General features: G+C 41.1%; 1 protein-coding gene across 1 annotated transcript; it reads right to left on the minus strand.

Annotated features, from left to right (window-relative positions):
* Window positions 1-27,823: 27,823 nt before the first annotated feature.
* On the minus strand, window positions 27,824-32,807 carry LOC110912910 (alpha-1,3/1,6-mannosyltransferase ALG2). The gene is made up of 7 exons (XM_022157742.2): window positions 32,632-32,807; window positions 32,300-32,416; window positions 32,028-32,221; window positions 31,024-31,277; window positions 30,803-30,909; window positions 29,998-30,164; window positions 27,824-28,348 (listed from the first exon to the last, which is right to left on the minus strand). Exons 1-7 carry the CDS (start codon window positions 32,690-32,692, stop codon window positions 28,043-28,045), a joined length of 1,206 nt encoding a protein of 401 aa, XP_022013434.1. The 5' UTR covers window positions 32,693-32,807; the 3' UTR covers window positions 27,824-28,042.
* Window positions 32,808-72,089: the final 39,282 nt, after the last annotated feature.

Here is a 72,089-nt window from a genome sequence, read left to right on the forward strand (position 1 = left end):
GAACGGACAGCCCAACCGATCGGACATGTCAGCCGATCGACCAGGTCAGCCGATCGGCTAGCATGTGGCCCCACACTTTAACAATTTCATAAAGAATGGTATTGAACGAGGTAATGTCCGAACGAATGACTGTTTGTCAACATTACTCTCCGGATCATGAGATACTATGCTTCAACCCTTAATCGATTTTCAACTCGTTCAACGTATTAGAGTGCCACCCGATTGAACATGTTGTCCGATCAGGTGACATACCACTGAGGACCCATTTCTGAAGTTCCTAACCGATCGGTTAAGCCGGCCGATCGAACAGACCGTTTGATCGATCGACCTTAAAGGTAAGGACACTTCAGTGTACTCAAATACTACAACGAAAACTTCAAAAGGTCAAACCATCATACACAAACACATCTTACTCAAAGGAAGAAACAATCCACTCGAACAGTCCAGCCGATCGAGCCTACCGGCCGATCGAACAGACTGTCCGAACGGACTGTCTAACCGAACGAACAACCCGTCCGATCGAACCTGCTGTTCGATCGACCAGGCTGTTCGACCCATCACCACTTGTTTCCATTCTACGTGTCACTTATCGTTATGATATCGAACTATTTAGGCTAACCCTACTCTCAAGCGCTCCCTTCAATCCATCAATCAATCGCTGTGAGTATACTCGAACCCCTTTTGCTTTAGCACTTTTGGGTGTTACGTACGTTACTTATCAAAATCACAATCGAACACACTACTAAATTATTTGAACGCTAACCGATTCGCATGTATTACGTGACTAAATAAATGCTTGTTGTTATGTTTACACGTGGAATGTTGTCTACCTGCCTTAACGAAGTAGTACTATAGTTTGGACTCAGCACCCGTTCACACGGGGGTTGTTAAGGACAATTACTTGCATGGATTACGGTGGTAATCATGTATTGCGAACTGTCTTGGACAGTCAACCCGCAGACACTGGTATCGATAGATCCATGTCGATAATTAACATGCTTCGTTTTCCTCTGTGTACGTGCTGGTTATGCGTAAACTATTCGAACTCTATTATGCTATTATCAAACTTGTATGCTCACCTTTACATTATGTGTATTGACCTTATTTTAACGTATGTGACATGTCTTTAAGATGTTTGCTTGCTAGGAAAGCGAGGCTAGAATAAAGCTCTAGAGCCCCCCAACAAATAGTTGTCTGTCAGGAACAAGCGTCTAGAGCATAGTTGTCTATAGATCTTGTCCGACCGGGTCTTTAGAAGCATTTGAACAATATTCATATTATTTGTTTAAATCTGAGTTGTCGGAACAGAGTATTTGACTAGATGTTATTTGTAATAATTTGTTTTACCATTTGAGGCACGATATGGGACGTGTTACATAAATTGAATGGTAATGATAGTTGTTATGGAAACTTCTGTACAATCTGTTTCGCTCAGTGCCATGCCCCGATGATTCCGCAATCGGTTGGGGTGTGACAGATTGGTATCAGAGCCATAACTATAGGGAATTAGGTTAGACACGACCTAGTCCGGGTCGCTGTCTTAGAGACCTAGACTATAGTTAGGAACCAACAGACCAAGCGTATGTGCTACATCCTGTTACTCTTCGCTATCACTGCACTCGAAATTTTCAAATAGAATCAAGCAATTCAGTCAGGATTAGGTGTGAAAGCCGCAAACTCTCGACTGAATTATTTGGCCAATGCTGATTTTATCAATTTATCGATGATTCTCTCATTATTTTCAATAATAAACGGGGAGAATTATGCCAAATCAGGAGTGAAATCCATATTTTGATGAATAATCTCCTCATATTTTACAAGAACAAGGAAGAAGTTGCTAAGCTAGGGGTGAAACCCTAACCTTGACAACTAGTTCCGGATCTTTATTTATCTCACCAAAGCCTCGACGGACTCCAACGACCTGAACTCATGAGTATGACCTAGGGAGTGCGTGTTGAATGCCCAAGAATCGAGGAGAAACACGAACCTTAAGGTCGAAATGTGACGACAAGTCTAATGTGAATAGTCAAATCGCTTTGGGTAGTCGACATCTATTAGCCGCAGACAATCTATTTCTCGATTTTACGTGTTTCGATTCTGAGCCCGCAACTGCCGACTCTGATGATTCGTCGATTTTATGTGTTTTAAGTGTGGTTGCCTGTTTATGTGTTTAATTTTAATGTTCGCTCGATTTTTGCTATCACTTCGATCAACACACACGACTCGCATTGCTATCCTATCTCAACACGCTAACAAGTCGCTGCAAATCTAGACGACATTATAATACAATAAACGCTTATACTATACTCGATATGCTATACGCGACCGGTATATACGAACGACACGCGAGCTTGGAATGATAGGTTTCTGTATTCTGACTGCCTCTGTGACTAAATTGCCTATGTGCTTATGTGCTTCTGTGATTCTGTGCTCTATGTGCCTCTGTGATTACGTGAATCTGTGATTATGTGTTTATGTGTATACGTGATACATGTTTCGACGTGTTCCTGAGCTTTAGTGAGTAGTAGACGTGTGAGGTAAGATTCGATTTGTTGTGTCTGAGACCTACGACGATGTCTGTTGCAGACCATGTCGACATCCGGACACCGAACCCCACTTACCCGCCAAGAGAAGAGAGACAAGCGTCTCGCTGCTATCATCGCCAAGCAAGTGGCAAAAGCTGTGAGCGAGGTGTATGAAAACGTCAGCAAATCGTCTGAAGAGTCGCGAACTGATGCTCCTAAAGATGCCAACAAGACCGTTTTCAGCTTCAAACAGTTTAAGGCATACGGACCAAAAGAGTTTACCGGAGAAGATGGCCCTACCGCCATGTTTCAATGGTTTGATTCAATTGAAGTCACTCTGCGCCAAAGCGGCTGTTCTGAAAATCGTACCCTAAATGCAACCGGCGTTTTCCAGTCCCGAGCTCTAAACTGGTGAACGGCCGAACGAAACAAACGCGGGAATGATGCAGCTTATAAGCTGACTTGGGAAGAGCTGAAGGCCATCATGATGGACGAATTCTGCCCTCCCCATGAACGCCAAAAGCTGTAGGACGAGTTTTGTAACATCAAGTAGAAGGACGGAGACAACGCTGCTTTAACTGCTCGCTTCAAGCAGCTTAGCATTATCTGTCCCGATCAAGTCAAAACGCCAGACATGGCCATCAAGAAGTACATTCGAGCCCTACCCGATTGTGTTGCCGACTTTGTTCACGCCGCCAAGACATCATCAATTGAAGAGACCTACTTGCTTGCCGCCGAGATCAATGATAAGCGAGTAAAAGTGTCACAGCCCAAATTTCCACGTGTCACCGGTGGGCCCGGTGGGGAGTATCGTGACGTAGTTGATATCATCATAGTCAAACAACACAATATATAAATGCACATCGGAAGCAAAAGATAAATATATTACAATCCGAATATAACGTAATATCAGAGTATTACAACGGAAAGTAAAGGATCCACAGGCGGATCAAATAAAAGAAAAACTGTTCAACAGACTTCAGGCATTTAGAACTTGCAAGATTCCTTATTAACGCCCTGAGCTTCCAGCCAATTACGTTCAGTACCTGTCACTTAACCTTTTTGGAAAATACGTCAGTTTACACTGGTAAATACAATTAACTGACTCATTTTGGAAAAGAGTTTGAAAATTTATTTGAATGCACGAGGAACAAAATATCTTTTATAACTTGGGACAATCTTATTAATAAAAATCTTGTATCCGATTTACATGTTTGTCCAACATTTAGGGCCGGTGATTATACAATACAAGCCGGTCAAGATTAATCGACACACCATAAATATAACTCACAAGAAGACACCTTACGAGTGAGTATATCTTTTACATACGCAACAGGAGGTGTTATGCCTACACCTTGTGCTTAAGTTATGGCCATTCACTTTTTAAATGAGCCAAGGATATCCAGGACACGGTCATTAACCCCTAATGTTATTTGTTATCAATCAATACAGATTAAAACGGGATTATGCAATTTAATCATCTCCGATCAAAAGGTTTCTACACCCGACCAAGCGGTATTTTTATAATACCGTATCCCAAGCCCGTATAAGGGAAAATAAGTTAAAAGTATTTAACTGAGTTAGCAATGCAATTTATACTCAGTCGTATATTCAAATCAGCAAGCACAAGTACTTCTACTGGGGCTCTTAATCTGGAACGGAGGTTTTATTAACCTATTAGATTCCTAACAGGTCTTATTTAAGTCGTAACTTAGACCGGTTAGTTTTTAAGGAACGGTTCACGATTCTTACGCACGATTAAGCGAAGACCGGAATAGAATGTGATTTAGACCCGACAAGTTTGAAGACTTGTATAATATGGGTAAACTAAACACATTCTGGATTTTGAGATAAAAATGATAAGTTTTGACCCGTTTTGGCTAATTTATGCAAACTAGTTACATAAACCGAACCGAACGCGTAAGAAGCGTAACGGGTAACCATAAGAGTCATATACAGGTTTCCTAAGTTAATATGCCTTATATATGTTGCGATATCAGTAAGATACCTTCCATTATGCCCAAAACGAAATAAGGACCAATTTATGCCCCGTAGGGGTATTTTGGTCATTTTAAAGGTTATAAAAGAGATTAAATATTATTCTGAGTTACAGATCTGATTTAATCAGTAAATATACTTAATTTAATAAGTTATAATAGTAGGGTATCATATATATGTGAAATTTATTAATTATAACCATACTATGCACCATAGGGGCATTTTGGTAATTTCACATAGATTAAAAAGGTCAAAACTGAAAACCTGAGTTTAAAACTTTTCCTTACTGTTAAAATATAAAAATTTACTGAATATATCAGTAGGCATCAACCCTTATATGTTTAAAATAGTTTTAGTACATACTATGCGTTAAAAACGCTTAAAAAGGCGATTTGGAGCCATTTCCGGGTTTTTTAAAGGAAAGATGATATTTTTATTATTCCAGAAAGCTCAAAATATTTTATTTATCATATTAGATCAGTAGAAAAAGGTTTGGGGTCAAGAGGATTTGTAAAACTCATTTTATAGCCCAAAAGGGCAAAACCGACAATTACCGAATCAAGCTTAGAACTCTAAGTTATGCTCAGCCTAAAAATAAATAAAAATCTTCAAAAATCCTAAAATATTATTTTATATCAGTAGGTAAAAAGTTTGTTTTCAAAAATTGGGTTTAGGTAGGCTATACGCTAATTACGCCGTTTATTTAATAAAAAGCTTTCTAATTACGCTAATGAGCATAACTCTTTATCTAGACCTCAAACTGATGTCAAATTTTGGGTGCAAGTTTATAAATCAGTAACTAAGGTTTCTACTCTTTCACATTTTCAAAAATCACGTTTTAAGGTCAAAAGGGCATAACGGTCAACATTTAGGCATTTAACGGAAACATGCATGAACTAGGATTTCTATGGAACCAAGTTGTATAACCTCGGAGGGTTATACTAACTTATAATATGGTCCTAATGGAATCCTAAGGCATATCTAAATTAAGCTAAATCGGGTCAGAACTGAAAGTCAAAGCAAAAGTCAACTTTTGCGGCTTTCGGTTCCGAACCGAGCCTATACTTAAAATTGTCGGGTTGAACATGCTTAGACATGTTCAATTAATAATTACCAAGTTATTAATATGAGAAAACTGATTTTATGGCTTCTATATTGATAGTTATGTATTTATTTAAAACTAACTCGTTTGACTTTTATTTGACCCGACAATTTAACTAAGTAAACGTGGTAATTAGGAGGTGCCCTTTTGAGGGTTTAACACCCACCTAATTACGGTCACGTAACCATGTTCGTTGCGAACAATGGCTCAACCATTTGAAAGTCAAAGCGTTTATCGAAAACGCTTGACTTTTCGGCTATAAACGCTAAATAATTAAACTAAGCACGAAAGGGGACTTACAAAGGGTCCAAAGGACTGAGGGAGGTTCTCAAAAGAGTTCAAGATCCTCACAATTCAGAGAGTTTATCAGATCGAAGGAGAGGTGCAAATGAGAGCCAAACATTCAATGGGTATTTATAGGATTTAGAGGACCGTTAGGATCGTTCCTTGATAAATGTGATCAAATCTGGACCGTACACCTTTACCCCTTGTTTTAGCAATCTATGGGCTGCCCAAGGACTGAAGAAAACCATTTGCAATTGATTAAAACAGCTGTAACAGCTGGTAACAGCTGGTAACAGCTGGAAATCAAGTTTCTAAAATGGCAGTTTTGGTCCCTGCATGCTTCTAGCCCCTTTCTGATGCGTTTGAGGCCCGTTAAACCATTTTTAAGGCTATAAAATGATGCCTAAGCATAGGGAATGTGAAACATGCTCAAAAATATGCCGGATGTCGGTTCGTTTGGTCGTACGGTCACGTTGTTCGTCTAATTACGACGGAACACGGACGGACGCGAAAAACGGTCCAAATTACGCGACGAGTGGAATTTTATCATGCCACACACTAAAATAAAATATTTTAGTGCTTACATACATTTTTGGGTGTCCGGGGATATTCAGAATGCGAGATATGCGCAAAAGTGCAAACTTGTGCACTTTTTGACACTTTTAGTCCCTGCATGACATAAAAGTTTATTTTTGCGTACCAAACACCTCTAAACCTATATCTAAGCTATATAAAGGATAAATAGGGTATGTTTAACTTATGGACATATTCCCGAAGGTCCGTTACCATACGATTCGACCTCCTTTTGCAGTTTGACGCAATTAGTCCCTTAATTGCGCAAAGTAGCGCGAAATGCCGTTTAATGATATCTAAGCCTTCCATGGCCCATAATAATTATTCCCAAGCATATATTTAAATATTACTACGCTCCCGTTTGCTTAAATGGTCACCGAATGGCGTAGATTCAAAAGTTGACGCTTTAGGCCCCTCTATTGCGCAAACTTGCGCATTTCATCATTTATTAGCATTGAAGCCTCATCTAATCCATATTAGGCATCCTTGAAAGTATTATTAAACATTACGATGCTTCGGGTTCACTAAAAGGTCATTCAGAGGTATAATTAAACATATTGACACTTTTAGTCCCTCTAACTTGCAAAGTTGCGCGTAACTTTACTCAAAGGCACAAAAGCCTTGGACGGCCAACGATTGGCATTCCCGGGAGCATAATCAAATATCATGAAGCTCTCGGTTTTATTAAAAGGTCACTCAGAGGTAAGAATTAACATGTTGACGCTTTTAACCCTTTATTGCGCAAACTTTCAATTAAATACGCAAACGGCTACACTTGATCAACAAGTGGCTTATTTGTGAATATAAAACCATAAAAGGTTATTTAAAAGTTATTTAAGTTTTGTTAATACTTCTAGTTTGTTTATAATTAAAGTTTTTCGATTTTTCGAAAAATTAGTCCCTAAATCCCAAGGTTTGACTTTATTAGGGTTTACTACACGTGTCAATACATCATTGGACGTGATTTTACATGGTGTTACATCCTCACCCCCTTAAAATAAATCTCGACCTCGAGATTTGCTAAAGTAATTGAAGGGGTATGGTCCCAGATCTCGCGTCAGCATCGACCACGAGTGACCATTACCCTTATCAAAACCCCCACTAGCTAACAACCTGCTTGTGCCCATGCGAGAACGCGTCGGCACAAGGGCTGAATCCAATCTATCTAGTAACGGAGGAGGACTTACATGGAACATGAGAACGGTAGAGTGATGCGACATAGCATCACATCTGGTGTATGAAAACGGAAGTATTCACAGCGATGCGGCCTCGCACCGCATTCAGTGAACACTTCTATCAATACAAGAAAGCCTTACCTTAGGCATAGAAGAAGATGAACATAACGGTGCGGCTGGCACCGCACCATATGGGCATTTTCGTCACGACAAGGGATGCAGGCAAATAGTCTCCGCGGACGACGATGCGGCTAGCACCGCATCTCGCGTATTCCTTGATCACAAGTAGGAGACGCGGTAACTTCAGACGTTACCGCATGCAGCGATGCGGCTTGCACCGCGTCCTATGCACTCAACAAATGGGACTGACACCACAGTGCAAGTGGCACCAATGGCAGTTACTTGTCAGAGCTACGTAAGCAATGGACTGACGTGGCGTAACCTCCACAACCGACAAGCCTGACACACCTGCAAAGGTGCAGCACGTCGTCAGTCCATCCATCATCATCCTCCTTCACTCCTCGGCTATAAATACCAACCCCAAACCAGGTTTGAGGTATCTCTTCACAACTCTCTCACTACTACTACTATCTTACTTTGCTTCCTAAGCAAACTACTGATTCTCACGCCGGAGAGTGGTAACAAGGAGCACCCCCCACCCCATCCTCCTTGTTACGAGTCACGGCTTGTTTCCTTGTGCAGGAGATCAACCACCGGTGATCCAGCCAGCGATCCTCGAGAGGAAGGGATTAACCCTTCTTGACGAAACCAGTGTGTTAACCCTGCCCGGTTAACCATTGTTTCATCAGTAATGGAAGTACCTTCTGCCTTATATTGGACTTAATTTTCATAGCATACTTGGGGCCTCTCCAAGCACCCAAGTTGACTTCTATAATTTGTACATGTATCCTTTTAGAGCATTCTTAACCTACCGATCCTTGATCGATACGGGTTCTTATTATATCATAAAGTTTCATTAATCTGCTTATCATTACGCGATAATGTGTTTCGACTTATTGGCGAAACCTATCTTTAAATTATCAGTGTGGTTCACATTGCGAACTCCACTAGGCTCCTTACATAGGTTTTAGCTTATAGGCTATTGACCTTTGTTGTATTCGATTTCCGAATGCTCCTATATATCCAGGATTTAACCTTTCCTGGAAATTTAAAATTTTGCACACCCTTCTAAGGGTGATACCTTCGATTGAACCTTATTCCTTATTAAGGACTTAAGAAGGTTGCAACTTTTATCAATCCTAAATTTTCTGCCGATTACTGGCAACTTTAAGATGATTATGAATTCGAATGATCTTATTTGTTGTTTCCAATGCAACTTTCAGATTCTGATAATTGGGCTTACCAATCTATTGTTCTTAACAATAGATGTTTAACATTCCATCTATACAAGGTCTCCCAAGGAGCAACCTTGGTACTTATATAACAACTATTATAGAAAAGCTTATTTTAAGGTGAGATGGTTATTCCAACCACTTAAAACCAATCTTAAGGAATAGCTAATCCTCACAGCTAGTCGAACAAATCGACGATCCTGGGTAGCTAACGACGATTCTTAATCGTTGCCTAAATAGGGTTGCGGTAATCAAATGTATAAGCAAATGAACCGTCTTTCTTACTTAACCATATCAAATTCTCATAATATCGAGTTAGGCTATATGAACCTCTATTTTTAAAACTCACTTAATCAGGGTTCCGATTCTTCCAATGATGGTACTCGTCATCATGGAGATTTTGCAATAATGTAGCCCTAAGCGGGATGTTGATCTTAACTCTACTTGCCTCTAAGGAGGTAAACAGGGTAATCTTAGGAGAAGATAATCAAGATACAAGGAGGTTATAGAGATTTTCCATATCTCAGGCTCCAGTTCATCCATCAATGCTTGTGTCAAATAAGCGACACATTTAGGTTACAAGTCCACGAATTTCTTATTCGGGAACATTTACTTGGACAATTCCATTCTGAATATCTTCTTTGAATACCATTAGTTGACTTTTAGTATCATATGATCATTGGAATATCTTTGGGGTTCCATGCATTAAACCTCCATGTTGATCAGGCATGGGAGCAATCAATGGAACTTATTAAGATACACCAACCCTCATATGGCGCTTTTTGTCATACCATCTGGTATTCTTAATCGATAGAGATCAAGAGATATCATCTGCATATTCTGACATACTTCTTCTGGAGCGAGAGTACACCTAGAACCTTATGACTGAAGATTCCTGACGGAACAGAAGAAATGGTTCCTATAATTTTGTCTGCAAGTTTTACCTTACATTTAGTATCTAGGGTTCTCAAGAGAGATTTTAAAAGTTTTCTACACTTAAGGTTTATGAAGGATTTGGAGCAAGTAGCATTTAGCTCTTGGATCTTTTTCACTGTCTCCTTCACAGCTTTTCCAACAGCTGCGTCTATCATAGTTAGAAGAATATCCTTGTAAATTTTAAGGTTCTCAATTGTAACATCATTAACATGCGTCGTATTATCAATGGCGCGATTGACTGCTGTCTTATCCGCGTTTGTTATACTTAAGTTTTGGTTCTTATTACCAAACGAATCGATTTCCTAGTTGCAGTCCAACAGTTGCTATTCATCACCCTGATGGCCTTAGCATATACTAACCATGGCATCATTAAACCATGCAGGCCAATATAGCACTAACATTCTTAATGAACGTTATTTAAAAGAATATACATCAATATTACTTAGCCTAGGTCATAAAAGACCATCAATGGCATTTAAGGTTTGGACCTAGTCTATCACCCTTTTTGACAGAGGATCAAAATGTCACATCTGTCTTGAGCATATTGATGATTTTGGATAGCTTGAAAGCTTGACATAGGGATGTTTGATAAGAGTGATTCCTAGTATAAAATATCTATCTAAGGTTGTTGAAGCAGTCTCTAGAGTATCATCGGCCAATTCCACCTTGCGCTATATGCTTAAGGTCCTTCTAGGCAGATACAACCGCTTACAACATTTATTGTCCATAATAGAGTTATCTGTGTTGGTATCAAATAAATTTCTGCATAAACTCTTGATAAGGAAAGGTACCTGCTATATCGTCGTCATTCTGCACCAACTCCTGAGCATTCCTCTGGATGAATCACGCGTTTGTTTCCCTGGCCCCTCCATGCTTCTTTATAAGTTTTGGGCAATTGGTTTTGATGTGTCCTTCCTCGTTACAGTTGTAACATGACGCGTTCTTCAACTCCTTGCAATCTAAAGTCTTGTGACCCTTGGTCTTGCAAATTCCACACAGTTTAGCCCTTGGGTCAATTGTACATTTTCCAGAATGTTGCTTTCTGCAGTTACTGCATTTGGGTTTGTCATTAGATTAACTCGAATTTTTCCTAAACTCGGAATCCTTCTTGCTCTTAAAACTTCCCTTTTTCTTCCTGTCAGATTGCTGAGAGTTTTCCTCCTCTCTTTCCCTTTTTCCCTCGCCAGAAGCCTTAATAGACTTATTTCTGATTGCATCTAAGGTGAGAGATAGGGATAAGTCCATCGCGGACCTGTATGTGGTAGGCCTAGATGCTTTAACATTCCCCTTTATCTCTGGTGCTAGGCCTCCAATAAAACGCGTAATGCGTTTAGGTTCAGGGGTGACTAAATACGGAACTAGGCGGGACATAGTGTTAAAACTTGTCACATATGCCTGACAATCCAAATTCTCCATGACCAGAGTCAAGAAGTCTGATTCTATCTTTTCTACCTCATGCTGAGGACAATAGTTTTCCTTGATCAATGCCTCAAATTGATCCCAATATAAGTTATAAAGTAGGGTCTTTCCCGTGGCTTGGAGCAATGATCTCCACCATGCCAACGCTTCTCCTTTGAATGATTGTGAAACAAATTTCACAACATCCTGTTCTGCACAACCGCTGATGTCAACAACAGTGTCCATTTCATCGAGCCATGTCATGCAATCGATGGCTCCTTTCTCTCCTGTAAAGTCTCTGGGCTTGCAGGAGACAAAATATTTATAGGAACAACTCTTAACTGGTGCCTCTTGATGAAGCACAACCTGACCAGACGGGACACTCCTCTGGTTTGATGAGTGATGAACATCGTCTTCCTCTGACTCATGTGATTTAGGAGGGGGCTTACTACGAGCCACAGATAGAGTCTTAGAGTGTGTATCCCTTGATTCATTATTTTGTCTGTCGAGAGCTCGAGTAACAGCATCATCTACTAATGCCTGTAGTTCTGCACCAGTTATATTAATTCTGGTAGTATCATTGTTCTCCTTCGGGTGGCTGTTAATCTCGTCTGACCCAGCCATGTAGCTTGATTGCTACATAAATATTGACAATGATTTATTCGAAGGTTATTATGGGATTATCATTTTTGATGACTCATTAACCATGGTAATATGAACCATATGGGTTAATTTATTAATTATATTTAATTAGTATTTTCATTATAATTTATCCTAGTTATAAATCATTAAGGATATTAAAGTGGCACAACGGTCTTGTCACGAGGACAGATTTGAATTTATAAGCCATGATCGTTTGGGATCGAGGCATTTAAGGTTTGAGCATAGTCGGTTACTTTTCTTGACAGAGAGTCGAAGACTACAACTGCCTTTTGTCTCTTAGGACAATAGATATAGCCCGTGGGCATTTCCCTTCTGATGGATGTTTATGATATGATCATCTTTTCAGATGCTATTAGTCGAGATCGTATGGATCCTACCGACTATTATGCTTGGACGCAATCCAACATCTTTAGACAGGGGGTAAAGACCACCACTGTCGTTGTCTTATCGGACAACAAGTTTAGCCCGTAGGCACTTCATCACTAATGGATATTTATAATATGATCATCTTATAGGATGATATAAGCCATGATTTCTGGATCATTAGGCTAGATCAGGAAGTTTGAAGAATTCCAACATAGGAATGATTATTGTGATTTTCTCGAATCACTTTTGTCAGGAGTGCTAACACGTTCTTAGGCGTTAACAAGAATCTGAATCTCTTTTAAACAGGTTTTTCCATCTTAGCCAGGTCTTTAATGACATTCAAGCTAAATTATGCCCTTTAAGATTCTCTTTAATATTTAACGCAGAACAATCCTAAATTAAGATATTAATAAGGATCTGAATCTGATTGAGGAACTACCATCTTGGCCTTGTCTTTACATGACACGTGGCTAGGTCTTGTCCTTTTTAGATTTTTGCCATTCTATTAAAATGGTAGATTTTATAAAAGGAATGTTATTTTTATTTGTTTCATATTTCATGTTTTAGTATGAAAATTTAAAGTTAATCATTCCACTATATAAAATTAGAGTACAGATCTGCCCTAAACAGGACTTGAAAAGAATGATGTTGTCCTCGAAGGGACTGAAAAATAAATATGTCCTTATAAGGACTATTAAAGAAACGATCTTCAGCAAGAGGAGTTTTCTTCTTTATTTTATTTCTGAATGTTTTCTCCCTGGATGCACGTTTCATTCAAGCCGCGGTACAAAGCTCAGCATTTCAAGGCTCCAGTTGTAGAGGATTTCCAATACGGCTTCTTCGCTTGACGACATATTTAGAATATATACAAAATTGGAAGCAATAGATTTCCTAATAAGGATGAGGGTATTCCTATGTTAAGTCTAGACTCAGAAGGTCAAGGAATGTGCTACTGTGTCATTGAGACTAAACACAAAAGGCTAGTGTTTAATTCACTCAATGTTGGCTCTGATACCAACCTGTCACACCCCAAATTTCCACGTGTCACCGGTGGGCCCGGTGGGAAGTATCGTGACGTAGTTGATATCATCATAGTCAAACAACACAATATATAAATGCACAGTGGAAGCAAAAGATAAATATATTACAATCCGAATATAACGTAATATCAGAGTATTACAACGGAAAGTAAAGGATCCACAGGCGGATCAAATAAAAGAAAAACCGTTCAACAGACTTCAGGCATCTAGAACTTGCAAGATTCCTTATTAACGCCCTGAGCTTCCAGCCAATTACGTTCAGTACCTGTCACTTAACCTTTTTGGAAAATACGTCAGTTTACACTGGTAAATACAATTAACTGACTCATTTTGGAAAAGAGTTTGAAAATTTATTTGAATGCACGAGGCACAAAATATCTTTTATAACTTGGGACAATCTTATTAATAAAAATCTTGTATCCGATTTACATGTTTGTCCAACATTTAGGGCCGATGATTATACAATACAAGCCGGTCAAGATTAATCGACACACCATAAATATAACTCACAAGAAGACACCTTACGAGTGAGTATATCTTTTACATACGCAACAGGAGGTGTTATGCCTACACCTTGTGCTTAAGTTATGGCCATTCACTTTTTAAATGAGCCAAGGATATCCAGGACACGGTCATTAACCCCTAATGTTATTTGTTATCAATCAATACAGATTAAAACGGGATTATGCAATTTAATCATCTCCGATCAAAAGGTTTCTACACCCGACCAAGCGGTATTTTTATAATACCATATCCCAAGCCCGTATAAGGGAAAATAAGTTAAAAGTATTTACCTGAGCTAGCAATGCAATTTATACTCAGTCGTATATTCAAATCAGCAAGCACAAGTACTTCTACTGGGGCTCTTAATCTGGAACGGAGGTTTTATTAACCTATTAGATTCCTAACGGGTCTTATTTAAGTCGTAACTTAGACCGGTTAGTTTTTAAGGAACGGTTCACGGTTCTTACGCACGATTAAGCGAAGACCGGAATAGAATCTGATTTAGACCCGACAAGTTTGAAGACTTGTATAATATGGGTAAACTAAACACATTCTGGATTTTGAGATAAAAATAATAAGGTTTGACCCGTTTTGGCTAATTTATGCAAACTAGTTACATAAACCGAACCGAACGCGTAAGAAGCGTAACGGGTAACCATAAGAGTCATATACAGGTTTCCTAAGTTAATATGCCTTATATATGTTGTGATATCAGGAAGATACCTTCCATTATGGCCAAAACGAAATAAGGACCAATTTATGCCCCGTAGGGGTATTTTGGTCATTTTAAAGGTTATAAAAGAGATTAAATATTATTCTGAGTTACAGATCTGATTTAATCAGTAAATATACTTAATTTAATAAGTTATAACAGTAGGGTATCATATATATGTGAAATTTATTAATTATAACCATACTATGCACCATCGGAGCATTTTGGTAATTTCACATAGGTTAAAAAGGTTAAAACTGAAAACCTGAGTTTAAAACTTTTCCTTACTGTTAAAATATAAAAATTTACTGAATATATCAGTAGGCATCAACCCTTATATGTTTAAAATAGTTTTAGTACATACTATGCGTTAAAAACGCTTAAAAAGGCGATTTGGAGCCATTTCCGGGTTTTTTAAAGGAAAGATGATATTTTTATTATTCCAGAAGGCTCAAAATATTTTATTTATCATATTAGATCAGTAGAAAAAGGTTTGGGGTCAAGAGGATTTGTAAAACTCATTTTATAGCCCAAAAGGGCAAAACCGACAATTACCGAATCAAGCTTAGAACTCTAAGTTATGCTCAGCCTAAAAATAAATAAAAATCTTCAAAAATCCTAAAATATTATTTTATATCAGTAGGTAAAAAGTTTGCTTTCAAAAATTGGGTTTAGGTAGGCTATACGCTAATTACGCCGTTTATTTAATAAAAAGCTTTCTAATTACGCTAATGAGCATAACTCTTAATCTAGACCTCAAACTGATGTCAAATTTTGGGTGCAAGTTTATAAATCAGTAACTAAGGTTTCTACTCTTTCACATTTTCAAAAATCACGTTTTAAGGTCAAAAGGGCATAACGGTCAACATTTAGGCATTTAACGGAAACATGCATGAACTAGGATTTCTATGGAACCAAGTTGTATAACCTCGGAGGGTTATACTAACTTATAATATGGTCCTAATGGAATCCTAAGGCATATCTAAACTAAGCTAAATCGGGTCAGAACTGAAAGTCAAAGCAAAAGTCAACTTTTGCGGCTTTCGGTTCCGAACCGAGCCTATACTTAGAATTGTCGGGTTGAACATGCTTAGACATGTTCAATTAATAATTACCAAGTTATTAATATGAGAAAACTGATTTTATGGCTTCTATATTGATAGTTATGTATTTATTTAAAACTAACCCGTTTGACTTTTATTTGACCCGACAATTTAATTAAGTAAACGTGGTAATTAGGAGGTGCCCTTTTGAGGGTTTAACACCCACCTAATTACAGTCACGTAGCCATGTTCGTTGCGAACAATGGCTCAGCCATTTGAAAGTCAAAGCGTTTATCGAAAACGCTTGACTTTTCGGCTATAAACGCTAAATAATTAAACTAAGCACGAAAGGGGACTTACAAAGGGTCCAAAGGACTGAGGGAGGTTCTCAAAAGAGTTCAAGATCCTCACAATTCAGAGAGTTTATCAGATTGAAGGAGAGGTGCAAATGAGAGCCAAACATTTAATGGGTATTTATAGGATTTAGAGGACCATTAGGATCGTTCCTTGATAAATGTGATCAAATCTGGACCGTACACCTTTACCCCTTGTTTTAGCAATCTATGGGCTGCCCAAGGACTGAAGAAAACCATTTGAAATTGATTAAAACAGCTGTAACAGCTGGTAACAGCTGGAAATCAAGTTTCTAAAATGGCAGTTTTGGTCCCTGCATGCTTCTAGCCCCTTTCTGATGCGTTTGAGGCCCGTTAAACCATTTTTAAGGCTATAAAATGATGCCTAAGCATAGGGAATGTGAAACATGCTCAAAAATATGCCGGATGTCGGTTCGTTTGGTCGTACGGTCACGTTGTTCGGCTAATTACGACGGAACACGTACGGACGCGAAAAACGGTCCAAATTACACGACGAGTGGAATTTTATTATGCCACACACTAAAATAAAATATTTTAGTGCTTCATAAATTTTTGGGTGTCCTGGGATATTCAGAATGCGAGATATGCGCAAAAGTGCAAACTTGTGCACTTTTTGACACTTTTAGTCCCTGCATGACATAAAAGTTTATTTTTGCGTACCAAACACCTCTAAACCTATATCTAAGCTATATAAAGGATAAATAGGGTATGTTTAACTTATGGACATATTCCGGAAGGTCCGTTACCATACGATTCGACCTCCTTTTGCAGTTTGACGTAATTAGTCCTTTAATTTCGCAAAGTAGCGCGAAATGCCGTTTAATGATATCTAAGCCTTCCATGGCCCATAATAATTATTCCCAAGCATATATTTAAATATTACTAGGCTCCCGTTTGCTTAAATGGTCACCGAATGGCGTAGATTCAAAAGTTGACGCTTTAGGCCCCTCTATTGCGCAAACTTGCGCATTTCATCATTTATTAGCATTGAAGCCTCATCTAATCCATATTAGGCATCCTTGAAAGTATTATTAAACATTACGATGCTTCGGGTTCACTAAAAGGTCATTCAGAGGTATAATTAAACATATTGACACTTTTAGTCCCTCTAACTTGCAAAGTTGCGCGTAACTTTACTCAAAGGCACAAAAGCCTTGGACGGCTAACGATTGGCATTCCCGAGAGCATAATCAAATATCATGAAGCTCTCGGTTTTATTAAAAGGTCACTCAGAGGTAAGAATTAACATGTTGACGCTTTTAACCCTTTATTGCGCAAACTTTTAATTAAATACACAAACGGCTACACTTGATCAACAAGTGGCTTATTTGTGAATATAAAACCATAAAAGGTTATTTAAAATTTATTTAAGTTTTGTTAATACTTCTAGTTTGTTTATAATTAAAGTTTTTCGATTTTTCGAAAAATTAATCCCTAAATCCCAAGGTTTGACTTTATTAGGGTTTACTACACGTGTCAATACATCATTGGACGTGATTTTACGAGGTGTTACAAAAAGCTGGTTTCTGGGACAAGCCATCCAAGTCTCTACATCAAGCTACTACTGCACCAACCACCGACTCCACTGCTCAAACATCCAAGTCATCACGCCGAAAGAAGAAGCACAACAACAACAGCTCCAGCAACAAGAGCTGTGCTGTCGCAACAACTGCTGCCCCTCTACAAGCCGTACCGACTCAGCAGCAGTCTCATCACCGACCAGCTCTAGTGACCAATGCACCCCAGCAAAACGTGCGTACACAGGTCCCTACCCGCTCTGCCCGACATGCTTATATCATCATCCGATGGGAATCGCCTGTCGTTTCTGCGCTCACTGCAACCTCTATGGTCATTTCACTGCGAACTGTCGCTATGGTCCCCGTCAATCCCCAGTTCAAGCCGCCGCTCATCAAGCTCTACTCACAGCCTCTCAAGGCCAACCTGCAGCTCAAGCACCCGCGGTCAATGCTCGAGTCTGCTTTGCATGTGGTGATCCTAACCACTTTGAAACATGTGCCCAAACAGGGTGGTGAAACAAGAGCCCCAGCAGCAGCAACAACAGCAGCAAGCAGCCCATGCTAGAACTTTCAACATCAACGCCCGTCAGGCTCAGGCTGACGACAACGTGATTAATGGTACGTTTCTTGTGAACGGTATTTATGCATCATGTTTGTTTGATACTGGAGCCGATAACTGCTTTATGTCGTTTGAATTCGAGAAGCTCCTTAGTCGTAAGCGCTCTTATCTCCCCTCGTCATTCGAAGTTGAAGTCGCTACTGGAAGAACTGTCGCCGTTAATTCTTTTCTTCGTGATTATTCCCTCGAGTTCAACAATCACATCTTCCCAATCGATCTTATTCCGATGTAGCTCGGAAGTTTTGACGTCATAGTAGGCATGGACTTTCTTCGCGAAAACCATGCTGAAGTTCTGTGTTTTGAAAAGATGATTCGATTCTCGCTCGCGAATGGTGATCTATTATGTGTGTACGGTGAAACAGCTTCAAAAGGCCTCAAGCTCATGTCATGCGTCCAAGCTAGCAAGTATCTCCGCAAGAAATACAGCGCTTTCTTGGCCAACATTGTAGTAGCGGAGAAGGAAAAGAAAAAGAAGGCTGAAGTCAAGGACATTCCAGTGGTTCGTGAATTTCCTCAGGTGTTCCCTGATGATCTTCCCGGGCTACCGCCAAGTCGTGATATCGACTTTCGTATCGACCTTATTCCTGGAGCTAATCCTGTTGCCAAAGCCCCTTACCGAATCGCGCCATCTGAAATTAGGGAACTCTCAAACCAACTCCAGGAGTTACTTGAAAAAGGCTTTATTCGCCCGAGTACCTCTCCTTGAGGCACGCCAGTCCTCTTCGTTAAAAAGAAGGATGGGTCGTTCAGGATGTGCATCGACTATCAGAAGTTGACTAAGTTAACCATCAAGAACCGTTACCCTTTGCCTTGAATCGATGAATTATTTGATTAGCTGAAAGGTGCCAAGTGTTTCTCGAAGATCGATCTACATTCAGGCTATCATTAGTTGCACATACAAGAGGAAGATATCCCCAAAACAGCCTTTCGCACTCGTTACGGCCACTATGAGTTCGTTGTTATGCCTTTTGGTTTAACCAACGCACCCGCGGTTTTCATGGATCTGATGAATCGCGTGTGTAAGCCATTTCTAGATCGTTTTGTCATCGTGTTCATCGACGATGTCTTGATCTATTCAAAGTCGAAGACCGAACACGCGCAACATCTACGTTTGGTTCTCGAGCTACTCCAGAGGAACCGGCTCTATGCCACGTTCTCCAAGTGCGAATTCTGGCTGGAGGAGGTTCAGTTTCTGGGTCACATCGTTAATAGTCAAGGTATTCATGTCGATCCGGCGAAGATTGAAGCAGTTAAAAGTTGGATTACGCCTAAGAACCCGTCTGAAGTTCGCTCTTTCCTCGGACTAGCGGGATATTACCGACGATTTATCGAAGGATTCTCTAAGATCGCTGTGCCGCTTACCGCCCTTACTCATAAAGACAAGCCTTTTGTTTGGGGAACCGAACAAGAGTCTGCTTTCCAAGCACTCAAGCATATGCTCTGCAATGCTCCTGTCCTCACGTTGCCCGACGGAAACAACGATTTCATTGTCTATTGTGATGCTTCCAACCTTGGTCTCGGCTGTGTCTTCATGCAACGGGACAAGGTTATAGCTTACGCATCTCGTCAGCTCAAAATCCACGAGAATAACTATACAACCCATGACCTCGAGCTAGGCGCAGTTTTTCTGCATTGAAGATTTGGCGACACTACCTATATGGTACCAGGTGTACGATCTTCACTGATCACAGGAGTTTACAACACATCTTTGATCAATACACACTCCTACACCTTTCTATCTTTCAAATCTTGATTTCTAACCGTGAAATCATCAAGATCTAAGCATTCTAGGATGATGTCATCATGTTGTTCTTCAAGAACATCATGCTTTGGCCTCATTCCACCAAGAATCACTTGGATCTAACCGATTTCCACATAAACAAACTAAGATCTATTACAGATCTGAACATTTACGTGATGTAAATGATTGAAAGAAGGATTTCCAACTTTCTTTCAACTCATTTACACTCAATGCCTTCAAGCCGTTAGAAACGGAGCTTGAGTCAACTCACCAATCATTCTAATGGATGAGTGGTTCAAGATTCGGATTCTACCTACGAGGTTCGCCGATTTCGGGTTAAACGTTGAACTACCGTTCCGAACAGTTCACCGGCCGGACTTGGGTGATTCCTATCCGAGCAGCGGAAACAAGTAAGAACGAAGGTTCCCTGGTTCAGCTCGTTGTCAAACTACCTCGATAAAACGTCAAATAATCAGAACAGCCAAGTGTTAGACGAACAGGCCGACCAGGTCAGGATGCTGACCGAACGGTTAGGCTGTCCGAACGGACAGCCCAACCGATCGGACATGTCAGCCGATCAGCTAGCATGTGGCCCCACACTTTGACAATTTCATAAAGAATGGTATTGAACGAGGTAATGTCCGAACGAACGACTGTTTGTCAACTTTACTCTCCGGATCATGAGCTACTATGCTTCAACCCTTAATCGATTTTCAACTCGTTCAACGTATTGGAGTGGCACCCGATCGAACATGCTGTCCGATCAGGTGACATCCCACTGAGGACCCATTTCTGAAGTTCCTAACCGATCGGTTAAGCTGGCCGATCGAACAGACCGTTCGATCGATCGACCTGAAAGGTAAGGACACTTCAGTGTACTCAAATACTACAACGAAAACTTCAAAAAGGTCAAACCATCATACACAAACACATCTTACTCAAAGGAAGAAACAATACACTCGAACAGTCCAGCCGATCGAGCCTACCGGCCGATCGAACAGACTGTCCGAACGGACTGTCTAACCGAACATAGTTGTCTGTAGATCTTGTCCGACTGGGTCTTTAGAAGCATTTGAACAATATTCATATTATTTGTTTAAATCTGAGTTGTCGGAATAGAGTATTTGATTATATGTTATTTGTAATAATTTGTTTTGCCATTTGAGGCACGGTATGGGACGTGTTACATAAATTGAATGGTAATGATATTTGTTATGGAAACTTCTGGACAATCTGTTTCGCTCAGTGCCATGCCCCGATGATTCCGCCATCGGTTGGGGTGTGACAATGCACATACGGAAGGTACCGTCTTTCTTCTTCACAAACAATACTGGAGCTCCCCAAGGCGAAGAGCTAGGACGAATGAAACCCTTATCCAAGAGTTCTTGCAGTTGTTTAGATAGTTCTTCCAATTATGATGGAGTTAAGCGATACGGTGCACGAGCTATTGGTGCTGGTCCAGGAGCTAGCTCGATTTGTAACTCGACCTGGCGTTGAGGCGGTAGCCCAGGTAAATCTTCAGGAAACACTTGGGGAAAGTCGCGTACTACTGGAATATCCTCTAACTTCTTCTCTTTCGTTGATGCGTCAGTGACAAGCGCTAAAATAGCGGTGTGGCCCTTTCGCAAACACTTCTAGGCTTTAAGAAAGGAGATGATGCCTACCACAACACCACTCTTGTCGCCATGAACTTCGAGAGGTTCTTTACCCGAACGGGGAATACGTACAATCTTCTCTTTGCATAGGATTTCTGCTTGCTGTTGGGATAACCAATCCATCCCAATGACGATGTCGAAACTACTCAGAACTATAGGAATGAGATCGATAGAGAAAGTCTGACCAGCGAGGATAAGATTACAACCCTGAACTATGTGTGTGGCCTCTAAACTTTTACCATTTGCTAACTCTACGACATGCTTGATGTTCAAAAGTGTTGGTGTGCGCTTTAACATTTGACTAACTTTTAGAGACACATAACTGGCATCCGCATCCGAATCAAATAATACAGTAACATAAAAGTCTTCGAGAAGGAACTTACCGATCACTACGTTGGGGTCATTCCTAGCATCACCCTGACCAAGCACGAACACTCGACCCCTGGCACCATTATTTCCATCATTGCTTCCCCCGTTGTTCCCATTGCCCTGATTATTGTTGTTGTTGTTCTGATTTTGATTTAACTAGGGGCAGTCCCGCTTGAAGTAGCTTTCAGCACCACACTGAAAGCATCCCATGTTGCCTCGCTGCTATTGCTGCTGCTAGTTCTGTGGAGCTGGTGGTTGTTGTTGATGGTTCTGGTTCGCAGGTCGTGAGCTCCTGCAATCTTTAGCTTCATGACCCATCTTGAGACACCTCTGACAACGACCCCTGTTGCACTGACCATTGTGTTGCCTGTTGCATGTGTTGCACTTCGGGAGGTTTCCTCGATATCCACCATGCCTTTGACTACCAGAAGATTGCTGACCAGGGCTCTGATAGTCATCAATCTTTCACTGCTGTGCCTAGGACTGTACTGAAGTCGAACCCTTGCTGGAGGCTCCAACCCATTTTCGCTTGTTATCACTGGGAGTAGCAGAAGTAGTAGTAGTAGTAGCATCGATACGCTTGTGTCACACCCCAACCGATGGCGGAATCATCGGGGCATGGCACTGAGCGAAACAGATTGTACAGAAGTTTCCACAACAACTATCATTACTATTTAGTTTAATTAATACGTCCCATACCGTACCCCAAATAGTAAAACAAATTATTACAGATAACAACTAGTCAAATGTTCTGTTCCGACAACTTAGATTCAAATATAAATAATATAATTGTTCAAATGCCTCTAGAGACTAGATCTGCAAGATAAGATCTACAGACAACTATGCTCTAGACGCTTATTCTAAGCTCGCCTTCCTAGCAGACAAGCATCCTAATTGCCTGTCACATACGTTAAAATAAAGTCAATACATAAAATGTAAAGGTGAGCATACAAGTTTGATATAGCATATAGAGTTCGAAATAGTTTACGCATAACCAGCACGTACACAGAGGAAAACGAAGCATGTTAATTATCGACATGGATCTATCGATACCAATGACTGCGGGTTGACTGCCCGAGGCAGTTCGCAATACATGATTACCACCGTAATCCATGCAAGTAATTGTCCTTAACAACCCCCGTGTGAACGGGTGCTGAGTCCAAACTATAGTACTATCGTCGTTAAGGCAGGAAGACAGCATTCCACGTGTAAACATAACAACAAGCATTCATTTTGTCACGTAATACATGCAGAACGGTTAGCGTTTAAAGTAATTGTGTAGTGTGTTCGATTGTGATTTAGATAAGTAACGTATGTAACACCCAAACGTGCTAAAGCAAAAAGGGTTCGAGTATACTCACAACGATTGATTAATGGATTGAAAGGAGCGCTTGAGAGTAGGGTTAGCCTGAATAGTTCGATAGGATAACGATGAGTAACGCGTTAAATGGAAACAAGTGATGATGGGTCGAACAGCCTGGTCGATCGAACTGTAGGTTCGATCGAACGGGTTGTTCGTTCGGTTAGACAGTCCGTTCGGACAGCCTGTTCGATCGGCCGGTAGGCTCGATCGGTTGTACTGTTCGAGTGGATTGTTTCTTCCTTTGAGTAGGATGTGTTTGTGTATGATGGCTTGTCCTTTTAAAGTTTTCGTTGTAGTATTTGAGAACACTGAAGTGTCCTTTCCTTTCAGGTCGATCGATCGAACGGCCTGTTCGATCGGCCGGCTTAACCGATCGGTTAGGTAATTCAGAATGGGTCCTTAGTGGGATGTCACCTGATCGGACGGCATGTTCGATCGGGTGGCACTACAATACGTCGAACAAGTTGAAAATCGATTAAGGGTTGAAGCATAGTATCTCATAATTCGAAGAGTAATGTTATCAACAGTCGTTTGATCGAGCATCATTTCGTTCAATACTATACTTCATGAAATTGTTAAAGAGTGGGGCCATGTGCTAGCGGATCGGCTGGCCTAGTCGATCGGCTGACATGTCCGATCGGTTGGGCTGTTCATTCGAACAGCCTGTTCGATCGGTCAGCATTCTGACCTGGTCGGCCTGTTCGTCTAACACTTGCTGTTCTGATTGTTTGACGTTATATCGAGGTATTTTGACAACGAGCTGAACCATGGCACCTTCGTTCTTACTTGTTTCCCCTGCTCGGACAGGAATCACCCAAGTCCGGCCGGCGAACGTTTCGGAACGGTAGTTTAACGTTTAACCCGAAATCGGCGAACCTCGTAGATAGAATCCAAATCTTGAACCACACAACCATTAGAATAATTAGTGAGTTGGTTCAAGCTCCGTTTCTACCGGTTTGAAGGCATTGAGTGTAAAAGAGTTGAAAGAAAGTTGGAAATTCCTCCTTTCAATCTTTCACACCATATAAATGTTCAGATCTGTAATAGATCTTAGTTTGTTTGTGTGGAAATCGGCTAGATCCAAGTGGTTCTTGGTGGATTGAGGCCAAACATGGAGTTCTTCAAGAACCCATGATGACATCATCCTAGAACACTTAGATCTTGATGATTTCACGGTTAAAAGCTAAGATTTGAAAGATAGAAAGGTGTAGGAGTGTGTATTGATCAAGAAAGTACAAGATTTAGGATGAAATCTTACTGGAATCGAGAGAAATCTGAGAAATAGTGAAGAACACGAGCTGGTCGGACAGAGAGTTTCCAAAAGTGGAAAGAATGACAATGACATGCCTATTTATAGGCTTCCAAAAGGGGAAAGAGTTGGCCGATCGACTAGGCATCCCGATCGGATAGCCTGCTCGACTGGACAGTTCGTCTGATCGGCTGGGCTGTTCGATCGGCTAGGAGCCTGATCGATTCACAGCCTGCTTTGAGCGTTCGGGACGACGACTTCTGATATTTCGATTTCGATTGAAGGCGATACGAGTACGATAGAGTTTCCTATTCAAATTACTTTTAATCCCAACCACTATATTTACATACAAGCATCTATATTTCACACTATCCTTTCGCTACCATTCATCATAATTCGATTTCGATTGAGTTTCGAGTTTCGATTCGATTGATCACCACACATAACATAAAGTAAGCACGCACAGGTAACACGTAAGGCACTCACACACTTATAATGACACCAAAGTCGCATAATTGAGTTTTGAGTTCGAGTGATGATTCGATTAGCTTGATTATTGATTGATTGACTTTATCGCATTGTTACTTCCTACTATTCACAGTCGTAAAGCGTTTCGCGTCGATTAAAAATTCGATTACTTCGATTCCTTTGATTTACAACACTTACTCCACATAATACAAATAACAAAACATAAAATAGACTAATTACAGTCAAAGAAGTCAAACTTGACTTGGACTTTGACTTTGACTTTGACATTTGAAAACACGGGGTGTTACAGCTTGGGCAGCTTGTTCTGTTCCACTGCCTGATCTGTGAGGCGATGAGCAAGATGAGTAATATCCTGGATGGTAGCAAGGTTGGCCGATGTCACATGACTTTGAATTTCTGGTACTAAGCCTCTGAGGTACAGCTCAATACGCTTGATGGGAGGATCCACCATAGTTGGACACAAGATGGCCAGCTCGTTTGACCTTTTCGTATACGCCTCTATCTCTGACCCTGTCATCTTCAGGTTAAAGAACTCCACTTCCAACTTGTGGATGTCATCACGAGTGCAGTATTCCCGCTTGATCAATTCCTTGAAATCGTCCATGGGGTGGCATTAGCAGCCGCCAACCCCAGCATCTGAACTTGCGCATTCCACCAAGTCAGCGCAATGCCTTCGAGAGTACCAGTGGCATACTTCACCATGCGAGCCTCCGGGCATTCACACATCTCAAAGACTGACTCGAGCTTCTCAAACCAATGGAGGAGTTCAACAGCCCCTTCAGTGCCACTGAATGTGCTAGGACGACAGTCCATAAAAGTCTTGAATGTGCATACAGGTGGCTGAGTGTGCTGACCTGTTGTGTATAAGAACAGGACAAGGTTAAACACAAGAGTTGGTTTAGGAGTGTAGGATCTAATGATCCTAGAGTGAGTTGCGACTGCAGGGTATACCTCCTGCTTGAGCGGCTGCAAGTGAAGCAGCAACTTGTTCGTTAATCAAAGCCGTCAACTGGGCTTGAGTCATATTGACACGTCCACTCATGATCTTCACAACAAAAGGGAAACATGAGTGGGAGAGGTTCACGAAAGTGCGATGACAGAAGAGAGTAAGCACACATGTGTTTCAAACAATAGTTGCTACGTTTATCTAAGCATAACATGAGCAAAGTTCTTTGTAACTAACAAGCAGGCAATAAAACATAAACCATATCACCTATAGTGTTGAGTCTTGCACGTGGAGCGAAGTGTCGTTGTGGATCGTTGAGCACTGTTCTGGTTTTAACAAAAACTTTTTCCCCTTATTAAAACCAAGTTCGCTATAACCAATGGCTCTGATACCAATCTGTCACACCCCCAAAAACCACACGCGAAGTACAACCGCCTGGAGGCGTGACTGACCAGGATCAAGCCACCAATCATATTGAACATAACAAGTAATAAGTAAAATTCAACCACACAATATGAAAGGTGTTTCAAATAAAAAACATAGTTAAGTGTTTAGCGAAAGCATAATTGTAAAACCCAATGTAAGTATTAAGTACGAAATAAAGTAATGTTTTTAGCATGGCACACACTGCCATGTCCCACAACGACCGCGCCTCACTGTACAAGCTCCATGAGTACCTAACGACCTGCAAGGCATGTAACAACGAGTCAACAACAAAGTTGAGCGAGTTCACAGTTGGTTGTTTAGTTATGGTATTTGTTTCATAAATCATATGTTCGTTTTGTAAACCATGTATTGTATTAATTCGTATCGCGGTCTCCCAGACATGTGTGCGAAGATTAGTGGGGGCTTCCCATGTGTTACTAGACCGTGTGTATCGACTACTACGAAAATGTAAGAGGTGCCCTAAGTCAATGTCTATCAGCATTGACCCTTTGCCCATAGTCCATTAGTACACGCTCATTCGAACGACACGGTGTGAGGTTTGTTAAACCTAATAGCGCTATTAACTAATGACCCGCTCGCCATAGGCCTCGGCGATTAAGTCGATATAAATGAGGGACTTCATGATAGAGGTTTGGTCCAGTGTGTATACTTGGCATCCTACCCACGGAGGATGGTCGTAATTACCGTTTAGTTCATTTACTCATTCCTAACCCTTGGGAATCCCATGCCTTGGAAAGAGTGTGAACTCACCTTGGTTTGCTCGGTATGCTAAAGTATGTGCTCACAGTTAATCAATCAAGGCCTATAGTATGTACGTGTACCCAATCAGTTTATATTCACAAAGTTTAACTAACAGTCAAGATCACCATGTTTATGCATAGCACATAACATTTACCAGTTACACAAGTTCATGCAAGTCATTCTTATCATTAACAGCAGTTAATTAATCCAGTTAACTCTTAACAGCTCTAACCAAGTTACTGTGCAGTTTACCCCCTCGACGAAACACCCTTGTTTCGTCGTGAATCCCCTTCGACGAAACACCCTGGTTTCGTCGTGATTACACTTGGCGAAACACCCTTGATTCGTCGTGTTTGCCCATGACGAAACACACCCGTTTCGTCATACCAGTTTCGTCGTGACTGGTGTTTCGTCTAGGTATATCAGTTACGTCGCACAACAGTTACGTCGCACAACAGAACTTTATCCAGAAATTTCAATATACTAGATTTTTTCAGTAATCCTCCAACAACTTTCAGATTTCTCTTATTCAACATCGATATCAAAATTTCTACTTATTAAACTTTACGCACCATCTTCCCCACATGGACCTTGACCCAAGGGACATTCAACTAATTTTTGTTCTATAATACATGCAAATATAGCGGAAAAAGAGCTATGCATATACTAGATTCCAGAATTTTGATAATTACTTGCTTCAGTAATGTTTTTGGGTTCTATATGTGTGTTTTTTTTTTCAAACATAATCTTATGAACACAGGTATGGGAACTTACAAATAAGATGGACCAGAAAGCTCCTAAAGTTATGTCACAACCGGGTCAACTGGAAGATCAATACTGCAGCCTAACATCATCTTTCTTCAATCTGCTTTCGTGCGTTTGTGTTGTTCCACTACATCCATGATATATTGATTCAACTGGTTGCCAAAAGTTTTGGTGGAGAATGATGTAGCAACATGGGCTCGGGCTTTCGACCCCATACTTTCTGCCAACGAGGGGTCCTTCAAGAACTTGGCCATGGCCAATGAGAAGCTTTGTGGTGACGGGTCACACAAGAACCCTGTCTCTCCATCTTTCACGCTCTCCACCGGGCCACCACTATTGCATGCTATCACGGGTTTATGGGCCGCCATTGCCTCAAGTGGAACTATACCAAAGTGTTCATCCTGAGAATTACAATCACACCAATCCTTAGTTACACACAAAGTATGAAAAGAAATATAGTTTAAAATTGTTAGTAGACTGTGTCTGTTTTGGTCAACAAATTCAACAACCGGTTTCGAGCACGTTCGGGGTTTGACCAGGTAAGGTGGAGCCGGTTCCGGTGGTTCTAGTTCGGTTCCTTTTTCTTCGGCTGGGTCTGTACCCACGGTTTGGGTAGGGTAGGAACTAGGAACCGGTTCCGGGTCGGGTATTCCAGGTCGATTCCAGAACCAGGTTTTACGCCCATCTCTAGGTTAGGTAGGTTGGGTAACGTGGAAATATAAGTTCGAAACTTGGGTCATTATTTAATACAAGACTGATCACTTTTTTTTGACTCGGGTAAAGTGTAAATATAGCTTTGAAACTTGGGTTATTTTTTAATACAGACTAAAACGGTTGGGTTGACCCAAAAACAACTTATTTGTCCCCTTATAAATATTTATAAATACTAAATGCATCAGAGTGAATTGCAAGTTTTGTCCTTTATCTTTACGTCATTTTGCAAGTTTTGTCCTTTATGTTTAAATTTGATGAGTTTTGTCCTTTATGTTTAAAAATCAAGCACGTTTTACCCTTTGGGCCTTAAAAATCAAGCACGTTTTGTCCTTTATGTTTAAAAATCAAGCACGTTTTGTCCTTTATGTTTAAAAAATCAAGCACGTTTTGTCCTTAAAAATCAAGCACGTTTTGCCCCAAAGGGTAAAACGTGCTTGATTTTCAAACATAAAGGACAAAACTCGTCGTATTTAAACATAAAGGACAAAACTTGCAAAATGGCCTAAAGATAAAGGACAAAACTTGCAATTCACTCTTTCGAAAACAGTATGGTCACATTAACAATAATAGCAAATATACGAGTATGTGTAATTTAGAAGACTCTGCATAACAATACACTATGGATGACTTTCAACCCGTCTGACCTTTTGACGCGTTCTCTTTTTAGCTAATTTTTGTCCCAGTTGTGATGAAATGACAAGCTCATGTAACTCATCAAAATTGCCACCTCTAGAAGATCACATTAGTTATACTAGATTGCGTTTGGACCAGGAAAAAAACTTTAGCTACTATCTATAATAACTGGCAAAACATGCATTTCAGGTTAATACGGGTTGTTTTGGACTTTGGTTTGGGTCACAACGGGTTTTTGACACAACTGGGTATGGGTCAAAACAGGTTTTTTTTAAGAAATGATCAATAGTTAGCTAGCAGTAGCACTATATATGAAGCTACAAAACCAGAAAACAGCTCTAAGTCTCTAACTGGCCTGCTGCCTGTTCTTCATGTTTTCTAGTTATTAAGTTTCATATTTAGTATTAGCCAGCTATTGATCATTTCTTAAAAAACCTGTTTTGACCCGTACCCAAATCTGTGAAACCCCATTTTGACCCGAACCAAAGTAACCAACTTTTGAAACGACCCGTCCTGACCTGTTACCCCGTCCATTTTGCCAGGTATACGAGTCGGTACTATCCATTCACAGTTTCACACCTTACAAACATTTTTGAGTTCTATTTGTAGTTGGTCTAATCTCAAAGTTTCTCAAGGATAGACATATAAAAAACAATACAATATTCATTTTAGATATTTGGAAATATAGAGGTTTGTATGGCACCTTTGGTGTATATATAACGCATAGGCACTCAGACAGAAGGGCGTTTCTTTCGGCAGTTGGACAAGACGTGATGAATTTAACTTGCTTGGACACACCTTTAATTTCTGCCAGGACTTTTAATTGCTCCAAGTAATCAACATTTTCTCGCAATCGCTCATCAAATCCACCTACAGAAAGACCTTGGTTTTAAATTGCGTGTTGCGCTCCGATGCGTTTAGTCCAAAAATCTGATGCGCGTTGCGAGCGCATCACATATGTGATGCGTTCTTTATAAAAAAATAGTTACATAAAAACTTATAAAAACATACTTAAAGTAATACAACTGACGTAATTAGAAGGTAAGAGTTGTGTTTTTTGGTTCAAATCAAGCATACTAAGATGTTAATTATGGAAAAAACCGAACACAGTTCATAAAATCTGGAAAAAAGCATAAGAAACAATGTTGCGTGCATCAGAGCGCATTATGCGAAATGCGTGCAATATTCTCGCATCACGTAAACGCCTCGCATCAGCTGTTGCGATGCGCTCTCATTAGCGCATCACGCATTATGTGCGCATAATGCGCGCATTTTAAAACCAAGAAAAAGACTTTTAACATAAGATTAAATAAATACATACGAATCTCCTATAACTAATTAAGATAAACTCCAGCTGAAAATACAGTCTCCTGATGTTAATTTGAAGTCGTGTTAAAGAAAAATGGAACACATAAAACTACAGCATATACAAGAACATTTTGCATGAGGAAATTATTTTATTTATAAATATAACGAGTTAACTGGCTTATAGATTTAAATAAACTTGCCTGCAATCGTCAATGTCACGTCAGGAGAACCAAGCATTGCAAATGCTGATATTGCCAAGTCAATATTCTTTTTCTTTTCAAAACGATTGATTGAAAGAAAACTCAACCTGCAAAATTAAAAATCTGAACTAAGACCCTAAAGATGTGAATTTTAAATACAGAGCGATCGACCTCAAACTAGAAAGATACCAAGAGACAGAAAGAGAGTGTGTATGCTTTACTTATAACCATTCGGTTGACTGAACTGATCCATATTTACGGCAGGGTACAGAACAGCTGGTTTTATCCCTCGAGAATCAAGACGCTTAAATGTTGCAGCAAAAGTAGACGCTGTAAATTTGCTGTTAACGAGAATTAAATCTGCCATCCCTGTTGTTAGTTGTTCCAAATAGTTTATGGGCGCCCGATATATTCTTCTAACAAGAGTCGTGTGTTTTGCAAGTAACAAATCAGGGAAATGACAATAGAATACAACCTATATTGGAAAAAGAAAAGAATTCAACTAATAAACACTAATGGCATTTATGATTTAACACTACTGAACACCGTTCAATACATAACCGATTTTGAGTAGAGAACTGCAAGAACCGCATACATACTTGTACCTATTGCTTTGAATGTGATACATAAGTAGGTTATGTAAATTGTAATCGCCTCTCTTTCTCTCTCCCACTGCTTGTGATTATCTTCCATAGTTCCACGCTTTACATTCAAGCAAGGCTTAAAAGAACAGATACGAGTTTCGAGGCGTTTTCCCTTCACCTCACGAGGCGTAAGCCTCGAGGCGAAACGAGGCGTAAGGCCGAGGCGGTATTAATAAATAAATATAAAAATTATATATATTACGAAAATAATAATACTACCTAATTTCATCATCAGATTCATCAAAATCATCAAAAACATGCATAAAAAAGACATGAAATGCTTGAAATTGACACAAAAAGTCAAAAACAGTAAAAACAACTATGAAGATCCCATGAGGCACACCTAAGGCGCAGCCTTTCTTAGCGCCTCAGCTCCTCTGAGGCGCATATGCAGTAAAAACCCCATGAGGCGTGCCTCAGACTTGTTTTTTGGCCGTTTCGCCTCGAGGCGCACGCCTCAAGCGTTTATTCAAACCACGCATTCAAGTGTATTATATACGTTTCTCGTAGTTCTCTACTTAAATTGGTTTTGCATTGAACTCGCTACGTTATATTAAAAATCCGAAATTACAAATAGCAACCTTAGAAGATTTTTTAAGCTTTAAAATTGGAATGACGACTGATACTTGATCAGCAAGCACAACATCAAAAGACGGCCAGTTGAACAACACGCAGAGAGCAACGAATATGCAACGTATATACGCACAAACCGCATGAAAACGGTAAAATATGTGTCTGGGAAGGAAAGATCCGTACACTGTAACTGCAAATGAAGCTGGATATTCAAATGAACACACATGTGAGTGACTACAAATGTAAGTTAGTTACCGAAGGTTTTTAAAAATGAGAATACCTGCAAGTGTCTCCTCAAAACAGCGATTTCTATCATGGTGAGATGTGAAAATGTGAACATTATGACCATGAGACGCAAGTTCAACTGCCGCATCAACTATTAACCTTTCAGCTCCTCCTAAAACATAAAATCATAACGAAGATCATCAATTACGCTTAAACCCTAAACTGCTTGGATTGGAACACACGCAGAGTATAGTATGTATTTGTATGTATAGCAACAGAAGATCAAATTTCATGTCATTCAGATGGCAATAATCAATCAATCATCCGGATCTCAAACAATCGACAGCATCAAAAAAGGAAAAATAATAAAAATCTATGAGAGGTTACCGATTCCGAGATCAGGATGGATGATGGCGATGTTCATCTTCGACCCGTTTTTCTTCTCCATTGCTACTGTTACACTTTACGCTTCTTGAGCTGTTACTTTTACACCATCCAACAACTCCATAAATCTCATATTGCTCCTTTAGGCAAAAATCTCATATTGCTCCTTTAGGCAAAAGAATACTAAACATACAAATTAAAGGAAAACCTAAAAAGACAACTATCAAAGTTACAACCAAAAATACCTAAAAAAACACAATTTTTTTTTAAACATTTTTTATTAAAAAATCGCTACATTTCGTTAGCAAAAAAAAAAAAAAATTTTTTTTTTTGCTGCTACTAAAAGTAGCGATTTTTTAATAAAAAATGTTAAAAAAATAAAATAAAATAATTTGTGTGTTTTTTTTATTTTTTTAGGTTTTTTGGGGTTTAGTTTTTAGCATTTTAGTTTGGGTGGGGGGTTAGGTTTTTTTTAGGTTTTTGGGGGTGGGGGGTGGGGGTGGGGGGGTTAGGTTTTTTTAGGTTGTTGGGGGTGGGGGGGGGGGTTAGGTTTTTTTTTAGGTTTTTTGGGGGGTTTAGTTTTTAGCATTTTAGCTTGGGTGGGGGGGGTTAGGTTTTTTTTTTAGGTTTTTGGGGGGTGGGGGGTTAGGTTTTTTTTTAGGTTTTTTTTTGGTGGGGGGGGGGGGTAGGCTTTTTTAGGTTTTTTTTTTTTGGGGGGGGGGGGGTGGGGGGTTTAGGTTTTTTTTTAGGATGGGGGGAGTGGTTAGGTTTTTTTAGAGGTATTTGTAGTGTAACTTTGATAGTTATTGATAATTACAAAAATGCCACCTTGTCTTTTTGAGTTTTCCTTCAATTTGTATGTTTAGTATGTTAAGATTATTTGTACAAGAACTTTACCCTGCTCCTTTATATGGTTGAATTCGATTAGAATTGGAGTATCGTAACGTTCGTTCAAGCCTTAGGGGGTGTTTGGGGTGCTTATTTTAATGACTTGTCATTATTATTAGGTTATTACTTTATTGAATTTTTGAAAATTTAAAAACCATTTGGAGGAAACTATTTTACAGGGTAAAACTCAATAACTCACTCTAATTAACTTTTTCAAAAAGTTACAAGGTATATGTTTAAATTTTGTGCGGTTCATTCTAACATTCTAAGGGTCTGTTTGGTATAAGGTGATGGAATAGACGAATGAATGGAATGTGCGAGGTAATGGAATGGACGAAAGAATGGAATGAGCGATGTAATGGAATGGACGAAGAAATGCAATGGATCATTACCATTCCATGTCTTGTTTGGTTACCATGTGTGAATGGAATGAATTATTATTGTGTATTGTTCGGTAGGCAAGAAAAATGGAGTGATAGAATAAGCGGTGAGTGGTGGTGGTCGGTGGTAGTAATTGTGGGTGGTTATAGGTGGCGGTGGTGGGTGGCGGCGACGGCGATGGGTGGTGGTGGTGGCGGAGAGTGGCGATGCGGCGGTGACGACGAGTGGTGGCGGCGGCAAGGTGACCGTTGGTGGTGGGTGGCAGCAGAGGTGACGGTGGGCGGCGACAGCGGTTGGTGGTGATGGTGTTGGTGGCGTCGACGATGGTGGTGGGCGGCGACGGCGGGTGGTATTGGCGGTTGGTCACGACTGTGGGTGATAACGGTGGCGAGTGGGTGGCGGCGGCGACGATGGCTGTTGGGGTGAGGTGGTGGCGGGTGGCGGCGATGGCGTCGATGGTGGGTGGTGGTGGTGGTGGTGGTGGGTTGTGGCGAAGGTGGTGGGTTGTGGTGTTGTTGATGAATGGTGTAAGAGGGGATGGAATGGAAAAAAACATGGGGGTGGAAGGAATGATTTTGAGGGAATGGAATGCCTTTTGGAATGGTGATTCCATTCCATCGACTAACCAAACATCCTTTTCTTCATTCCCCCGTAATCATCCATTCCATTCCACCTCTCATTCTTGCATACCAAACACTACCTAAGTTTCTAACTTAACTTCATTATTTTACAAGATTTGTGGTTTAAAAAAATAAGAGTAAACTGCCATTTTGTTCCCTGAGGTTTTGGCAGTTTTGCCACTTTAGTCCAAATCAAACCTTTTGCATCTGGGTCTCTGTGGTTTTAATTTTGCTGCCATTTTGGTTCAAAAGCAAAGTCATCTCAGATTTCTAAAAAAAACTGGTTTTTTGTCTTTTTTTGAAGGGCATTTCGGTCATTATGAGTTTTTATTATACTCCATTATTAATCAAAATAATTAAATTTACACACACATATCATCTCTCTGTCTCGGCTCATTCTCTCTAAAACCACCCTACCACTACCACCACCACCACCCACCCACCTATCGCCACCATCACCCAACTGTCGCCATTGTCACGCCCCAACCGATGATGGAAACATCTGGGCGCGGCACTGAGCGAAATAGATTGTCCAGGAGAAATCCATAACAACTAAAATTACCGGATATTTATCATTATGTCCCATACCATAATATATCAAATAAAAGCAGTTATTACAGACATTGTTTTCTCAAAGACACATCAAATGTTCCGACAACTCAGATTTTATTAAATTTGTTTCTAGACTCCATCCTAGCTCAATTCCATCAAATAGCAAGCAAGCATCCTAAGCACCTGTCACATACGCTAAAATAGAGTCAATACACATAGTGTAAAGGTGAGCATACAAGTTTAATAGTATAACCAGCATGTAACATGTAGTAAAGTGAAAGCTAGTAGGTTATCGACAGAGAAATATACACAGACGTGACTGCGAGTTGTAGAATGCGCAACACATATCCTCACTGGGACACGTGAAGTAAAGCCCTTAACAACCCCTGTCTACGACAGGTGCTGAGTCCAAACTATAGTACTATCGTTGCTAAGGTGTCAGGCAACAATCACTGTGTTAACATAACATACAAGCATTCATCGAATAACACGTAGCATGGAATAACGGTCAGCGTATAAATAGTGTTTGCGTTGTGTGTCGTTTGTGATTTGAATAAGTAACGTATGTAACACCCAAAAGTGCGTAAAGCAAAAAGGGTTCGAGTATACTCACAGATTATGTTTAAGTAAATAAACACTCTCTTGGATTGAAGGGAGCGCTGAGAGATTAGCGTGAACAGTTAACGATAGCATAAGCGAAGAACGACACGTTAAACGGTGTAAAGTGACTAAGTGACGAATGGCAATCCGATCGGATGGCCATTCGGTCGGATTGACATTCGTTTGCGAAGGATGTGTTTGTGTTTGATGGCTTTGAAGTTTTTGTTGTAGCATTTTGAAAACAGAGAAGTATCTCTACCCTTCAGGTCGATCGATCAAACAATCGTTCGATCGGAATGCAATCCAATGGGCGAGACATTTCAGTTGAGAACAAGTTCACAGCAGGATGGTCATTCGATCGGATGTCAATCCGATCGAATGGCAATCCGTTAGAACTGATGATCTTTGAAAATTGTGAAAATGTTTAAGTGTTGAAGTTCCATTTGTCATCTGATCGGATTGTCGTTTGATCGGATGGTAATCCGATCGGACGGCAATCCGTTCGACGTTCAATTTATTTGAAAGTTTGAAAATGTTGAAGTGTGGAGGCTCAAGTACAATCCGATCGGATTGTTGTTCGATCGGATGGCAATCCGATCGGACGGCAACCCGTCCCAACGAAACTGATCGTCTTGAAACTTGATTATTTTGAAAAGTTTAGCAGTTTGCTCGAGACGGTATGACAACGTGTTAATCAACGGGAACTCCATCAGACCCAAGTTACCCGATCGAATGGGAATCACCCCAATTCGATCAGTTAACTGTTCGTGACGGTGGTCCATGTTCAACCCGAAATTGGTTGTCTCTTTGATAGAAACCAAATCTCAGACCGATGCTTCACTAAGAAATAAGTAGAAGACCTGAATGAGCTCCGATTCTATCGGTTTTGAGTGCATTGAGTGTAAAAAAGTTGAAAGAAAGTCGGAAAAGCATCTTTCAATCCCTTCTACCTTGAAAATGTTTAGATCTATGCGAAATCATTGTGAAATCATGTGGAAATCCTTCAGATCTGAGTTATTCTTGGTGGAATGAGGTCAAAACTTGAAGTCCATAAGAACTTAATGATGACATCACCCTAGAACACCTCAAATCCGTTGATTTCACGGTTGAAAGTTAAGATTCAAAGGTGAAAAAGATGAAGAAGTGCATGTAGATGATAGATGTACAAGATTTGAGTTGAAAACTTACAAGAATCGTGAGAAATAGAGAGAAAAGAGGGTCTGGAACGCTGGTCGAATGAGAGAGAGCTGTCACATCACTGTTGGTGATGTGACAGGGGTATTTATAGGTTGCCAAAAGAGGAAAGAGGGGTGCAAGTGTCGGATGGCACTTCGATCGGATGACACTTCGATCGGATGGCAATCCGATCGGACGGCCATTCGATCGGACAACCATTCGATCGAAGTGGTCCGACGAGTTGAGTTTCGGCATTTTGTTTTTGCGTTTTGAACGTTGCGATGCGTTTAAGCGAGGGTGCGATGCGATAGTATTAAACAGTAATTACAAATAACTAACCAACACCCGCTTAAATACTATATCTAACATACAATCATCCTAATTAACTTACGTTTATCGTTTGTGGTTGAATTGCGATTGCGATAGAGTTGCGATTGCGTTTCGATTAATCACCACAACATAAAGTAAACATGCACAAGTAACACATAAATAATACACACACACGTAAAACAATATACAGAACCTCTCCATCAAAGCGGCGAATGCGATTGCGATGCGATTAGCGATAAAGCGATAAACATCGATTAAACCTCGATTATTAATAGATACTCCACATAATACACTGAAGCGAATAAAACACAAGATTCGATTACAAGTCAAGGAAGCCAAATCAATAGTTAAGCAAGGAGTGACAGATCGCAATTAGCAATCTTTTCTTCCTTTGACTTTGACTTTGACTTGTACTTTGACTTTCGTAACACCGGGTGTTACAGCCTCCCCCACTTAGGGAATTTCGTCCCGAAATTAAGGCGCAGCTGTAACAAAGAGCTGAGGATACCTCGCGTTCATGTCAATTTCGAGTTCCTAGGTGAACTCTACGCCACGTTTGCCTTCCCAGTGAACCTTCACAATGGGAATGCGTGAGCGTCTGAGCGTCTTGGTTTCTCGGTCCATGATCTCGACAGGCTTTTCTACGAAGTGTAATGTTTCGTCCACTTGTAGATCCTCCAGTGGAACTTGTAAATCCTGCTCGGCTAGGCATTTTATGAGGTTCGATACATGGAAAGTCGGGTGGACGTTGCTAAGTTCCTTCGGTAGTTCGAGTTTGTAGGCCACTTTTCTGATCCTTTCCAGAATCTTAAAGGGTCCAACATATCGAGGCGCGAGCTTTCCTTCTTGCCGAATCTGATCACACCCTTCCAAGGTGATACCTTTAGGAGTACGTGATTGCCAACGTCAAATTCAAGGGGCTTGCGGTGTCTATCGGCGTAACTTTTCTGACGACTCTGAGCTTTCAGCAAACTATCTCAAATTTGGAGGATCTTGTTAGTTGTTTTTTGCAGCAGCTCAGGACCGGTTATTTGCGCATCTCCGATCTCATGCCACACAATCGGGGATCGACATTTTCTTCCGTATAGTGCCTCAAATGGTGCCAATTGAACACTAGAATGATAACTGTTATTATACGATAATTCGAATAAAGGTAAGTGCGTGTCCCAATTACCACCAGAATCTATGACACACGAGCAGAGCATGTCTTCAAGAGTACGAATCGTTCTTTCAATCTGACCGTCAGTTTGGGGATGGAATGCGGTACTTAGATTAAGCGTAGTACCTAGAGCAGATTGAAACGTATCCCAAAGACGCGAGGTAAACCGACCATCACGGTCAGAGATGATGTCACGAGGCGTCCCATGTCGACAGATGATCTCATCGGTGTAGATTCGGGCTAATTTTTCTACCTTGAAGTCTTCTCGTATCCGCAGGAAATGAGTAGATTTAGTCAAACGGACAATGATAACCCAGATGCTATCATGGCCTAAAGTTATACGCGGGAGTTTCGTGATAAAGTCCATGGCTATGCTTTCCCATTTCCACATCGGGATCTCGGGTTGCACAAGCAAGCCAGATGGTCTTTGTTGCTTGGCCTTGACTTTCGAACAAGTCAGGCACTTCAAAACATAGATTGCGATATCCTTCTTCATTCCAGGCCACCAATACCGTTGACGAAGGTCATGGTACATCTTGTCAGCTCCAGGATGAATGGAATATCGAGACTTGTGGGCTTCGTCCAACAGAATTTGACGTAAGTTAGTGCGCTTGGGAATCCAAATTCGTTCCAAATAATGGAATATCCCATTCGATTTATTCACTAATTGTTCGCCATTATGGTGAATATTTTCCTTCTTCAAGGTGCGTTCGGTAAAACAAGCATGCTGAGTGTCACGGATAAGAGTTTCGAGATGGTGCTGGGCGTGAAGATTACGAACGCTATGCAAATAGCATCGTCTGCTGAGGGGGTCGGCAACAACATTTGCTTTGCCAGGATGATAACGGATCTCACAGTCGTAATCGTTGAGAAGTTCTACCCATCGGCGTTTGCGTATATTCAGTTCTTTTTGGCTGAGGATGTGTTGTAGGCTCTTACGATCTGTGAAGATCGTACTTGGTACCATAAAGGTAGTGTCGCCAAATTTTCAACGCAAAAATAACTGCGCCTAGCTCGAGGTCGTGGGTCGTATAGTTCTTCTCGTGGATCTTGAGTTGTCGAGATGCGTAGGCGATGACCTTGTCCCGTTGCATGAGAACACAACCAAGACCAAGGTTCGAGGCATCGCAATAGACCACGAAGTCATCGTTTCTGTCGGGTAAAGCGAGAACGGGAGCATTGCAGAGCATATGCTTGAGAGTTTGAAAGGCAGTCTCTTGTTCGGTTCCCCAAACAAAAGGCTTGTCTTTATGCATCAAGGAAGTAAGCGGGACAGCAATTTTCGAGAAGTCAACGATGAATCGACAGTAATAGCCCACCAATCCGAGGAACGAACGTAATCGGATGGTGATTTTGGAGTAACCCAACTCTTAACGGCTTCGATCTTCGTGGGGTCGACATGAATGCCTTGACTATTGACGATGTGTCCAAGGAATTGAACCTCCTTTAGCCAAAATTCACACTTGGAGAACTTGGCACAGAGTCGATTCCCTTGGAGTAGTTCGAGAACCAAACGTAGATGCTGCGCGTGTTCAGTTTTCAACTTCGAATAGATAAGGATATCATCGATGAACACGATGACGAAGCGGTCAAGAAATGGTTTACACACGCGATTCATCAAATCCATGAAAACCGCGGGTGCGTTGGTTAAACCAAAGGGCATTACGACGAATTCATAATGGTCCTATCGGGTTCGGAATGCGGTTTTCGGTATATCTTCCTCCTGGATACGTAACTGGTGATAACCTGAGCGTAAATCGATCTTCGAGAAACATGTAGCACCTTGCAATTGATCAAACAAATCATCGATTCAAGGCAGGGGATAATGATTCTTGATAGTCAGCTTATTCAACTCCCTATAGTCGATGCACATCCGAAGCAACCAGTCCTTCTTTTTGACGAAAAAGACTGGTGCGCCCCAAGGAGTGGTGCTAGGGCGAATAAAGCCTTTGTCAAGTAATTCCTGGAGTTGACTAGAAAGTTCACGCATTTCGGACGGAGCGAGGCGATAAGGAGATTTAGCAACAGGATTGGCTCCAGGAATGAGGTCGATACGAAAATCAATATCACGACTTGGGGGTAAACCAGGTAGATCATCAGGGAAGACGTTAGGAAAACCACGAACCACAGGCACCTTATTGATTGCCTTAACTTCCTTTTTCTCCGCTACTACAATGTGTGCCAAGAAAGCTTGGTATTCCTTGTGGAGATACTTGCTAGCCTGGACACATGACATGAGTTGGAGTTTCTTCGAAGCGACTTCACCATAGACACACAGTAGATCACCATTAGCGAGCGAGAAGCGAATCATCTTATCGAAGCAAACAACTTCAGCACGATTTTCACGAAGAAAATCCATGCCTATCATGATATCAAAACTACCGAGCTGCAATGGAATAAGGTCGATTGGAAATATGTGATTGTTGAGTTCGAGAGTACAATCACGAAGAATAGAATTGACAGCGACGGTTCTTCCAGTGGCAACTTCAACATTGAATGTCGAGGGGAGATGGGCGCGCTTACGATTGAGAAGCTTTTCGAATTCTAACGGCACAAAACAGTTATCAGCTCCAGTATCAAATAAACACGAAGCATATATACCATTCACTAGGAACGTACCATTAACCACATTGTTATCTGCTTGGGCCTGACAGATGTTGATGTTGAAAGTACGTTCGCGGGCTGCTGGCTGCTGCTGCTGCTGCTGAGGTTGCTGCTATTGTGGCTTTTGCTTCACCACTCGATTGGGGCACATGTTTGCGAAGTGGTTGGGATCACCACTCGCAAAGCAAGCTCTAGCGTGGATCGCGGGTGCGGGAGCAGCTTGTTGGCCTTGAGGAGCAGGAAGTAGAGCTTGTTGAGCAGGAGCTTGACCTTGAGCTGGAGCTGGAGCTTAATGTGGACCAGTACGACAGTTGGCGGTGAAATGGCCGTACATATTGCAGTGCACACAGTATCTGCAAGCAATCCCCACGGGATGATGATAAGTACAAGGAGGGCAAGCCGGGTGAGGACCAGTGTAGGCACGCTTAGCCAGCGGTGCATGGGTAACCGGTGCCACTACTTGGCAGTGTTGGGGCTGCGGTTAAGCGGGTACAGCTTGAAGAGGAGTGGCAGCTATGGCAGCCCAATTCTTGCTACTGTTGTTGTTGTTGTTGTTCTTCATCTTGCGACGGGAGGACTTCGAAGATTGCGGAGCGGAGACGGTTTTAGCGGTGGGAGCAGCGGTAACTTGATGAAGATTCTTGGAGGCTTTATCCCAGTAACCATCCTTGACTCGCTTGTCGTTTATCTCAGCGGCGAGTAAGAAGGTTTCCTTAATAGTTTTCGTCTTCGCAGCTTGAACGAAATCAGCCATGCAATCCAGTAGAGCACGGATTTACTTCTTGATGGTGATTTCAGGAGTGGTAACTTGGCCTGGACAGATTATGCTCAGTTGCTTAAAGCGAGCAGTTAAACCAGCGTTGTCGCCATTGATGTGCACAAAATGCAACATATAAATTACATCAATTGTGACATAAAACTAACCCTTTTTTTAGTACTAATGTTTGAAAAGTGTGTGTTTGTCTTCCTTTTGCATTTTCAGGATTAAATGAGCTCAAATAAACAAAAGAAGTAAAAAGGCAGCTAAATCTAACATAAATACAAGAAAAGGAACAAACGTGGCATGCCCGACCTCCCGACAGCATCTTCCCAAGCAAAACAAGAGAACAGAAGGTTGAACACGCCCCGTGCTCAGTGAGGACGGGGGCGTGCCCAAGTGTCAGCAGAAAAGACAAAGCTGTAGAAGCTTCTATCACCCACCACGGGGCGTGCCCAATGGACACGGGGCCGTGGTCAACTCTAAGATTCGCAGAATCTGAGGAAATCTTGATAGTACAGATACGCTTCTGCACACGGGGTCATGCCCAGCGGACACGGGGGCGTGGTCAACTAATGCAGACAAACTGCAATTAATGAAGAAAGAAAAGGAGGATGGACACGGGGCCATGCCCAATGGACACGAGGCCATGCCCAATGGACACGAGGCCGTGCCTGAGCAGCTGTTCAGGCTATAAATAGGGGTGCTTGGCTCATTTGCAAACCATCTCTTGGCACACCACCTCTCTCACACTTCACCCACCACCCACCACCATCACAACACCATCATCCACCACCATCATCCATTATCCATCATAGAGTGTGTGAGTCGTCTCGGGATCCAAGATTGATCGTAAGAGTTCTTGACAATCAAAGGCCATGTTTGCCTAAGTCTTTTACATCACTTGGTGAAGATAAGTGTTTAGTGTAATACTTTTTACTTTTAATCTTTTCGCACTTTTTATTTGGTTATGTATTAATGACTTTAATAACTAGTTTCTTATGTTGAAGGTGATTCTTCCTTATCGTTTGTCTGTGGTGTCTTGGCATTATTTTACTGTCTATATAAAATAAAAGATTTTCACCATTCATATCTCCACGGTCTATATGGAGATATGTTGGCTACCTGGTCGGGGGTTAAGGGAACGGTTTGATAAGAGTCTTGCCATTATTCAGTGTATAGATCCTGCAAAGGACCTGGGTCAAATTTAGTAGGACCTCCTTCAATACCCACCGGTATTGGATGGCGGGGGTCCAAACTCTTTGATCCCCTCATAAGTTAAACTATTATAAAAACTTTAACCCGACTACTTAGGACTGTATCCCTGCTGACTCAGACTACTTAGCCGAGGGTAATGTCACATTCAAAAGAGGCGCCTACCACAATATGCATTAATAACTTAATTAATTATCTTTCAATAATCTGACCCTTTAGGATTGTATCCTTGCTGACTCAAACTACTGGGTTGAGGGTAACATCACCTTCAAAAGAGGGGCCTACTACAATAACTAAGATAATCTCTTAAAAAGTGCAAAAATGCGAAAATAATCAAAGGTTACACTACACACGAGTCGGATCCAAGTGATTCATCTTGTCTATCTGTTTTTACTTTATTTTTATTTTCAGCATTTTAGTTAGTTTTATTTTTCTAGTTTAAAAACCTTTTTTTCTAAATTTTGATTTGATTAGACGTTGAGGATAAACCGGTACTAAAAGCTCTTGTGTCCTTGGACGACTTCGGTATCTTACCAACACTATACTACGCTCACAATGGGTGCACTTGCCCATATGTGTGTTTAGTGTTAGTAAATATCGTGTTTTATAAATTTAAAACTTGGCTAAAAAGTGTAAAAGGGCTTAAAATATACATTAAAAACTATACACACTTACGCACATCAAGTTTTTGGCGCTGTTGCCGGGGAACACAAGGATTTTAAGAAAGCTTAAAATCGACGGCCTAATCAGTTTTTCAAAACCTTTTCAAAACGCGCACACATTTTTCTGCATTTTAGTTTAGTTTGCATTTACAGTAGCCTGAACACGGGCCGTGTTCACTGAACACGGGGTCGTGCTGCATATTTTTCATAAAAACACCCAGATACAGAGTCTGAACACGGGGTCGTGCTCACTGAACACGCCCCCGTGTTGCACAAAACCAGTAACTTTAATTAAAACGCCCAGATACAGATCCTGAACACGGGCCGTGTTCAGTGAACACGGGGCCGTGCCCAGCTTTTGTTTCCGATTTTATTTTTGTTTTCTAGTCCCGAGACTCTGTTGTGGTATGTTGAGTGATTCTCATGGATCAATACTCAGGAGGCTACAACTACACCTATGAGGAGGATGATTATAAGGAAGACTATTGCACTAATTATGGTAACCCGCACTCGGTACAATATTGTAACTTATTTCAACCATCCATTTCATACACCTACTATGAGGAGCCTAGGTACGAACCATCAACTTCATACACATCCTATGAAGACCAAAGGTATGAACCCTCTCCCTCATACTCATATTTTGATGAACCAAGGTATGAGCCTTCATACTCGTACTTTGAGGAACCAAGATATGAGCCACCACCTTCATATGCTTATTATGAGGAACCATGGCGTGAACAACCAACCTCATATGAGTATTATGAAGAACAAAGTTACGACCCTTATCCATCATATACTTACAATGAAGAACAATGGTATGAACCATCTACTTCATATGAGTACTATGAGGAACCAAGGATCGAACCTCCGAATTCAAGCTTTGAAAATCCCGATCCTTACTCTATGACCGAAGTGACCAATAGGATATTAGAACACCTTAAAACTATCGAGCGCTACATAAAAGAATCTCGCACAAGGGAAGAGGAGTCCCGCGCAAGAGAAGAATTAAATAAAAAAGAGATAGTTGAAGAGGTAAAAATGGAGGAACAAATAAGTGAAAAACTGACACATGAGTTAAACAACGAAAAAGGTGAGTCCGTCAACGTTAAAATTCAAGAAGAATCTAATTTTGAAGAAATTAATCTCTTGTCACCTTCTTTCGAAAATCATTGTTTAGTACTCACTCATGCTAAGTTTTTAAAAGAATTAAACACTAACGCTAAAATTGACGAAACGGTAAGTATTAAGTTAACTAACGATCAAACTTTGCTAATAAAAGAAGACCCATTTGAAATCAACATTACACCGGTTCCATGTTTTTTTTTTTCAAAATCCCTTTATTAGTAATGTTATGATTGATAAAGATCTTTGTGTTAACATAATGCCTAATTACATTTTCGAAAAATTAAGTATTAGTGATTTTTCTCCACTTCAAATACACATTTTTCTATCCAATCGGAAAGTAATAAAATTAATCGGTATAGTTGAGGATGTTTTGGTTCAAACAAATCAAATGGTAATCCCAACCGACTTTGTCATCCTTGATGACGCTCCTCTAGTGTTGGGACGACCTTTTGTAAAAACTCACGAAGCTTTGAAAACCGGAAGTACAACAATCTACCTCTTCAATTAGGGGCATTCAAAAGGAGCATCGATCTTGAGCGTTCAAAGAAATATCCTTTTGGCAATAATGAACCCCTAATTGAAGATGAAGATGAACCACCCGATACAAGTGAAAAGATTGACCACTTTGTTAAAGAAGAGGTCGCCATAGAACAAACTTTTAAGGTTCTTGATCAAAATGAACAACCAAATAAGGACTCTCCTAAAGACCCACTTCTTGAGCTCAAAGAACTTCCGAAAGGTTTGGAATATGCTTTTCTAGACAAAGATGGTAAATCACCTGTAAATATTTCGTCTAAGTTAAGGAGTTTAGAAAAAGAAAAATTAATTAAACTGTTGAAAAAACACAAAAATGCGATCGCTTGGAAGCTTGTAGATATTAAAGGAATAAGTCCTTCCATGTGCACGCACAAAATTCTAATGAATGATGACTACAAATCGGTAATACAACCACAACATAGAGTAAATCCAAATGTACAAGAAGTGGTTAAAAACGAAGTCATCAAATTACTTGACGCCAGACTTATTTATCCTATCTCCGATAGTCCTTGGGTAAGTCCCGTTCAAGTAGTTCCAAAAAACAGGAGGTATGACGGTAATAACTAACGAAAAGAATGAATTAATACCAACGAGAACCGTCACAAGATGGAGAGTATGTATAGATTATAGACGGTTAAATGAAGCAACAAGGAAAGATCACTTTTTGCCTTTCATTGACCAAATGTTAGAAAGATTATCCGGTCATAAATTTTATTGTTTCTTGGATGGTTTTTCAGGTTAGTTTCAAATCCCGATAGCACCCAAAGACCAAGAAAAGACAACATTCACATGTCCCTATGGAACTTTTGCTTATCGACGCATGCCATTCGGTCTATGTAATGCCCCCGCAACATTCCAACGTTGCATGGTGGCCATCTTCCATGACATGATAGAAAAGACAATGGAAGTCTTCATGGGCGACTTTTCTATCTTTGGAGATTCATACGACCAATGCCTCGATAACCTTGAACGAATGCTATCCCGATGTGAGGAAACTAACCTCGCCCTTAACTGGGAAAAATGCTATTTCATGGTAACGGAGGGAATAATACTCGGTCACAAAATCTCAAGTGAAGGAATGGAGGTCGATCGAGAAAAAATAGACACTATTTCTCGATTACCACCACCATCCTCCGTTAGAGCAAGCAGAAGTTTCCTAGGGTATGCCGGATTTTATAGGCGGTTTATCAAAGACTTTTCAAAAATTTCAAGACCTCTAACAAAATTACTTGAAAAAGATGCCCCTTTCATCTTTGACAAGAATTGCAATCAAGCATTTCTAACACTCAAGGAAATGCTAGTCAATGCACCTATCATGATAGCGCCTGATTGGAAATTACTTTCGAAATCATGTGTGATGCAAGTGACTTTGTAGTTGGAGCAGTCTTGGGACAAAGAAAAGAAAAGCATTTTCACCCGATTTATTATGCTAGTAAAACACTTAATGATGCACAAGAAAATTACACAACAAGTGAGAAAGAATTACTAGCTGTGGTATTTGCTTTTGATAAATTTCGTTCTTATCTGGTTCTTTCTAAAACAATAGTCTATACAGATCATGCAGCCATTCGATACCTTTTCAAGAAACAGGATGCTAAACCTCGTTTGATTCGGTGGATTCTACTCCTCCAAGAATTTGATATTGAAATCAAAGACAAAAGAGGAGCAGAAAACACCGCAGCAGATCATCTTTCACGCTTAGAAGACCCAGCTTTGGAGACAACCAGGGACGAGCAAATCAATGAAAAATTTCCAACGGAGTCCCTAGAAATGGTGGAATACAGAGAAGAACCATGGTATGCAGACTATGCCAACTACCTAGCTAGCGGAATAGTCGCCAAAGGATGGCCACATCACCAAAGAAAAAAATTCTTTGCTGATGTAAAGCATTACTTTTGGGAAGATCCTTATCTTTTCAAAATGTGTGCTGACCAACTCATCCGACGATGCGTACATGGTAGCGAAGCAAGAAGAATTCTCCGCCATTGTCATGAAGGTCCATACGGAGGACATCATGGTGCCGCTAGTACCGCACAAAAGGTATTTGATTCAGGATTTTATTGGCCTACCATTTACAAAGACGCGCAAAGTCTTGTCAAAACATGTGATGCTTGCCAACGATCAGGTAATATTTCTTCCAAAAACGAAATGCCACAAAATGGCGTTCTCGTTTGTGAAATTTTTGATGTGTGGGGACTCGACTTTATGGGACCTTTCCCGCCATCAAAAGGAAACAAATATATACTTGTGGCGGTAGATTACTTGTCTAAATGGGCCGAGGCCGAGGCACTTCCAACAAATGATGGAAGAGTGGTTGTAAGATTTCTGAAAAAATTATTCTCTCGTTTTGGAACACCTAAAGCATTAATAAGTGATAGAGGTACTCATTTTTGTAATCATCAACTTGAAAAAATCTTAACAAGATATGGGGTCTATCACCGGGTCTCAACCGCATATCACCCTCAAACAAATGGACAAGCCGAAGTGACTAATAGAGGTTTAAAATGAATACTCAAAAAAACCGTATGGTTAAATAAAAAGGAATGGGCCAATAAATTAGATGATGCTTTATGGGCTTTTCGAACTGCTTATAAAACAACAATAGGTAAAACCCCATATAAGCTCGTTTATGGAAAAAGCTGTCATTTGCCGGTAGAAATAGCTCACAAGGCCTACTGGGCAATTAAAAATGTAAACTTAGATTTAGAATTTGCAGGTAAAAATCGATTTTGTCAATTAAATGAAATAGACGAATTAAGGAATTATGCATACTCTATGTAGGATCGGACTTCGACCTAAACGAGTCGTTTGGAAGAGCTCAACTCCGTTTCAGAGGCGGAAACAAAGAAACGGATGCGTACACAGCTAGATTCACACTTTAATCCTCTTGTATATTGATTTTACAATGTTTACAGTACAAGGAAATACCGGCAGCACCTCGGTAGCAAATCTGAACAACGTTACAAATGAATTTGACACTAGCCTATTTATAATGGATGTGAACCGCTCCAAGGACAGTCCCTAAAAGCGGTTCAGCCCCTAAAGCCATAAAGGCGGTCCACATATTGACATAAAGGCGGTTCAGCTGTGACATTAAAGCGGTCCAGGTTCAGATGTAAAGGCTGTCCCCATTATGTTGTAAAAGCGATCCAGCTCTCCATCTAATACTTCCTGTTGACTCTTAACAATCATATAAATCCTTTTCATTGGTCATTAAATTGGCATTACCTCATTGGACCATATGTTGGTCCAATCAACATAAAGATGGAATTAAAACTTTTGCACTTTATGTATATATTTTGTCGTTAGTAGTTGTTGATTGATAATGTCACATGATGTCATCATTAAGCATGATGACATCATGCTTGACCAGAACCGCATCGCAACCCGAACTCGACATTAGACGTAATCGACAGATGACTGCACCAACAGACTCCCCCTCAGATGTTGACGAGTCTAAAGTGTCGAGTCTTCAACGACTTCAGTCTTTATCAGTCTTTTGGAATTCTCTCTCTCTATCTTCAGACTCCCCCTCTCGATTTGCTGGCATTCCTTTGATCTTCAGCAACATCTTCAGGATCGACGTCTGGCTTTTCTGCAAAAACTCTACCTCAGAGTAAATTTCTTTCACATATATTTATCAAACATATGAATTTACATCAATCCAGATTCTCAATCAAAACAGACACAGATTGTGATGAACCATTTGAAAAGGTTAGATTATGAAAACAATCAATTTCATACAAACACTCCCCCTCAAGTATTGCTCATCATGTTTAGCACTCGGAATTTTGAAAATCAGCTATTCAACATCAGTTGTCGAAAATCTTTTTGACTTTTTCAAAATTTAAGCTAAAACATACCAAAAATCTTTTTGTATTTTGAAAAAAAAAAAACTAAAATGCAGAAATAAACTATTTACAAACAATATTTTTTGTGAGCTCGTGCAAGAGGATCATATCAGTTTTGAGACAAATCACCAACACCGTTAAGCTTTAAACATTCTCAGTTCTAAACAATTTACCTAGATTGTCAGTATGTTTGTCCACTTAAATTTTCAACACAAATTTCAATCGATTCGAGATACGATATTAATGTTTTAGAGACTTAAACTTAATTGTGTATCACTCCACTTGAATATACTCCCGTATCCAGATCCCAAATATTCAGTCTTACAAGTGAGTATACCACAGCTGATATCTGTAAAGGGGTTATGTGCGAGGGCCGTGAGAGCTCAGGTCGATACTTCCGTATACGCAGAGAGATGACGGCTTCGACTTTTGGTGGGTCCCCTTTAGAGGATCTTTTTGCATTTCAACAGCAGCGACTATCAATTTTATTGTTTCATCAGCATGCTGAGGGCGGCGCTTTTTCAAGCATTTGCAGAAAGTATTATCCGGGGACTAGGTCAGTACTTCCATACAGCAGAAGTCCCGGGATAATACCCCAGATATCACTGAGTATAAAGACCTAGTATCTCAGAATACGGGACCTTTCAAACAAGATTTCGGGGGTTACCCATATATCCAAGAATAGTTACCCACGAATTAAGCAAGTTTGTTTTAGGTTTATATCTCGTTTCAATTTACTAAATGTGCGAAAATCTACTGACACATCCGTAGTAAGATCGTTTATCACATTTAAACTTTCCAATTCTTTAGCGTGTTGTGATAGTCCACTGATGTACTATCATTTCCTCTTTTATGCAACAAAAAAACTCATTTTTGATTTTATCATGTTTTTGACTTTTTCAAATTTTCTGATGTTTTTGGATTTTCTCTAAAAATTCTTACTCCCCCTAAAATTCAAATACATCTAATGAAAATTGAAAACAAACTATACAAAACATGACAACTGATATCGAATCTCCTCAATTCGCCATTCACTAGGCATAAACAATCAGAACTCCCCCTATCAACAAACTATTTTCCCATTTAGATTTCAAAACACTTAAGTTTGTTTTAATCAAAATGGTTTTTCCGGAAAATAAGTTTGATTGATTTTACCAATTGTAGATTATCATTTGTAGAAATATCCAACAAATGTTCGGGGTTGTGGTTCATCATCTTGTCTTTCGACCAATGTAGGAAAATACAAGTACAACTTAATGTCCTTGATTTACCATTTGCAGTTCAGAAACCTCCGTACCAATTGTAAAACATTCACAAACAAACCTCTTTACCGTTTGAATGATTGACGTTACCGAATAAAATTCTGAGAAAGATGCCGATTCATGCTCCACGCTTACCAACCTGGGAGCTCCGGCAAGTCCTGAGACTTACTGTTCGAAATATGTACCATCCCAGTCACAAACCAGGGATGGTTCAACTTTTTCCTTCTTTGTCTTCTTCTCATAGAATTCTTTAACCCCTTTGACTTTTCGATCAATCATTTTGCCAAAGATATGTTTTACCCTGGGGTTAAAGACCTTTTCAGCATCAAATTCCTGTTCATCATGGAAAAATTGGTTAGAAATCTCAACTTTACCAATTTTCTTTTTATAATTCTCAGCCCGAAGTGATGGAAATTCATCATCATTAACCATCGGAACTGAGTTCTCAGTTTTTACATCAGCTTCACATTTTAAATCAACTTGTGGCTCAACTGACTTTGTGGAATCAGTTTCATCGCCTGAAGATAGCTCCTCTGATTTCGATCTATCAGAATCATCGCTAGAGCTTTCACCACCATTCTTCACAACCCATTTCTGGTTGCTAGATTTGGCTCTCTTTTTGTAAAACTTGGTCGAACATTCACCAGTTTCAAAAATAGAATCTTTAAACAACTTTGTTCTGTCAAGTGGTGATTCGAACGCATACACCTTTTCTGAAATTGTACGAAAAACTCCCTGTTTTGACTGTATTGCCTGAGTACAATCTTTGGCGATATGTCCAACATTGTTGCACTTGAAACAGGTTCTCGAGTCTTTCTTTTGTTCAGCTTGTTTCTTCTTCCAAAATTCACTGTTCTTTTCCTTCCAGAAACTTTTCTTTTCTTCTTCATCTGTTGAAGTACCTGCAACAAACGACATTTTGGACTTAAAATCACGAATATGTGTTTCATTTTTCTGTTTTTCTGTAGGAATAAAACCTAAACCTTTCTTTTTAAAATTACCGCTATGGTTTGATCTCTTTTGGAAACCAGAACCAGAACTGTAATTCTTTTTCTTGTTTAATCTTTGTTGTACTCTTGAAGTGTAAGGTCTTGGTTTTTCATTAAGACATAAACCTTTGATTTCAGAAATATGGATTTCCGAGAGTATAAAAACCTTGTTAATCAGTTCAGTTTTAACACCTCTTATAGGAAATTCCTCATCAGAATATAATTTGTCCGAGTTATTTAAAGTATAAGCAACTTTAAACAATCCATCATCCAAATTAGATTTTGATAACAGGAATTTTCTATCATAAGCCAATTTTCCCTGTTTTTTTGTTTGACTCGGAGCTTTTGACTCAGATTTTGATTCTGACGCGGACTCCGATTTTGACTCTTCACTGTCATCACTATCTAACACATGATCCACGACTTTCTTCATCAATTGAGACTGTTGATCAGTGTCAGATGATGTAAACACAATATCAATACTTTCGGGAAGATTGACCGACGACTCTGACTCCCACTGTAAATTTGTAGCCTTTTTGACTCTTTCATCGTTAGGATGTCTAGGCAAATATCCGTTTTCCAGTGGAGGTGGACATCTGTTATAACTAACACCTTTCTTCTTACCAGATGAAGTCTTTTCAGTATCCTTCTTCCTGTCACTCTTCTTCTTGTCAGCATTCTTTTCTCCAACACTCACTTCAGCTGCCTTTTCTTGAGTTGACTCATCTTCTTCCCAGACCTTCATGCTTTCAACAGTCGGATAGATCCTGTCAATCACATAGGAAGTACATGAGTAACTTTTCAATAAACGATTTACTCTTTCTGTTTCGATTCGTTGCAATTCAAGTTTTTGTTCTAACGCAGCACACTTTTCAATATAGTTGTTTACAACTTTTTGTTTTGTCATGAATGCTCCCTGAAGAGTCCTCATCGCAACTGCTTGTTCTTCACTCGTTTGATCGTACTGATTCATTGTCTTGTTCAGCACATCATAAGACTCCTTCAGTCTGTTTAAGTTGTTAATCAACGTGCTGTTCTGCTTTTTCACAATCTCACAGTTTTCACACTTCACCTGAGTTTCTTTTGCATCAACTTTTTCATCAATCTTGAATTTTTGCACTTCTGTCATCTTTTTCTTTCTCACCACTTGCACTTCTTCATCATCACTACTCACCGGCACTTCTTCATCATCACTACTCATTAACGACCCTTCTTCATCATCACTACTAACCGGCGTTTTGATCTTCTTCTTTTTCTTCTCCTTCTTGACCCTATCATCTTCACTCTCACTCTCAGCAAGCAACTTCATATGAGCTCTGTATTTTCTTGCCCAATATTCTGTATCATCATCACTATCATCTTCAATCTTTGCAGCAAAAGCAGTATAAGCTGTAGTTTGATCAGGAACATAATCATCCCAAGTGAACTTTGCCCAGCTAAAACCTTCTGCAAGCTTTTCATCTTCTTGATCAATCAAATAAGCTTTTTTTCCGGTATCTTCAATCACATCTCTTCCATGTGCAGTCTGAGCTTGATGCTTTTGTTGTTGAGATGATTGACCAACTTGGTGATAAATGGCTTTGCGATAGTAATCGTTGTTGTTGTTGAACGGATTTTGAGCTCCACTTGCTTCTCGGTTTGTGCACTCCCTCTTGAAGTGTCCTTTTTCCCTGCACCGAAAACAAGTGACTTTAGATTTATCAAAACCTAAAGTAGAAACGTTCGCATCACGAAGATCATCTCTCCCCGTGATTTGTTTGAACTTCTCAGCTCTCCGTAAAACACTAGCCAGACACCATTTTATGTCCATTAGCTCCATCTCTTCAGCATCTATCTGGTCGTAGTCTTCTTTGGTTAGCATTGGATTTCCAATACGACCTGCAACAAAACAAGTATAAGATTCCAAAACCATTCCTAATAAAGACATTTGGTTTTTGGCAATATCCTCAGAATAATCTTGATCATTCTCAAGATTCAGTACAATGTTACACTGTAACTTTTTCCCATTCTTAGTTGCTGAGATGTTTGGATCAAAAGATGAAAATGGAGTAAAGCTGGTTTTGCTGCTTGATCCAGACGATGGGCTTTCAGATACACTCTTGGCACTCATTCCTGTCACAATCTTTGGAGATGAATTCGATGATTTTTCATTAACTCCAGCTTTGTAATATAACCCGACATCTTGTTCACCATCGAAGTCTCTCATTCTGATCACTTTACGCTGCTCCATTTCATAAGCTTCTATCTTTTCAATGAATTTACTGAGTGTCAAACTGTTAAAACCCTTTTTATTTCTAAGCATCAACAAGTATGTCCCCCAACTCTCATATGGCAAAGCATCAGCAAGTTTTTCGATTAACTCCTCATTGCTCTTCTGAATACTTAATCTTTTCATACTAGCAAGCAAATTGCAATATCGTTCAATGAGCTCTTTTGTGCTTTCATTCTTTCTCTGATGGAACAGATCAAACTCTTTCTTTAGAAGTGACTTTTTGCTTTTAATCATTTCATCACTTCCTTTAAATTTTGAACTTAATGCTTTCCAGATTGAGTAAGATGTTCCACTGTGCTGTAGCAAAACCATGATATCTTCTTTCACTGCCTGTTGAAGAAGACTTAGCATCATTTTCTCATTTTTATACTTCTTCCTCTCATCTGGTCTAAGATCTTTGATTGGAACTGGCTCTTCATCATCATTCATTGGTCTGATATACTTTGTCTCGACACATTCCCAAGCATCAAGATAATTAGCTTGCACCCAATTCTCAAACCGACCTTCCCAATGTTGAAATTCCTCAATGCTCATTAACTTGGGAGGTTTTTGCATCGTTCCTGTTTCATTTTCAAGCATTGTGGTTTGAACAGCAGTGATTGGGGTACTCGGAGTAGCGAATGCGTTGTAAAAATCGGAATCCATTCTTCAAGAATCAGATAATACTTTGAGCAATACGGTAATGCTTCGGGAAAAATACCTGAAAGACAAACAAACAACACAATCAGTTTACGGGATTATCAATTAATAGAAACGAACTGGTACTCGAACTGATAATCAATTCTGTGCGGATTTGAATGAAACACTGAGCAGACTGCTTTGACTCGGATCAATTTTCAACAAACAAACTCGGTATGATCGAACTGATGAACTTTCGGACAACGTGAACAATTTTGAACTCCAAATCGTACGGACTAGAATCGACAGGCGAATGTGACCTTCCACACGATTTCACGCGACCAAAACACAACTTGGATTTCCAAACACCGTATGCGAACAAGCAACACCTGATGAACTGGAACAAACTTTTAAGTAGACATAACTAAGATCAACTGACCCCGTGTTCACCAAACACAATTTGAACTGCCAAACAACCTGAACACTTATAACCAATCACATAAAATCACATAAACTGTTGAAAAATGGGTGGTGATACAACAGATTTAATTGGGCCGCTATAATAGGTGGAAGTATTTTGTTTAATGGGACGGTTCACTCTACTTAATTTGGGCGGTGGGCTTTTAGTGGGGCGGTGCTAATATTAGGTGAAGTTTTAAAAAATGTTATTGGGTATTGAAATGTAAGTGGGCTAGGATTGGGCCTCACATTCAACCAATTAAAAACAATTTTGGGCGGTGGACAAAAATAATGTCAGATGGGCGGCAACTATGTATGACTTGGACAGATTTGGCTAAGTCACATGAATGCAAGTGGGCGGTGCAAAAATCCTATTGGGCCTCTTGGGTTAGTGGGGCGGCACACACAAATCAAATTGAGCCAAAAGAACTAGTGAGCCAATGATACCAAAAGTAGGCGGCAAACAGTGGGTTGATTGAAGCTATGTAAAAGTGGCGGCAGCTTTTGTCAACAGAATATTAAAGTTTAAGTGGCTGACACTTATCTATTTATCATTAAGCAACTATTGAGCCACTTTGGACGGTTGGGCGGTGACAATTTTTTAATTAGATGATGTTTAATGACAAACAATTGTGGAACGGTGCATTTAATGATGGAGCAGTATATATGTGGATGTCATAAAAGCGAGTCACGTGAAGTAATCCTATAAGCGATCCAGATAGGTCTAATGAGCGAGCCACACTTTTCTTATAAGCGGTTCATAAATGTAACAAAAAGCGAACCAGAGATTGTTTTATAAGCGGTCCACAACAGTGTCTATGAGCGGTTCACATGTAAGTTTGAGCGGTTCAAGTATGTATTTCGAGCGATTCCCGAAGTGACGTCATCAAACTCTAACCGCTTTTTAAGCAAAAATTCAATTTTAACCAAATTTAATCCGAATTAAGGTCTGAAACTTTCCAGGTTTTGTTAAAACATGATTTCGCACACAATATGTAAATTTGAAGCAATTTTGACCGTAAAAAGTTGCGTTTTCCGAAAAAGAAAGGTGTAGAAGCAGAAAATTGATGAGAAACGAGCTGTATATGCGAGATCTCCTCCTCCTTGGCTCTGATACCAATTGTAGGATCGGACTTCGACCTAAACGAGTCGTTTGGAAGAGCTCAACTCCGTTTCAGAGGCGGAAACAAAGAAACGGATGCGTACACAGCTAGATTCACACTTTAATCCTCTTGTATATTGATTTTACAATGTTTACAGTACAAGGAAATACCGGCAGCACCTCGGTAGCAAATCTGAACAACGTTACAAATGAATTTGACACTAGCCTATTTATAATGGATGTGAACCGCTCCAAGGACAGTCCCTAAAAGCGGTTCAGCCCCTAAAGCCATAAAGGCGGTCCACATATTGACATAAAGGCGGTTCAGCTGTGACATTAAAGCGGTCCAGGTTCAGATGTAAAGGCTGTCCCCATTATGTTGTAAAAGCGATCCAGCTCTCCATCTAATAATACTTCCTGTTGACTCTTAACAATCATATAAATCCTTTTCATTGGTCATTAAATTGGCATTACCTCATTGGACCATATGTTGGTCCAATCAACATAAAGATGGAATTAAAACTTTTGCACTTTATGTATATATTTTGTCGTTAGTAGTTGTTGATTGATAATGTCACATGATGTCATCATTAAGCATGATGACATCATGCTTGACCAGAACCGCATCGCAACCCGAACTCGACATTAGACGTAGTCGACAGATGACTGCACCAACACTCTAACTCTGAAATTTATAAGGAAAGAATGAAAAATTTGCATGATAAACATATTAAACCTAATGAATTTCGAGTAGGAGATCAAGTTCTTTTGTTTAATTCATGACTTTGATTATTTCCTGGAAAATTAAAGTCTAGGTGGTCAGGACCTTTTTCTATCACCCATATTTCCCACACGATGCAGTAGAAATTAAATCTCGGAATGGAATTCCATTCAAAGTCAATGGCCAACGGCTAAAGATATATCAAGGATTCATTGAGGGTGAAGAGGAAGAAATCTCGCTTCAAACAGTCGAAGAATAAAAACACCAACATCATACCTGGTAAGTTACAAACAAGCGGATAGACATCGAAATCGGTAAGTTTTTTAACCAAGTTTTGGGAAAACAGGGCACTCACACGAGCACTAAAAAAATAATAATAATAAACTTTGCTCGGCACGGGGCCGTGTCCGCTGGACACGGGGCTGTGTCCGCGCGACTGTCGGGATAAAACCCCTTTTTTCATAACAGTTACTTCATTCCACACTCCCCGTTTCCCCGAAAACTCTCTGGTTCAGGCAATTTTCTGCAGAATTTCGACGTCTCCTCTACTTCTAACAACATCAAGGTATGATTCTATTATCAATAGTAGTTAGATTAAGCACTTGCATGTAGTTGAAACATCAAAAATTTGGGGAAAATCTAGGGTTCTTGAACTTCATCTGGACCGAACCTCAAATTTTTGCATAAATCTGTTAGCATTAGTTTATATTAGTGTTATGTGAAGTAAATCCACTTGTATTGTTCATAGATTTGCCTGATTTCTCACAAAAACCCCAAACCCTTGTTTTTGAACCGAAAAAGATAAAATCGAAGGGGTAAATGGTTTGTTTTGAGAAAAACGGAACTTGGGGTTTCATTTTCGGGGGGAAACCGCACCCACTGGACAAAAAATTTTCATGTTTTCGGGACCGGGTCGAAAAATGGAATTTTGTGTAACAGACGCCTGGACACGGGGTCGTGTCCGCTGAACACGGGGCCGTGTCCAGCTCACTGTTTTCAGTTTTCTCTGAAAATTTCACTATTTCATGCTAACTTTTGGTATATTCTTTCAGATGTCGAAGAAATTCACAAGATTCAATGCAAATGAGCTTGACGCTAGAGCAAGATACGATGTGCTACGAACCAGACCGGAGGAATACCCAAGACAAGTGTGCACGGATCTTTTGGGATTAGTGAACCAATGAGACCGCTTCAACAACCTAGTCATCGGGCCACTGAGAGTCGCCCTTACTACTCACCTTCGCTCGCTCCCCGAAAATACTTTGGAATTCTATAGCACATTTGTGTTCAATTCAAGGTGCGAGCCATTTGATAATGAGGGGGTAGAATTTCGATGTGGGGGAACCAAGTACTCAATTTCGATGGCACAATTTGGGTCAATGGTGGGTTTGTATGCGGAGGAAGACGCGGGTAATGAAGAAAACACTGGAGGGTTACGTGAACTCGGAGAAGATGAATGCCAAGCCGCTTGGGCTCAAATAGGAAATGGGCACAACAACCCAAGCAGCACTAAGAGCACTAGGTTGAGGGACCCTCTTTACCGTTACATTCATCGGGTCCTCACCTACTCTCTTAGTCAAAGACATGATAGCAGTGGCATTGTCGGGCTAAGAGATCTGATATTTCTTCATTGCATTCATAACCACAGACACCTCGATGTTCCATACCTCCTGCTCTGAAACATGCATTGGAACCGGCTTACTACTCCACCAACCCCTATCTTCTTCGGGGGGTGGATATACCGTCTCTTCAAGCGCTTCGTGAATATGCCTCGGTCTTTCCAAAGGAGTCCATGGTCGGGAAGAGTGGACATACATATCTGCCGCTCCATGAACTTGATCTATGAAGCCGAAGACGGGTCGGTCAGCTTTCAAAGAGTCCAAGGGCATGCATGGAACCCGCAAGAGGCACTTGTCCTTCACGCTCCACAGTTCCAACCACCTCCTCAACACCAATACCAGCCCCACGGTGATCCGGGCCAGTCCTCCTCACAAGGAGGCGGTTTTCCTAACTTTCAAAGTTTACATGATTTGTTGCAGGAAAACCTCATGTGCACCAGGAACACCTATAACTTGGCGAGTAACACATACAACCGGGTCGGAGCAATTGAGAGAAACATCTCCGATATTCAAGATGACTCGGGAACATCCAGGAGTACATGGCGGGGCACAGAGGAGGAGGTGATGATGAGGATGAGGACATGGACTAGGCGGGTGGAGTAGAGGTAGGAGCAGCTGGAAGGAGGTCCCACAGGTTAACCCTCTTTTATCTTGAACAATTTCTGGCTTGCGTGCCGAGTGTTGAACAATTTACTTTCCATTTAACTCTTTTTATTTTATGCATTTGTTTTTCTTTTAACTTTGTGATGTGGATGTTGAACTTGGTAATTTAGGATGTTTGCTATGGTTTGGTGTAGTGTTTATTGATAAAACAGGTACATACGAGGCTTAGAGTACTAAACATTAGTGCTACTAAAGCCGGGACAGGAAAATCAAAGCCAGAAACCTGTTTTTCACCTTTGCAGATTGTCTACACGGGGTCGTGTCCGGCCGACGCGCCCACTTCCCCAGACCTGTTGTTTGTTTAATTCTGTAGATTTTTGCCAGACACGGGGTCGTGCCCAGCCAACACTCCCTCGTGTCCACCTTCTGTAAGTTTTCGTTACTGGCACTCTGAACAGGGGGTCGTGTTCATCCGACACGGGGCCGTGTCCAGACGCCCAATAACATAAATTTTGCTTTTACATACCTTTTTACACATTCAATCAACCTAAAAACTTATTTTTGGGACACATTGAGGACAATGTATAATTTAAGGGGGGGGGGGTGCTAAAACCTTGAATCTTGTAAGTCCTAAATACAAGCCTTACACAAAACTCTAGTGGAACCGCTAATCACCCTAAATTTTTTTCAAAAATTTTCATTTTTTTACTTGTCTAAGTTTAAGTTGGGAAATTCAAGTTCTAAAAAGGTTATATTTTTACAAATTTACAACCGATAGCGTCGTGATAAAAAGAACCAATATAAGAAAATTATGAAACGGCATGACAAGCTTAGTTAAAATTTGATTATATATACTTGATCACATGAAAACCCATTCCCACAAAATTCAGTTTTGAGCCCTTATTGAGCATACAAATACATATCTTTAAACTAAATTCTCATTTTTCGTTTCTTGTGTGAAAAGCCGCTTGGTTCGTACGACTCTAGAACTTGCCACGACGATACATTCCCGGTCCTTACCAACTTAAACCCGAGTAAGTAAATGATGGAGACATTAGGACTAACCCTTTTTATTTCTACACCATTATTTTTCTTTTTCTTTTACCACCTACCCAAAATCCCCCTAGTTAACCCCTTTGAGGCTAAACCTTTTCATTTCTTAACCCAAAACAAAAACCCTTTTTCCCACCAAAACCCTTTTTCATTTTTAACCTTTTGTTTTAGTAACAAGCTCGGTTTTTATTATGACTCTAAATGTATATATATATATATATATATATATATATATATATATATGATGAAGCCAAAGAAATAAACAAACAATTTTATCAAAAACAACTTTGTTTGAAAGAAATGCTTCATCAAAATAAAAAGTTTTGAAAAATAACGAGTCTTATGAAAACCGACGCTTTTTACGCTTTTCACCCTTTTACTAACCACTAACCCAACCACCCACCTTTAGCCCAAGCCTAACCCTTCACTCCAAAAGTCCTCTTGATATTTACAAAGGTGTATAGTTAAAAAGGAGGATTGATTGCTTGGCAAGCCTATGGTAGGAGTAAGTTCCATGCCGCTCTCGAGTGATTCACTAAAAACACACCTTTGGCCGCGTGTTGAGTGATCCCCAGTGAGGTATGTGAACTTATATATAAATGGAATTTTAAAAAGGCATGTTATGCCCTAATAAGTAATTTATCTTATGTAACGTTTTTAATAAATCATGACGAATAGGATTGTAAATAAATAAAAATAAAACTTAATAAAGAATCTTGGAAATCCCGACACTCTATGACAAGCCCAAAAACCTTCTCTTCTACCCATTCCATTTGGGAGTGTAAAGCCACATTATAAAGAGTTTTGCTTGAGGACAAGCAAAGATTCAAGTGTGGGGGTATTTGATGTGCACAAAATGCAACATATAAATTACATCAATTGTGGCATAAAACTAACCCTTTTTAGTACTAATGTTGGAAAAAATGTGTTTTTGTTTTCCTTTTGCATTTTCAGGATTAAATGAGCTCAAATAAACAAAAGAAGCAAAAAGGCAGCTAAATCTAACATAAATACAAGAAAAGGAACAAACGTGGCATGCCCGACCTCCCGACAGCATCTTCCCAAGCAAAACAAGAGAACAGAAGGTTGAACACGCCCCGTGCTAAGTGAGCATGGGGGCGTGCCCAAGTGTCAGCAGAAAAGACAAAGTTGTAGAAGCTTCTATCACCCACCACGGGGGCATGGCCAGCGGACACGGGGCCGTGGTCAACTCTAAGATTCGTAGAATCTGAGGAAATCTTGATAGTACAGATACGCTTCTGCACACGGGGTCGTACCCAGTGGACACGGGGGCGTGATCAACTAATGCAGACAAACTGCAATTTCTGCACACGGGGTCGTACCCAGTGGACACGGGTTGTTTGTATTATGAATATTTGATGAACATGATGGATATGTGAAGAACTTGTTGAATATGATTTGGATATTTGAAATTGCTATGTTTGATCCATTGTGGTTAATTGTTAGACAAGAAAACATGTTTAAATGGATAGTACACAATTTATGCATGAAATCAAATTTCCATTGGATAGTACAACTGTGCAGAATCAGCAGTTGCTGGGGGGTCGAGACCCCCGGTTTCGACTCGAGACCATGAGCATGATAACTCGAGAACATAGATTGCGACACAGGTTGCGAGTCGAGAACCCCTAGTCTCGACTCGAGACCACACATGACCATCACACAAACATCATGACCCGAGACCATACTTGCGAGTCCGGTTGCGACTCGAGACCAATACATGCACGACCCGAAACCACCTCGGTTGCGACTCGAGACCCTGTAAGCTACACTCGAGACCGCACAGTCTCGACTAGAGACCGCACAGTCTCGACTCGAGACCACGCTTGTTGGACTTGCATAGTTACGGGCCTAAGTTAATGGGCCGGACTTGTGGACTTCTTGTGTTACTGTTGAATGCGTGTTCTGGGCTTGCGTGCTATTACGAGTCCAACTGTTTGGGCCACACTTAGACTTTGGTTGTTACAGGAACGTTACTATGGAACCTGTTACGAACTGTTGTTGAACTGCCATGCTAGATATGTATGCCATGATTGTTACTTGCTAGTATACGTGTAGAATATACGTGCACTACTTGGATACGAACCTGACTTGAATGGTATCTATGTTAGGACGTAGTTGACCACTTACAACTTGATTGACTTTTCTGTGTATCTGCCGAGCAAACCAAGGTGAGTTCACACCCTCTACAAAGCATGGGATTCCCTGGGTTGGGAATGGGGTTAAGGAACGTAGATTCCTCGTCCTCCTTGGGTAGGACAGCAATGGTTCAGGAATGTAATTTCCTCGTCCTCACGGACAGATAACTCGTACTAGACCAAAACTCTATCACGAAGTCCCTCCTTTTATATCGACTTAATCGCCGGGCCAATGGCGAGCGGGTCATTAGTTAGATAGCGCTATTTAGGTCTGACAAACCTCACACCGTGCCACACAGGACGGGCGTGAACTAATGGATCTGGGGCACGTCAATGATGATAGACATTGACAGTTTCAGGGCACATAAACATGACTACAGTCAGCAGTCGATATGGTAACGAGTCTAGTGTATACATGGGGTAGCCCCCATGGCCGAAGTGCCAGGTAACTAACACGGGGTAGCCCCCACGGCTGGAATGCCAGAGTAACTGGGAATAAACAAGTCACGTTTTCAACTATGGGGTAACCCCCACGGCAGGATGCCAGATAAAGGAAACTGTTTTCGAAACAAATTAAAACGAACACCCAACTGTGAACTGACTCAACTAGTTGTTGACTCGTTACTACATGCTTTGCAGGACCATAGGTACTTAGCTGGAGCTTGCATGGAGGAGAGTCGTTGTGGGACATGGATAGCTGCGTGCCATGTTAAACTTGAAAACAATTGAACTTATGTTTTGGTTTTAAAACTTATGCTTCCGCTTGCAACTTAAACTATGTTTTGTTTGAACACCAATTGTATTGGTCGGATTTTATAACTACTTATATGCTTGTTTAATATGATTGGTGGCTGGATCCTGGTCAGTTACTCCTCCAAACGGTAGTACTCCGCAGGTGGATTTTGGGGGTGTGACAGATTGGTATCAGAGCCATTGGTTATAGTGAACTTGGTTTTAATAAAGGAGAAACGTTTTTGTTAAAACCAGACTATAACCTGTATAGTGCCCAACGGTCCACAACGACGCTTCACTCCACATGCAAGGCTTGACATTCTAGGTGATATGATCTACGTGTATTGCCTACTTGATAGTTACATAGTATATTGCCCATGGTATGCTTGATTAGTATAACTACTGTTGCTTGAACACATGTGTGCTTACTCCCTTCTACCATCGCACTTTCGCGAACCTCTCTCACTCATGTTTCCCTCTTGTATGAAGATCATGAGTGGACGCGTTAACATGACACAAGCCCAGTTGACGGCTCTGATTAACGAACGAGTTGCCGCAGCACTTGCAGCTGCATACGCAGGAGGTATATCCTGCAGTCCAAACTCATCCTAGGATCTTTAGAATCCTACTCTCGTGAACCAACCTTTGTGTTAAACTCTGTCTTTATTTCACCTACCTTAGGTCAACATGCTCAGCCACCGGTGTGCACCTTTAAGACCTTTATGGACTGCCGACCCACTACTTTTAGCGGAACTGAAGGAGCAGTAGGTCTCCTCCACTGGTTTGAGAAACTAGAATCTGTCTTCGAAATGTGTGAATGCCCTGAAGCGCGCAGGGTGAAGTATGCTACCGGTACTCTCGAGGGTTTAGCCCTCACATGGTGGAACGCTCAAGTTCAAATGCTGGGGTTGGTTGCTGCCAACGCCACCCCATGGGAAACTTTCAAGGAAATGATCAGAGGAATACTGCAGTCGTGATGACATTCATAAACTGGAAGACGAGTTCTACAACCTCAAGATGACGGGGTCAGAAATTGAGGCGTATACTAAGAGATCGCATGAGCTTGCCTTATTGTGTCCTACTATGGTGGACCCTCCATATAAGCGAATTGAACTCTATCTCAAGGGCTTGGTGCCGGAAATCCAAAGTCATGTGACTTCAGCAAACCTGGCCACTATCCAGCAGGTTGTTCAGTTGGCTCACCGTCTTACTGATCAGGCGGTGGAGCAGAACAAGTTACCAAAGCGTATAGGTGCTACAGTTACTTCTGGTTCCTCTAGTGACAACAAACGGAAATGGGATGGAACTTCAAGCAAGGGTTCAACTTCTGTGCAATCTCAGTCTCAGCAGAGAAAGACTGATGACTACAAAAGCCCCAGTCAGCAATCGTCTGGTGGTCAAAGTCATGGTGGGTACAAAGGGAATCACCCCAAATGCAATCGCTGCAACCTACACCACAGTGGGCCATGCACTAGGGGCAACTGTCATCGGTGCAACAAGCCTGGTCACGCCGCAAAGGATTGCAGGAGCTTATACCCCGCCAATCAGAATCGTCAGCAAGCTCAACAGAATCAGCGGCAGCAACAGGGTAACAACAAAGGGTGCTTTCAGTGTGGAGCTGAAGGCCACTTCAAGAAAGATTGTCCCCAACTGAACCAGAACAACAACAACAACAACAATCAGGGGAATGGTAACAATGGGAACCACAATAACAACAATGGTGCCAGGGGGCGAGTGTTCGTGATTGGCCAAGGTGAAGCAAGGAATGACCCCAACGTGGTGACGGGTAAGCTCCTCCTCGACGACTTTTATGTTACAGTTTTATTTGATTCGGGTGCCGATACTAGCTATGTGTCACTAGAAGTTAGTCAAATGCTTAAGCGTGTTCCAACACCCTTGAACAACAAGCACACCGTAGAGCTAGCTAATGGTAAGAGTTTGGAGGCCTCACACGTAGTCAAAGGTTGCAAACTTGTCCTCGCTAACCAGACCTTCTCTATTGACCTTATTCCTATCGTCTTGGGTAGTTTCGACGTTGTCATTGGGATGGATTGGTTATCCCAACACCGAGCAGAGATTCTTTGCAACAAGAAGATCGTTCGTATTCCTGGTTCCGGTAGTGAACCTCTCATGATTCGTGGCGACAAGAGGAGTGCTGTTGAAAACGTCATCTCTTTCCTCAAGGCCCAGAAGTGCTTGCGAAAGGGCCACACTGCCGTTTTGGCTCTTGTTACTGACACTTCGGAAAAAGAGAAGAAGCTAGAAGATTTTCCAGTTGTACGTGACTATCCTGAGGTATTCCCTGAGGAATTACCTGGTCTTCCACCCCATCGCCAAGTCGAGTTTCAGATTGAACTAGCTCCTGGAGCTGTGCCTATAGCTCGTGCACCTTATCGTTTAGCTCCATCAGAGTTGGAAGAACTCTCTACGCAACTACAAGAACTCTTGGATAAGGGTTTTATTCGTCCAAGCTCATCGCCCTGGGGAGCTCCAGTGCTATTTGTGAAGAAGAAGGACGGTACCTTCAGAATGTGTATCGACTATCGTGAACTCAACAAAGTGACGGTGAAGAATCGTTATCCCCTACCACGTATTGACGACTTGTTCGACTAGTTGCAGGGGTCGAGCTACTATTCAAAGATCGATCTGAGATCGGGATATCACCAGCTGAGAGTTCGAGAAGAGGATGTTTCTAAGACAGCCTTTAGAACTCGTTATGGGCACTATGAGTTTTTGGTCATGCCGTTTGGGCTGACAAACGCACCCGCGGTTTTCATGGACTTGATGAACCGAGTGTGCAAGCCATACCTAGACAAATTCGTTATAGTCTTCATCGACGACATCCTGATCTATTCTAAGAGTCAGGAGGAACACGAGCAGCATCTACGACTTATTCTGGAACTTCTTCGAACAGAACAACTTTACGCAAAGTTCTCGAAATGCGACTTCTGGCTCCGTGAGGTCCATTTCCTAGGCCACGTGGTAAACAAGGATGGGATTCACGTTGATCCATCCAAGGTAGACTCTATTAAGAACTGGCCTGCACCTCGCACACCAAAGGAAATTCGCCAATTCTTGGGATTGGCAGGTTACTACAGGAGGTTCATTAAGGATTTTTCTAAGATCGCACAGCCTCTCACCTCGCTAACGCAGAAAGGCGTTGTTTATCGCTGGGGAAATGCACAGGAGTTAGCCTTTCAGCACCTAAAGGATAGACTTTGTAGTGCACCTATCCTTTCACTGCCAGAGGGCACAGACGATTTTGTGGTTTACTGTGATGCATCAATTCAAGGTCTTGGCTGTGTATTGATGCAACGAGATAAAGTCATAGCCTACGCCTCACGACAACTCAAAGTTCACGAGAAGAACTACACTACGCACGATTTAGAGCTGGGAGCTGTAATTTTCGCACTTAAGTTATGGCGACATTACCTGTACGGTACCAAGTGCGCCATCTACACCGACCACAGGAGCCTAGAGCACATATTCAAACAGAAGGAACTGAATATGCGGCAACGACGATGGGTCGAGCTACTGAATGACTACGAGTGCTCCATCAGGTATCACCCGGGCAAGGCCAATGTTGTGGCTGACGCCCTCAGTCGAAAGGACACTGCGCCTAAGCGCGTGAGAGCTTTACAACTCACGATCCATTCTAGTCTCCCTTCTCAAATACGAGCTGCTCAGATGGAAGCACTGAAACCAGAAAACGTCAGGGCTGAAGCTCTACGCGGGTCAAGACAACGCTTAGAACAGAAGGAAGACGGTGCTTACTACGTAACAGGACGCATTTGGGTTCCACTCTATGGCAACCTACGAGAACTTGTGATGGATGAGGCACACAAGTCCCGCTACTCGGTACCCCTGGTTCGGATAAGATGTACCACGATATTAAAACTACGTATTGGTGGCCTAGCATGAAGGCCCACATAGCAACTTACGTCAGCAAGTGTTTGACTTGCGCGAGAGTCAAGACAGAATACCAGAAACCCTCAGGTTTACTTCAACAACCAGAGATACCCCAATGGAAATGGGAGCAAATTTCCATGGATTTTGTTACTGGCTTGCCTAGATCCCAGCGCGGAAACGATACTATTTGGGTGATCGTGGATCGACTCACAAAATCCGCACACTTCTTGGCGATTAAGGAAACGGATAAATTCTCCACTCTAGCGGAAATATACCTCAAGGAAGTTGTTTCGAGGCACGGGGTGCCCACCTCTATCATCTCTGATCGAGATGCACGTTTTACTTCAGAGCTGTGGCAAGCAATGCACAAGTCCTTTGGCTCACGTTTAGATATGAGCACAGCGTATCACCCTCAGACGGACGGACAGTCCGAGCGCACTATTCAGACCTTAGAAGACATGCTTCGTGCATGTGTAATCGACTTTGGCAACAGCTGGGAAAAGCATCTGCCACTTGTGGAATTCTCGTACAATAACAGCTACCACACCAGCATTAAAGCTGCTCCGTTTGAGGCATTGTACGGACGTAAATGCCGGTCACCTCTTTGTTGGGCAGAGGTGGGGGATAGTCAAATCACTGGTCCGGAACATGTGGTAGACACTACTGAACGGATTGCTCAAATACGACAACGCATGGAGGCCGCTCGAGACCGTCAGAAAGCCTACGCCGATAAGGGCAGGAAACCACTTGAGCTCCAGGTTGGGGAGCGGGTACTACTCAAAGTTTCACCCTGGAAGGGTGTGGTTCGTTTTGGAAAACGAGGCAAACTTAACCCACGATACGTCGGACCATTTGAAATCATCGAGAAAATAGGCAGGGTGGCCTACAGACTAAACTTACCAGCAGAACTCGGTGCAGTTCACAACGTTTTCCATGTGTCAAATCTGAAGAAGTGTCTGTCAGATGAGACCCACATAGTTCCTCTGAAGGAACTCACTATCGACGAGCAGTTGCGATTCGTCGAGGAACCAGTTGAAATCACGGACCAGGATGTTAAGGTCCTCAAGAGCACTAGAATACCTCTCGTTCGAGTTCGTTGGAACTCACGTCGCGGCCCAGAGTTCACCTGGGAGCGCGAAGATCGGATGAAACAAAAGTATCCCCAACTGTTCGCAAACGGTACAACCAGTACTGAGGCCGAAGCTACGGAATTTCGGGACGAAATTCCAGATCAACGGGGGGAGGATGTGACACCCCAGGAAAACCGGGAAAACCATATAACTTAACTAGCTTCCTCAGTGAGTGCTTACCAAATTTCGGGACGAAATTTCTTTCAACTTGGGGATGATGTGACAACTCGAAATTTAGAACCTCTCAATGTAACTTGCTTGAAACGTTATGTGATTAGTTAACTTGTCAATTTGGTAAATAATATAAGTAAATTCATGTGATTATGTGTTGTGCTTGTATGTATAGTATGTATATATATGTATAAGTGAACCGAGAACCAAGGACACGACTCGAGACCATGTGGTCTCGAGTGAACAGAAACAGTTGGGCCGGTTGGGCCGTTTAATCACACTCGAAAGCCCTTTAGGGTGCACTACCTGGAACGGATATATAACCTTAGTAGATAGCCATGCTTGCCATTTCTTTGGACAACACACTCACTCTCACACACACTCTCCTACTTTCTCTCTCACTAAAACCCTAGAAACACAAACACACTCCCTCATTCTCGGATTCTAACCGGCGAGTTGGGACCCTCGGATCGGCTCACACACACCTATTTGGAAGCTTCATTCGCTACAACTTCACACCTTCGAACCCATACTTGAACCGGTTAGTGATTCATGCTATGTATTGTATTTCGGTTGATTGATGATGTGTAATGAGGTTGTATGATAATATGTGTTTGCTTGATTGTTGTTTAATCTATGATGAAGGTGTTGTGTGATAGAAGATGGTTAGTTGTTGCTAAATGATGTTTATTATTGAAAAATACACCATGACCATTGTTGAATTTGACAAAGATGTTTAATGAGTTCTTGATAGACAATACATGCTTAGTTACAACATTGATGATGAACAATACTTCTTTAGTGAAAGTATAGATATTGTGGGATGAAAGAATGATAATCCGATTCATGAGGATTTTAGAATAGATGTTTTGTTTGCAATATGAGCATGATATCTAGTTTAAGTATTATAACTCTTGTCCGAAAAATGCAAATGTGTTTGAATAAGGGTTGTTTGTATTATGAATATTTGATGAACATGATGAATATGTGAAGAACTTGTTGAATATGATTTGGATATTTGAAATTGCTATGTTTGATCCATTGTGGTTAATTGTTAGACAAGAAAACATGTTTAAATGGATAGTACACAATTGTTGCATGAAATCAAATTTCCATTGGATAGTACAACTGTGCAGAATCAACAGTTGCTGGGGGGTTGAGACCCCCGGTTCCGACTCGAGACCATGAGCATGATAACTCGAGAACATAGATTGCGACACAGGTTGCGAGTCGAGAACCCCTAGTCTCGACTCGAGACCACACATGACCATCACACAAACATCATGACCCGAGACCATGCTTGCGAGTCCGGTTGCGACTCGAGACCAATACATGCACGACCCGAAACCACCTCGGTTGCGACTCGAGACCCTGTAAGCTACACTCGAGATCGCACAGTCTCGACTAGAGACCGCACAGTCTCGACTCGAGACCACGCTTGTTGGACTTGCATAGTTACGGGCCTAAGTTAATGGGCCGGACTTGTGGACTTCTTGTGTTACTGTTGAATGCATGTTCTGGGCTTGCGTGCTATTACGAGTCCAACTGTTTGGGTCACACTTAGACTTTGGTTGTTACAGGAACGTTACTATGGAACCTGTTACGAACTGTTGTTGAACTGCCATGCTAGATATGTATGCCATGATTGTTACTTGCTAGTATACGTGTAGAACATACGTGCACTACTTGGATACGAACCTGACTTGAATGGTATCTATGTTAGGACGTAGTTGACCACTTACAACTTGATTGACTTTTCTGTGTATCTGCCGAGCAAACCAAGGTGAGTTCACACCCTCTACAAAGCATGGGATTCCCTGGGTTGGGAATGGGGTTAAGGAACGTAGATTCCTCGTCCTCCTTGGGTAGGACAGCAATGGTTCAGGAATGTAATTTCCTCGTCCTCACGGACAGATAACTCGTACTAGACCAAAACTCTATCACGAAGTCCCTCCTTTTATATCGACTTAATCGCCGGGCCAATGGTGAGCGGGTCGTTAGTTAGATAGCGCTATTTAGGTCTGACAAACCTCACACCGTGCCGCAGAGGACGGGCGTGAACTAATGGATCTGGGGCACGTCAATGATGATAGACATTGACAGTTTCAGGGCACATAAACATGACTACAGTCAGCAGTCGATATGGTAACGAGTCTAGTGTATACATGGGGTAGCCCCCACGGCCGAAGTGCCAGGTAACTAACACGGGGTAGCCCCCACGGCTGGAATGCCAGAGTAACTGGGAATAAACAAGTCACGTTTTCAACTATGGGGTAACCCCCACGGCATGATGCCAGATAAAGGAAACTGTTTTCGAAACAAATTAAAACGAACACCTAACTGTGAACTCACTCAACTAGTTGTTGACTCGTTACTACATGCTTTGCAGGACCATAGGTACTTAGCTGGAGCTTGCATGGAGGAGAGTCGTTGTGGGACATGGATAGCTGTGTGCCATGTTAAACTTGAAAACAATTGAACTTATGTTTTGGTTTTAAAACTTATGCTTCCGCTTGCAACTTAAACTATGTTTTGTTTGAATACCAATTGTATTGGTCGGATTTTATAACTACTTATATGCTTGTTCAATATGATTGGTGGCTGGATCCTGGTCAGTCACTCCTCCAAACGGTAGTACTCTGCAGGTGGATTTTGGGGGTGTGACACTTTAGACCTTGCGCGACCGCGCATTGGTCCTACAGAGAAAATTTAGAAAGGAAACAATAATCAACACCTGCGCACCAAGAGGAGAACAACAAATCCTTGCGCTTACCTCCATAGCAGACATGATAAACATCCTTGCTAAACACTTCCGCATAATCAATATCCAAACTTGGATAAAAACAACTTCTCTGTCACCACAAAGTTAATATGAAGAAGAGCCACACAGGATTACAGCTGTGTTCTTCTAGAAGACTTCATCGTGCACCAACAGATGGTTACAACCGAATGGCCATGTGGCATCATCTCAGACTCCCTTGAAGTCACGATGATGGCACAGAATTGAAGAGAGATCTTCACGTGTCCACTTTCCACGTGGCGATACCCCAGCCGTTGATCAGGATCACGATCCGTGTGCTCTCACACTCATTAGAGATTAAAGGAAAGGAAAAATAACCGCTTACGGAAAAAGCATCTTCCGTCAATATTTCACCAACAAGTTTTCCCGCCCAAACTTCGGCTATAAATAGAAGGACAATTCAGGTATAATCTTCAAGTTACATTCACTTCACTTTCACTATTTCTTCTTCTTCTTCATAAAACCGGTACTTATTCTCACGCCGGAGGGTGGTCACGGAGAGAACCCCCATTCTCCCGGAGGCTAGTCTAACGATGGTTGTTTTACAGTTATTGTGAGAAGAAGGAGAGCATTCATCCACGAACCGAACGAGAGGAGATAAACCCTTTTATGCAGATTCAAACCCCCTGGTTCAGTTGATTCCGGTCAATTAAACCAGTGTTTCTTCATTGGCGCCCACCGATTTCTCAGTTTTATTCATCTCTTTTCGTTTCGATTCACTTTTTCATCTCCATTTTTCAAATGGAAGAATCTCCGACAAACCATCAATCCGGACCTCGGCCAATTTCCCTCACAATACCCAAGTTGAAGGGATTGTGGAAGAGGCCTCGGATAATAACGAAGTTCAATTCAACGACAGTCATCTGAACGATCCTGTCACTCCAGGAATGCATCCTGAAATTCCAATAAGCTCAATTCTACCTCCTGGAGAAACCCCTATCTATTGGTATGTGTAAGGACCTGTAAAAATGTCCCTAAAAGACTCGTAAGTGAAAACCCGGACCCTTGAAACCCTAATGTGCATGAAAAAACAAGAAATCAAGAAAATTGGGTTTCACGTGGGCCGCGTAAACCATAATAGAAGTCTACGCGGGCTGCGTCAACCTAAAGTTGACCGGATAAGTATTCAGGGCCACGTGTCGCACACGTGGCAACCCTACCGATGACACGGTAGCCCTAGTCGTAGACTAGGTGGCTCTCGCGGCCACGTAACACCTTGTTAAGGTTAACGCGGGCCGCGTAAAACTCATTTTTCTGCTATAAATTGCTGGTGCATGAGCAGTTCATCTATGTTCGAAAAATTTGATAAAACGAAGTTTACTGCTCAAAATCACACTTTCGCTTAGGGAAACGCTGCCACGATACAGGGTATTAACTCGATCACTGCTACGATACAATGTCC

Source organism: Helianthus annuus, chromosome 15 (genome assembly GCF_002127325.2).
Source record: "Helianthus annuus cultivar XRQ/B chromosome 15, HanXRQr2.0-SUNRISE, whole genome shotgun sequence".
In the NCBI taxonomy this organism is placed as follows: Eukaryota; Viridiplantae; Streptophyta; class Magnoliopsida; order Asterales; family Asteraceae; genus Helianthus; species Helianthus annuus.

Bases quoted from the DNA above. Each gene is read 5' to 3' on its own strand.
- LOC110912910 (XM_022157742.2), bottom strand. From the start codon at position 32,692: ATGGAGAAGAAAAACGGGTCGAAGATGAACATCGCCATCATCCATCCT. The intron at 32,222-32,299 runs GTATTCTCATTT...TTGAATATCCAG, and splicing joins TTTTGAGGAGACACTTGCAG to CTTCATTTGCAGTTACAGTG. The intron at 28,349-29,997 runs GTGCCATACAAA...TGTAATTCTCAG, and splicing joins GCGTTATATATACACCAAAG to GATGAACACTTTGGTATAGT.